Here is a 72,089-nt window from a genome sequence, read left to right as displayed (position 1 = left end):
CGTGCGTGCGCGCGCGCGCGCGTGTGTGTGTGTGTGTGTCTGTGTGTGTGTGTGTGTGTGTGTGTGTGTGTGTGTGTGTGCGCGCGTGCGCGCGCGCGCGCGTGTGTGTGTGTGTGTGTGTGTGTGTGTGTGTGTGTGTGTGTGTGTGTGTGTGTGTGTGTGTGTGTGTGTGTGTGTGTGTGTGCGTGTGTGTGCGTGTGTGTGTGTGTGTGTGTGTGTGTGTGCGCGTGTGTGTGCGTGTGTGTGTGTGTGTGATGGCGGGAAGCTGCACGTTAGTTCTTTGCTTGTGTGAGCACAGAATGCGAAACAAAAATGACGCGGTATATCACCCTCACTTTGCCTCACATATTTTATTACAAAGGACATCACATATTAAGTTTCTTTATTTTATGTCAGCTAGAAAAATTACCACCGCCGGAAAAAATGAATCATAGTGAAAAAAATATTCTGCGTTAGGGCAGGTAATTAGCATGACATGTCCCTTTGCGCCGGTGTTACGAATTCCTCCTTCGGGTGACAAACACTCATGTTCACAAAGAGAAATTTCACTAACTGCGAACACTGTACCTGAATTAATTAGATACATCTCGGTACTCTAGCTGGTAGCTATTTGGGAATCTGAACATGTTTTCTTTTACTAAATTACTGCGTATTAGGATTTCGGTGTACTGTCGATCGTACGCCCATACAGTTCGGTACATTATATTATATTGCTTTTTACATGCTCCTACATCTTAAAAAAATAATTGCTTATGTAAAACAGATTTTGTACGCATCCTTGCCATTAGTCGTAATGAGGTGGTAGTATCCCCAGAAGAAATGCTGTACATCTCTTAATACGATTACTGCATAACGTTATCAAACGCATCATTTTACACTGAATCTATTGTTATGAAAAATGATATCGCCTGACACCTTCAATAAATTGCGTGCGTATCAACGGCGCAGCCCGCCCAATGACTTGAGCGAGTTTCTGAAGTCATAGCGACGAAGCGAAAACCTTAAGGAAGTGTATCTTTCGATTCCGAATTGAATATTTTTGATCACATGAATAAGCGAATATGAAATTAAGTTATGGGGTTTTACGTGCCAAAACCACTTTGTGATTATGAGGCACGCCGTTGTGGGGACCTCCGGAAATTTGGACCACCAGGAGTTTTTTAACGTGCACCTAAAGGTAAGTAGACGGGTGTGTTCGCATTTCACCCCCATTGAAATGCGGCCGCCGTGGCCGGAGTCGATCCCGCGACCTCGTGCTTAGCAGCCCAACACCACAGCTACTAAGCAACCGCGGCGGGTGGACATGAGAATATGGGACACGAGCACTATAGAATAAAAAATAGAGTAATGCATACTTCTAACAATTAGTACTTATAATTCCGTCTATAGCGTGCACAAAATCAAAGCGTTGTTCTGACGGGACGAACTTAGTTGGAAAAAGTTGGCGACAATCGTACTGGCCGCTCTTTATATACCATGATTCGTAATAACAGTTTTAACGAAAGTAATCCAGGGCCAACATTTATTAATTGCGGAATCGCAAACTATTCCTAGATATCGCAGGCAGCTTTATTTCTTTTTGTTTTTTTCTTTGTGTACTTTCGCGTGTCCCACATTGCTATGATGCCTAATTAGCCATATATATATATATATATATGTAAATTATTATTAATGAAGCTAACTCCTATGACGACTTATGCTTAGGCTACCCAATTGAAAGTATATCAAAGCACGCTCACTGCAAAAAAAATGGTATCTTTCCTGTATTAATACGCCTTATAAGTCAGAACCGGCCGCTGTCTTACTGCACAGGTAAATCCCTTGACGCGCACTAATGACGCCCTTGAACAGTGAAAGACTAATGCAAGTGCATACTTGTCGGAATTTTAATGTTCATCGAGATCCATCCGTGTTGCTGTACAGTGCGCTATTCCGCAATTGCGTCTTCTGGAATGGCGCCCACACCGGCAGCCTTGGAGACGGGTAATTATAGTGTGCGTCGTGTTCCCCAGAAAGACAACTAAATTGTGGCAACAGCTCCGAGTGCATTGTCCTTGTTGGGCTCTACACGCTTCTTCTGTTTTGGTGCTTTAGAAGAATGTCCAATTACAAAAAAGAATGAAAGGTCTTTTTTTATACTATGGTTTGTTTGTTGCTTCGGCACGTGTGCATAGAATGAGGTGGCTGAAAGCCCGTGTTCCCTCCGAAATAGTGGGTTGGACACTGGGGCCTTATCAAGGCGTATATAAAGCAGCGCAATGGCAGAAACTGGTATTCGCAGCGAGCCAGCTGGTTTAAGAAAGGGCGCGGCTCTTAAGAACGCGCCGGGCGCAAATAACGCAGGAGTCGCAGCCAGGTGAGTTGCATACTTCACGAGACGTGGCCTTCTGCCTATCAAGTCTAAGTGTATGCAGCGCGGAGGCTGTGCCTTCGAATGATATATGTCATTACGTTACTCTCTTTAAAGGGTCGAAGACAGGAGGAGGTTCTCACTTGTGTGCGCCTGCGTACTGCGCGATATTTAAGATATGTTTGTTCCGTAACGCCTAGATTGAGCATGAGGAACGACTGTGCGTGGTGTTATGGCGGCGTTTTGTCTGAACGGTCTCTCGCGGAAAATGGAGAGAAAATTACATTGCCCGATTGCTCACTTTTAATCACAATCTTCTTTCTAAATCATTCACTGTTCTCTTGTAAGAATTGATAGATGTTGTCAGTTGAGACCGCTGCAACCGCAGCTCCAAATTGTTTTTAGTGTACTTCCGAGTGCATTCATTTTATTTCGGTAGAGGCCGGAATAGCCGAGACAGCACCATTCAATGCCAATGGTTCTATCTTCAACATTTCATGCTACCAACGTCAACAAGCTTGATTAGTGCTCATCTCACCCGTTTTGCATGCAATAAAAAGCTCTCGTGAGCCAAACTGATGCCGGACGAAGCGTGCCCAAAATGACACTGAACCTTCCAATAATTTTTTTTTCGCGTTCACTTAGCTTACCCGCAAGAATGACTATATTCCCTGAATTTTTTCGATGGGTTCTATCTACTTATAATCACCGACCGTTCACAGTGACGTGGTGCGCCGCTTGGTCACTGATCACGCTCTCGAAACAGGAGCGTTCGATTAGAAAAATTTCCGAACGGAAAATGAAATGAACATTTTGGAAAAATTACTACCCAATATTGAATAGAATGTGGGATATGTTATCATTTCTTCGCAAAGTAAAGTAAAAATTTGGTGACGAAGCCTATTTATTAAAATTAACTTTTTACGCTGCTTTAGTCTGTCACGTAATGCCACTCGCAAATGCATGCCGGTTCAACTAAGAACGTTGTGCGTGAGAAGCGACTGCTTTGTCATCTGGCCTGCCATCTTATTTACAGTAATCAAAGAAGGCACGCGATCATGTGCACGAGAAGTGCTGTGTTTGTTAACTGAGAGAATTGTATCGCTAAAGCAACGCACACTTTGTTAAACAGATGGAAATATCTTGATACTAGCACAATAATCAACCGTATTGCCTAATTCGATACAACAAATCGGTACATGTAGGCTAGCTTCAAGTGGGCATTTTTTGAAAAATATTGAGCACAAGTTATGTGCCCCATGCGCTTGGCCAAAAATTCGGGTGTCTGTTGCAGCAGAATAGTTCCGAACACTTGCATTCATTGCTCATCCTTGGGGCTCCCATATGTCTTATCATACATTGTGTTTGAACGCAAACAAGTATTCGCTAATTTAAATTGGCGGATTCTACAATCAAGTACAAATAGAACTGAGAGTTCCATAAAATTAGTATTCAATATTTCAGATATGCGAATGCCTCTCTGTAAAATTGGAGTAGAATTGTTACAGTAGAAGTAGTACTAGAATTGGAGTAGAATTGTTACAGTAAACCTGCCCAGTAGACGCCACAAAACGCTAGCTTTCACTTACATTCGCCGTCACATACTGCGTATTTTGTGCTGTGCCTAAATATTCTGCGCGAAACTCTCACAAATGCAACACATTGCCGCTTTCTAAAGCTTGGCCACGCCAATATGCAGGGGTCTCTTTCTGTCAACCGTATCTAGTTGACGCCAACCGCCTCGACGACGTTTAAGTTTTTTGCGTACTCACAAAGGCATTTCCTACTGAAAAGGGTCACTTTAAACGCGGAAACGTGCTCGCAGAACGGTGCAGCATCCATGGCAGCTCCACGTTATACAGCGGTGCTTGCAGCCCTGACAGTCCTGTATCTTGGAAAGTCAACAGGTGAGTTTAAACCATTGATGTTGCGCGAACGACAGTAAACTTCGTTACGTGCTTTACCTCGTGTGCATTACAAGAATTTTTTGGTTGGTTGGCTTCTCTCATTTGCCCTTTCTGCCCTTATTCTTCTGCCACGGTAGAAAGAATAGCTAACCAAGCGCGGTATAACGTAAAGCTATTCCAAAACGTTTCTATTCCCACTCTGCAATCAGCCCTGCACGATTGCTTAAAAAATTCTGGGGCCACCCCTCCCCCTCCCTCCTCGCCCGTCTGTCAGGCAACGTCACGAAAACCGCGTCGCCATGTGATATTACGTGTACACACTGGTTATGCACGAATAGACGGAACAAGAGAAACAATTATTTCAGATTTGACGCCTTTTGCCATTATACCTCCGCTATTTGGCTCAAGTCGTCGCAAGAGCGCGAAAACACGCCGCATCAAAGTGACGTGTGCGCTTTAAAAATATGCCCAACAAAACTGCTATTTTTTTTCGAAATTGCCGTAGACTGTCCTGTCCTGAAAGGAGTAGAAGGTGGGTGCCATCCGATCGCTTCAGCACTGGCTACTAGAACCTGCCGGGGAGCATGGATTTATTTCAGTAAAATTAAATATTTTGTAAGGCAGTATAACGTTATCGAACTCTTTCGGTACGCATACATCATCACTCCGCCCACTCTTCGTTGCTGAGGGCCAATTTTAGCGGCATTATTAGCCTTGCGTTGCACGCAACCCCGATTTTCGACCATCCACAGTAAGCTAAGTAAGGGGAACCGGTCCAATCGCAGACGCCGGCACCATCTCCCTCATCCGGTTATCGATTTTCGCCGCGTTGACTCGGCCCATCGAAGCCATCTCCACTTGAGATGGCTTCTCCTTGCCTCTCGTCAGCCTCTCGTCGCCTCTCATCAGATAATAAAAACCGCTCCACGTCGGCAATGCTGTCACAACGCTGCCAATCATCATCCGATGCTTGCATCGGTGGTTACGTAAATTTGACGTCAGGAGATTGGAATAAAAACAGGTTGGAATAGTTTTGCGTTATAGGACCCCAAAAATGTTTCTATAAACGGCCCCTTTATTTCTTTACCACCTTTGGCCTGATATTGAGAGTAAAGATACATGGAAACTAAACCTCATGTTTCAACTAGGAGTATTTGTGAGAGGTACAAGGCTCGTATGTTGTTCAATGAAGTTATTAATCGACGTTCATTTATTTCGATCTGACTGTCAACAGAATTTACTCACTGGAACAAACTCTTTCAATCGCATCAAGATCAAAATGGCCCTTTTTTTTCAGAAGCTGCGTGTGAAAGAGGTGCCAACGTCTTCGAGGCAGTTAACGAGTTAGTCAAGAAGCTACCTGCCGAACATTCTGAAACCCTGAATCGCGAGTCAGACTGGGTTCCCGGAGTAACGCTGACAACCATGACACTCACGGGCCTTGAGCAATGCGAAATTTTGGGACCCGTTCAGTCGTACTGCAAAGGAAATGACGACATGACACTGGTATTTATGTTTTCTTACCTGTTGTCACGGCTGTGAGCTGTACTCTATATGTCATCGTTCCAGAGGTTAATACTCTTGCCGAGAAGCCCAATATGTGCACTTCCGTTTGTTTATGCTCATATATTCTTCTTTCAATGGACTGAGCCATTCAAGTGTCCAGCTATGTTGAAGCGAAGGCCGTAATAGAACTTCTGATGTTTCTCGTGCGAAATCTACGAGTGAATAGAAGGCGCGTCGTAGTGTTGAACTTCAGAATAATTTTCACCTTCATAGAGTTCATAAATGAGTCCTAAAATCTACGTACACGAGCGTTCCTTCATTTCACCCCACTCGAAATGCTGCCGCTGCGGCCGGCAATGGAACCAACCATCTCGTGCTTAACAGCGCAACATGATAGCCCTTAAGTCGCTATGGTGGGTAGGAGGCCATATTTCATGAAACTTCCTTCATGTGCTACCTGACTTGAGCGCAACGCGCAAAATACTCTGAACACGGCCATATTTCCACAAATCAGCACAAATTCCCCATTTTTCTTTTAGTTTTGTTGCGTTTTTTTTTTTCAGATGTATTTTAAGGCATAACTTGGAATCGGATAGCGCAAGACAGGGGTAATGTGAGATAGATGGTATAGGCCTTCTTGGTACAGTGAATTCAAACATAGGCGGATTACGAAGGTTATGTTTTGTTATAGCAAGGTATGAATCACAGTATACTTAAGTCTGAAACGTTCTGCCGGATATTTTGCGAGAGTGGTCTTTAGAACCTGACCATACATTGCTTAGTAGAACATCCATACGGGTGGCTTGATGTTTACCAATTCGTCTGACATCATGCACACCATAAGAAAAATACAGACCCAGTTCCTTAGTCGAGTGCATATAGAGTTCTGGTACTCGAAATGCCTAACCCGCACAATGAATTCTTGCAGTTTGAGCTACATTGCACGCCACTCACAAACACCATCAACTGGAGTATGTGCAACGGCCGCAATGGGACTCTGGTGTCAACCATTGGCTACGCCAGGATGAGCTTGGAGTTTTTTACTGAACACGTGGAGAACAGCACAGACGTCAAGCTTGTGTCAGCCGGAACAGTGGCGCCCTCTGAGCTGACCGGCGTTTCGCTGACCTTGACGGGCAGCAGCAATTTTCTTAACGGCGCCGCTTCCATATTGGTTGCGTCTTTCTCGGAGACAGTTCGAGAAATATGGCTAAAAACCCTTCCCGGAATGGTTCTGGACGTACTTCACGACATCAAGCGCAAACGTCAGAGCTCGTGAATTCATATATGGTGAATAAATGAATGCTCAAACAGCTATTATGCCGTGTCATTCACATTTCCGCAATTCGCTAGAGAGCACTTGTGGAGTACCAATTACGCCTAAGGAAGGAGTGTATGGCCAAGAAAAAACGGAAATGCCTCAATATATATAGAGCGCTAAGCTAAGTATGAATAGGAAAAAAGGCGCATAGCGCTAACGCCACACTGCCCTCACCGATAACGAACTAGATTACTTCAACATCAGACATGCCTTTGATTACAAAGTAGAAGAAAGACTGCTCTCACGTGATATAGTTTGGTGGCAATATCACCTCCATAGGTTTCATTTCTGTAATTCCTTCTCCCTTAATGCGTCATCTCTGTGATTACAACCGGTTCGAACTGAGCGCTGTCCGTGTGGTTCCTTTTTTCTTGTCTCGTAAATTCATAACTATGCGTTTTAAGCATATGCAGAATCACCACTAATAAACCCAAACAATTATCTTAAGTACTGAAAATGTTTTACATTTACGCACAAAACACGTGATTACGTGTTTTTTTCTTATTTTGCAAGCAAATACCACAATGAAACAAATAAATTTGCCGTGAGCTTTTAGCCATAATATCCTTTTCACACATTAACCTCCAAAAACCCTATTATTTTCATAAACGGCACCATCCGACTAGAATATAATTCGGCAGAATCTCACAATAACTGTCGCAGGTAATGCGTTCGGTTTAGCATTCAATCAAAATAGTGACGCAGCACATTGCCACCGTCCAGACGAGCTAGATATATATATATATATATATATATATATATATATATATATATATATATATATATATATATATCTGTGTGTATATATATATGCGGTGCGTATACTGAAGCGTCATTCCTCTTTTGCGTTTCCCTAGGAACACCCAGAGGCATCTACCACCCTCACCCCGAAGCCTTTGCGTGGATTGTGAAATTCATGGCGCGCCGGTCTGTGCGAACGCTGACAAACGTTTCATGCGGCAACCGGGCTTCTACATCGCACTCCTTTGTACACACGCCGCGCCATCTAGTGACGCTGCCCAGAAGTGCCCGCGTGGCCACCGAGAGGAGAAGCGTGGACCGCCATAGCATGCGAACGCCGAGAATTGTTGCCTCTCTTGTCCCAAGCCGACTGGCACATGCTCAGTGACACAAGTGGGCGAGAGGTTCATCGAAGAGCGGCACGTACCCAGTGCATATGTGGAACACCCTCCTGATGTGTCAGGTTGCTGTCCGAATCTTTGTTACATGACTGCGATTCCACTAAGCATTAGGGACATTTAAGCGATCTTTTTCGCTATTGTAGGGTGGCACATTCCCTGTGGCTCATACTTACAGCGAATTGGTCGAATCGCCCCGGCGCGATGATTGAATGAAAGGGCACGCATATATATATATATATATATATATATATATATATATATATATATATATATATATATATACTAACATAGCTATAAGGCTGGCTCCCGGTAAGTGCGTAAGGTACCCTAAGTATGCGAACGCCTTAAAATAAACAATGGCGCAACTATTCCGGGTCTCGAGCGAATCGATTATGTTCATTTATGAATGCGATTTACGTTGCTAAATTAGTGCAATGTTATGAATCCATTAACTGTATTTGTTTATTTCGCAACAAGAGATCATATTGCAGTTATGTATGTGCAACGTACTAATATAGGCAGTTATTTATATGGGAATAAAAGTTTTGCTTTACAGTAAGTTTCACTTGTTCAGCACCTGGATGGCTTAAGTTACTGGTGCCTCTGATCTGTGCTCATGTTCGTTTGAAATAGTCCACGTGATCGTGTCAAGGCATTTCGGCTTAAGAATGTTACACCCACGCTTTAAAATTGGTCGATAGTTCTTTTGTTTTCTTTAAATGCGAGGGTAAATGCTTAAGGGCATACAGGGGTATGATACGCGGACGAATAAGGATGATGAAATAAACGAGAAAGGTTTTTCGGATCTAATGAAGTGCAAAAGGGATCGATAATGTGGTCGTTGCGTCCACACAGTGTAATCGCTAGGAGTATGCGGTGAAAGACGGGCTGCTGCGAGGTGCCGCAGCTTCATGGCTTTCAATGCCAGGCAAACCCACAGCAGGTGGTGAGCGTCCGCTTCAGCATTGCGTCACTTGCACACTGGACACCCAGGGCGAGGATAAAACTGGTGAAAATGCGGCCACTTCTCTGCGCGCCGCGAGCTGAACGCGATATCCGCACGATTGTTTTCGGTAAGAATATAACCGCTGTTGTTCGAGTTAGGAGCCATTTGACTTGGCAGAAACAGTCCACTGCCTTCATATGGTTCAGCACAAAATTATACTACAGTTTGCGCTGTCGTCATTACTGCAGCACCAGCTCTTCTCATTTCCAAATAAAAGAGAAGTAGCACAGAAACCAAAATTATCACAATAGGGGGCGCTTATCATCGCCCAGCGCGATTAAACCGGAAGTGCGGGTATGTCAATGGGAATGACTGGACGGCGCGCACTATGCATTCAGTTATTCTTTGGCCACGCACTCTGCTGTTAGCGTTTCTTTTCATCGCGATGTTGGATGTATATGGCGTAGTGTGCAAGTAAAATGAGGTTTACAAGCCAAGAAGATGTAGGAAATGGCTGACAAAGCTTCAGAAGGGTTTTTGATGGAATGAAGTTTGAAAGTCTTAGAAAGTCTTAGAAAGCAAAGTAAGATCACCATTGCTCAAAATAAAGAAACACTTGAATGGCAAACCAATTCTGTAGATTATTGTTGCCGCGCACAACTGGGCAGACTACGAGCTCACGCGCAGGCTTTAGAAGTGAGGTGGCCGTCAGGATTTTTTTTTTATTTGCCATGTGAATATTTTTTTTTTCTATAAGCCTCGTGCGAAACATGAACGCTTATCCTTGCCACTATAGATAAACAAATTACAAAGGCTTTAGGCTGTTGTAGGCTGTAGGATGTTGGCATGTCTGTTACTGACGGGTATTTGTGCAACATCGTCTGCGACATCTCCAGCAGTGTTTTGTGGTCTGTGGGCCTTAGTTCTAAATGTGATGTGTTAATTCCGCTGCTGAAATTATTTGTGTTATTTGAAATATGACCCCGTCAGGTGTTTCAACAGGTATCATATAATCAATATAACCAGTTACCTCGATGTTGAAGAATTTGGCAAAGTTTAGCTGGCGAACAGTCACTACGACTAGGGGTGTGTGAATAGTGATTTTTTGAGACCTAATGGACTACGACTGTAATAGTGTCGGAAGCTAATCGAATTGTATTGCATATCGAGTACTTTTCGAATAATGAATAGCCGTTCCAATATTTAATATAAAAATATATTCACATCTCCGTATGGTTAAATTTATTGAGGTTATTTTGTTACATAGTAAACTATGAAGCGTTTTTTTAGTTATAGCAGCAATAGCACATTGGAATAAAACATGCAGTTTCTTCGCGCACACATGGCTCTTAAGAGAGTGGAAATGATCGCTTTACTGCGGTTAAAGTGTTTCGCTAGAATAGCAGCTTGGGCTTGTTGGTTTTCCATCCTGGTGTTAAGAGCGCGAAACGTAGACAGGACAAGAGATGAAAAGACGAAACCACAGGCGCTGAGCAGCGCCTGTGGTGTCGTCTTTTCGTCTCGTGTCCCGTCTAGGTTTGGCGCTGTTAACACCAGGCGCTAAAGTATGGCTACCTAAGCCACGTAGCCTGCACTAATACGCAACATCTAATGTTTTATATCTATACTATGGCCTGGGGGTGAAATGTTACCGTACTATGTCTACAATTTTATGTTTCTTTCGGTGTACGTAGCATTCTAACCATTCTAAAAGCTTTCAAAAAATATTCACATTCACGAGTACTGAATATTTGATTCGAAAACGGAATCGTGTAGGACACTATTGCATTTGATATTCAGATGCTTCGAATATTCGAACACTCTTAATCAAGACACGGACAACTTCAAGGCTTTAACTTAGAAGCTACCAGCTTTTACTAACACCTTTTCATTTGCACATTGGACACGTGGCAATGTTGGATATGTAATTTTGCTCAAAAATTCAACAGAATCTTGCCTTTCACAGATTCGTAATGTCACTGCGTATAGGAGACAGATATGAGCTACGATGTGTTAGCCAAGCCAAAAAGCATCTGCAGCTTTTTTTTGGTTCTGGTGTGAATATGACGCTCACAATATGACACAATAGACGGCTTCTTTCGAGGAGTCTTTCCGCTTTCAATAGTGACTGCATCAAATGTGCAATTCCGCACTTGTATAAGATTCTGCAATGCACCAGCACTCCTCTACTTATTGCTGCCCACCCATCATCTCGGTGGACGGTTCAGTGGTCGCGACGGCAACCAACAAACGCTTTCTGATGCGACTATAGAAGTGATACGAAGGGGGATAAGTCATGAGTATGCACGGCGAGTCCACGGCAAGTGTTAAATTGCTTGGTGGGAGTGCTGTTGCGTCCATCCAGGTGCTGACGTTTGGCTGGTGTTGCGTTTTCGTTCGTTTAGAAAGCGCCACGCAATAAGAACACAGGTTCACCCCCTGCAGACTCACCGCCACGTGTGACACACATATGAGACCTAGTAGCCTCTTGAGCGCTCTTTAAGCGGGCAGCAGGAATAGCCTCGAGTACTTTTTATTGCTGACATTGCTTCTCCCTTAATTTCATCATAATTGAAAGGCTTTGCCAAATATTTCACTTGCTTTTGTGAATGTGCAACGAAGCTGTCATTGCTTCTAATAATACATATTTCACATAGATTGAGCTTTCTTGTTTTTTATTTCGTCTGCTGTTTGTTACGTTTTACTTCTACTGTGACTGTATATCTGCAGGTTACGCTTCTACTTGGCACTATTTCTGTTTTGTTTTGAGATCGTTCTTGCATGTGTGTGCCATCCTGCTGTATCCTAGAGAACCTTTTTTTTTCTTCTGTCCTCCTCTACGGATGACAGGAAAAAAAATTTTCTCCATCTGCGACAGCGGCCACAAGGGATGCTTCTGCCATCCTACTTTGCCGCAACCGTTACAGCGGCAGAGGGTGGTGGGTGAAGAAGAGGGCTGTCGTTCCCGAGCAGTCCACCACACCATCCAAACGATGCCGGTCTGTCTCATTTCTTTTGTATGTTAAACATCGCAACTGCGTGTGTTCACACCCTCCAGCCTGTCATTAGGACGTCCTCAAGCTCTCGGGAGGCGGCACACGCGCCACAAACAGATAGTTGGCATTCGGCGGCGAACGCGTCCCGTAACCGCTTGCGCAAGACCAAATGCGCTTTGGATCAGGGTTTTTGTAACAGTGGTGGAAGCCTAACCACCACCGACCACCAATCACAAAAACGGGTGTAAGTGCCAAAGAAATCTATCCATTATAAAATGTAGGTATACATTAACAAGTGACGCAGCTGTAGAGCGTCTACGAATATTTTCCAGGCGGGCGGCGTACGTGACTACCCCTCATCAGGCTGTGTTGCATCGGCATGTAATACTTCAACTTGACGAGTCTTTACTGCGCTGGCGCTAGCTATGCAAGCGCTATTCTAAATCTTGCAAAATGGGAGACGGTACTCTGTAAAAGTCCTTTTCATGATATGAATCAACTCCGACTAACAGGCATAGTTGGCATGGTAAACGAACCTGCGCACTAATTCTAGCGGCTGCTTGCCAATCACGAGTCATTCTTCTTTTGCCTGGCTACTGAACATTATCTCTGTCCTCTGATTATTGGTCTTCGCCTGTATTTGTTAGCTAAGATGCTCAACCTTTTGCTGCAAGACATGTACATTACTGCTCAGCAGGATTGTGTGATCTCCTAACTGTAGATTGCCGGTATGCTCGCCGTTTACTCGCTTACCGTTTACTCGCTTACCGGTCATGACAAGGTAATCTACAAAGAATAAATATGGTTTGGAGTACATACGTTTGTAAAACCAAGTAACGACGGCTGAGTTACCCCGTTTTCATAGAAAGAAATGTGTACAGTAATTGAATTCTTCCGGTATTAATAAATGGGGCAGAAAGTGCAAGCTCCCCAGAGAAGCTTGAAAAGTTAAGAAGCGCACAACGAGCGATAGAACGAGATAAAAAGGTGGAACATAAAGATACAGGAATACAGTAGTGTGGATTACAGATTAAACTGGACTAGTCAATATTCTACTTGACATTAGGAGAAAAGTTCACCGAAACCGCCGTACTTGCTTAGTGGCTGTGGTGTTGGGCTGTTAAGCACGATCGAGGTCACTGGATCAAATCCTGGCCACGGCGGCCGCATTCCGGTGCGGGCGAAATGCGAAAACACCCGTGTACTTCTATTAAAGAGCTCGAAGTGGTCAAAATTTCCGTAGTTCTTCACTACGGCGTGCCTCATAATCAGAAAGTGGTTCTGGCACGTAAAACGTTACGATCTTTTTTTTAATGCACGACGATTATGATACTCAGTAATGCAAAACTTGAACGAAGCTCTATACGTGTTTTCATTTCGCGATATATTGAGGCATCGTGCCGATCACCGAAACCGATGGCAGAGCCACCACACGTGACGCTAAATACAGAACGGCCGCCCACTTGTCGTTTCCCTGCAATTGCAGTTCATACAACCGTAGTCTTTACCGTGAAATGCTTGCGGCGAATGCTATGCGCGAAGGCGAGCTTTCTGGTTCTTTCTTTTTCTTTCCCCTGCATTACCGGTGCCGCCGCAGCCGCGAATGCGCGGACTTGAGCGCCATCTGGACGTGCTTCAATGTGGCTTCCTCCGTTTTCCTCACCATACTTCCGCTGCACCATCCGCCCCCGCTTTGCTCCTGGCGCTGTCTTTACTTACACCGTCTTTGCTCCACCACTGCGCTCCGCGTTCGCTATTTCATCGTTCGTTGTACTCGTCCGCTCGATAAAGACGAGGGAGGACATCGCAGCGGACGCTCAACACAGGAACGGTGGTGACGCTCTAAAGAAGATGCTCGGCAGGCTGATAACAAGTACGACGTGTATTCGGTGGCACATTGTATTTACAGAGTCGCTCCCAAGAGAAGCAAAGAGTAGTAGGAGACAGCAGAGAACTAGGTGCTGTGATGAAATCAGGAAATTCGTAGGGGTTTCGCAGCGTCCGCTGGCACTAGGCAAAGTAGAGGGCATTGGACGAGACCTTCGGTCCTGCGGTGAAACATGCTATCGAGCGCGATGAACAAAATGACTCCAGTACTTTAATCTCACTTTCCGATTCAGGGCTTTTTCTTTGCGTATAAATGCAGCTGATGTTTCTAGTATTTGTCCTCAACCACTATACCAAGCGAGATATAAGTAAAAGTGAGGGGACGCGCCTTATTTACTCGCCGAAAGAAGATGTCGCTATGTTTGAAGCCGAGTTAGGGAAAGACGATGGTTGTGGCACCTTCCAAGGCAGCTATAGAAACCTTCAGTTATCCATTAAAGTTGACACTACCGACAAGAGCTTCTCGGAAGCATTAAACTTCCCACTAAAAATAACCGAATTTTATCCACTGCAGTGTACAGTACATACAAAAAAGAGCTACACCTTTCTACGTCCGCTGATGAACTCTGGGACTTTCTTCGTTTTCTTCTTGTTTCTTGATTACGAGTACTCTCGTTTTTTTTGTTTTTTTGCTTTTGTGCTTGCTCGCAGCATCGCGACGATGCTTGTTAAGAGGGGGCATTGACACGTCAACTTATTTATTTTTCACCGGTGTGTGTGTTGTTTACGTGTGTGTGTTTACACTGACACCACGGATTTGGGTGTGACGCCTTGCCGAATGTCGCAGCTAAATTAATATTCTTTGCCATAATAGCCAAATAAGAACGCGATAAGGTGACATTCTTTACTGATTCCAGGTGTCTAGCTTAGCAATACCTGCCTATCAATACGTTAAGCACTGTCGCACGTTCTTGACACAGCAGTTAGGGTGATTTCTTTCTCGTTGCGCGTGCACTTCGTGTTGCATAAAATGATCGGACAAACGTTAGAACAATGATTGCATAGATCAGCGCTTCCTTGTGTCTGCTGCGTTGTACCTGTGCGTTGTGACGCGGATAATAGGACGCAGAGACTGAGGCCTCTACGTCCTATTACCAGCGCTTTCTTTGGTAGGACTTACCGCAAGATAGAAAATTTGATGAATTCTCTCTTACAATTCAACTATTGTGCTGTAGCAGCTGACGCAATATTGAAAGGATAATAAGAACTGTTACGTTGTTGCAAGCCTCGAGACAGGTCGAGACACTCTGCCACTGTTCCTTATCAGTTATATTTCTTATCGCTATGCGACGCAGTAATAGCTTCGTGGAAAGTGTGAACCTCTCGCCTCTGTCGCAGACGGCTCGACGTTAGTGACAGTCACTTACCAAGTTGTGTCTTGGTCCCCAAGGTATGTGTTTTCAGCTCATTGACAATATATGGCGCGTACTGCAGTATCTAAGGAGTAATTTAGTATCACCGAGTAGTACTGTGGTCTTTAGGTGACAAAATTAGTGCGAAAATATTATTCGGCACCTTCAAAGCTGACAGGTTCTAATAAAGGTATATATTGAGGCTGAGATAAAGATATTTATTCTAAGTCTCTTGAGCACTTGAAGTCTTCTACGTAGTAGCGGCTGCACTATTCTCTGCGACCTATTCATTCACGATGATAATGACGTGATTTTAATAACCTATTCACGCGACCCAGTCATCTGTATTCATTGACTACACTTGCGTTCTCTCCGAAAATACTTTTTTTTTAAATATTTGCATATGGCCGTTCGTCCGCTCATCCGTCACGTAAACTGCACAACTTCACTTTGATTTCTTAAAACAATGCAAATAACTACATACGCACATTGATTGTTTCATAGTGCTCCCTTGCGGCCATTGTATTTCAAGCACATGTAAGAATATGTATAGAATACATATTCTATTTCGATAGAATGACCGTTACAGTTTTTTCAGCTTGTGAAACTTTTTTCGTATTCTTCATGCTTTACCCTCGTATGTTGGCACTTGTAGCACGCACGAACTTTATACGTTTACTTTTCAATGATATCGATAACTTGCGGTGTGTGACATGACAGTGCCTGTCATAGGCGCCCCAACTGCACTTTATAATATTTTACTTAGAAACGTGTTGGTCACGATCAAGGTTGCTTACGACTCCTTTGCCAAGATTCAAAGCATTAGTACTCTAACTCCTAATCCCAAATACTTACTCCCTTGCCAGCCTACCGAAGGCTACTTTAGTTTATTGTGCTTTAAAATTCATGGCCTAACTTTCGTGGCTAAGAAAACAATCATCTGTATTAAGTCGTCTACACCGGTCCTCTGCAAGGGACAATCGTCTGCTATTTATACGTTCTTGAGCTGCTTCCTGCTGGTCTCTTTTGTATTTTATTCGAAATCCCGCATCTCTAGTACCTCTCGTAAGAATGACTTCAATAGCGTTGTAGTGACTTCGGCTGCTTTGCTCTCATTTTTAATATGCACGTTACCGCATTTCTTGCGAAGAATTGCGGTAACTGTGCGCTTTCTGTGGATACTTGCCAAAATATTCATGCGTAATTTCTTTACAATATCTATGACAGCTGCTACTGAAACCAAATTTGTTTCGTGGTTATGAAGCAAATATCTACAGCTTATCACATTCGGCCGACTGCCGAAATGTTATTCAATTTCTTTTTATTCATTTTGTAATGAATCCCTACAACCCTAAAGCTCTCTTGGCACGTGTAGTCATGTACATGAATAAATAAATAAATAAACATATAAATAATTATACAAACAAACAAATTTAAATGGACCACCTAAGCTTCCTTAAATATAACCTAAAATTTCACAGTACCAAAATGTGATATTATGTACGTTTTTAAATGACTACACGCACCCATTTTCTGCCATCGCATGACTGCATGCCTATTATTTGGGCTTTGAATTTGCCCGTGACCACAGTATAGTGTTTTATGACACCTCACGATCCCACTTCAACGTTATAATTCTACCCGCCGTGGTTGCTCAGTGGCTATGGTGTTGGGCTGCTGAGCACGAGGTCGCGGGATAGAATCCCGGCTACGGCGGCGGCATTTCGATGGGGGCGAAATGCGAAAACACCCGTATGTTTAGATTTAGGTGCACGTTAAAGAGCCCCAGGTGGTCGAAATTTCCGGAGTCTCCACTACTGCGTGTCTCATAATCAGAAAGTGGTTTTGGCACGTAAAACCCCATAATTTTTTAAAATGTTGTCATTCTGAAACAGCATGAACTTTCACACGGCAGGGATGTGGGCGATGTGTCTTGTTGGCATTAAACCATCCAGTGCACAGAATGCGCGTGCTTCTGTGGTAGCCATTAGTGAAACACTTGTTTTACTATTCTGCGTACATTGGCTACTCAAATTGTACCATATTGGAGCATCTCCATCAACCGTTACTTCATCACCTGCTTTTCCGTTTCTGGCATTGAGGCGTGTGGTATAGGAGAGAAAAGAGAGATAGAAAAAATAAATGAGATGTGAAAGGCAGGGAAGTTAACCAGAAGATGGGCATCGAATTTGCTACCCTGTACTGAGGAAAAAGTAAGAGGAGACAGAAAGTTAAAAAAAAACACACGCAGCTTTCTGGCTTAGGCATTGCTAGAGGCTGTGAATTCGATCCCCACCGCGGCAGCCGTATTTCGACGAGGGCGAAATAAAAGAGTGATCTTGTACTTAGATTTAGGTGCAGGTTATTGAACTCCAAGGGTGTAAAAATAAATATGGAGTCTGCCGCTACGTCGTGCCTCATGATCCGAGTGTAGTTTGGACACATATCGCCCCATAATCAATTAACGTTTAACACCACTGTCAGGATGAAAGGTGGCGTGCGAGACAGTGATAATGCAAGCCTTCTCGGAGGTTTTCAACAATGGCACGCAAGAACGCAGCAAGCAAACGCGTCCTTCTCTGGGTGGCGCAAACAGCAATCTTGCACGCAGCGTAAGGTTTAACATCAACTCGCCACTCTCGTATTCTACTAAACGCTTAAGACATTAAACATTCGCCGTCAACACTCCCGCTAATTACTGTTGCTCAAAGCAAACAGCACAGAAAGCTTCGCTTACATAGATTGCCACCGCGCTTGTGATCGGCATCTTTCTTTATTAACATTACACAGAATGGGACTAAAGACAACTTAGACTAGCAGAACACACAGTGTTCATGAACGTTTGGTGAAATGCAAAGCGAAATTATATATGACAACCGATCCAGAGCATCACTAGGACTCTGGTATATCTCCTGCATGTAAATAATCAGCTTCTAAGAAAGGCGCTTCGTTGTCACCAGAATTCTGGAGTTACTATCGAACATTATTCGCTGCACGGACTATGCAGGCCAAGAATTAGAAAGAGTTCATCTGAGCAATCTTTTCTCCTTTTAAATCAAGCTGCCTCAAACTAACCCAGTTAAATTTCGCAATCTCTAATGAAATTTTTGTAAACAATAATAAGAAGACAGAATACTTCCATAACCTTGAAGAACCCCAGACCGATTTACACCGATGCTGTTTCGCGCAATTCCGATGGAAATTTTATTTCCCTGAATTTAAGCCACGCACTTTAATAATGGCTGCATTTGGCTCTCCTCTTTAAAGCGTCGCCCACACATTAGTGCTTTCTAACACTTCTTTAAAAGAATATTTAGCAAATACAATTCCTTCACCACGGTCATTTACCTTCTCATGCGGAGAGGCCATGTTTTTTGCCATATATCTGCAATATTTGATACCCAGAGCTCTTATTGTTCCTCGAGTACAGCTATCGACCTCGTTCACCGCTCTTACGACACGCTTTTAGCTTTCTTGAACCATTGTATAAACTCTGAACTGCGAAACCCGTAGTTGATTACTAGTCTTTGGCATTGGACTACTGATCCCTTAGGACACGACCTCGATTTTAACGAGATATAACAACAACAACAACAATGTCTTTATTCTTAAAAACAAGTGGTACAAAGTGCCAGGACATTAGGAAAAAAGTTGCTACAAAAGCAACTTCACTGGTCCTAATAACCAGAAATGACTTGTTGCACCTCGTGAAAATAGGACGATACCAATAATTCAGGAATTCCTTTCAACAACAACAACAACAATAATAATAATAGCGTTCTGTAAGGACGCATGCTTGCTTTGTTCGTTCCCTTTTTTATTGCAAAACTTCACTTCTGTCGCTGTGAAACGTGTAAGAACGTGTCTTCATAATCATCATCTCATCATCAGCCTATTCATGTCCACTGCAGGACGAAGGCTTCTCCCTGCAATCTACAATTACCTCTGTCCTGCACCAACCGATTCCAACCAGCGCCCGCGAATTTCTTAATTTCATCACCCCACCTAGTCTTCTGCCGTCCTCGAATGCGTTTCATTCTGTTTGCACTCGTTCAGTAACTGTTCTCGTCCACCGGTTATCTAACCTGCGCATTACCTGACCTGCCCAGCTGCATTATTTTCTCTTAATGTTAATTAGACTATCGTCTATACCCGTTTGCTGTCTGATCCAAACCGTTCTCTTTCTGTCTCTTAACGGTATGCCCCCCATTCTTCGCTCGATCGCTCGTTGAGCGGTGATTTATTTTCAAACTTCCTTGTCAGTCTCCACGTTTCTGCCCGATATGTCAGCACCGGTAAAATGCACTTAGTATTATACAACTTCCTTTTCAATTATAATGGTAAGCTTCCAGTCAGGAGCTGACAATGTCTTCCGTTCGGCGCTCCAATGCTTTTTACTCTTCTGCGAATTTTCTACTGATGGTCAAGGTTCCCTGTGATTAATTGACCTAAGTAAACGTACTCCTGCACAGACTCTACAGGCTGACTGGCGGTCTTGAACGCCTGTGCCCTTACCTGGCTCTTCTTGATTATCTGTGTCTTCTGCATATTAATATTCAACCTCACTCTTAGAGTCTGACTGTTAAGGCCCTCAATCATTTGTTGTATATCGTCTCCAGTGTTGATAAACCGAACAATGTCATCTGCAACGCGAACGTTGCTGAGATATTCGCCGTCGATCCTTACTCTTAAGCCTCCCAATTTATTAACTTGAATACTTCATCCAAGCACGCAGTTGCAGAGATTGTCTCCTTTTTTGACCCCTTTCTTTATAGGTACCTTCCTATTTTTCTTGTGTAGAATTAAGGCAGCTGTGGAATCTACAGCTGCCTTAATTGCTAAGCTGCCTACAGCTAATACAGGCCACTTACATTGACGTAAGTGGCCTGTACTCCTTCATTACGTAATGCCTTTATGACTGCTGGTATCTCTAGTCAATTAAATGCATTTTCATAATCTATGAAAGCCATATAGAGAGGCTGATTGTACTCTGCAGATTTCTCGATTGCCTGATTGATGACATGGATGTAGTAAATTGCAGAGTGCCCCTTCCTGAAACTTGCCTGTTCCCTCGTTTGACTAAAGTGCATTGTTGCCTTATGCTATTGGAGACTATCTTGGTGAATATTTTATATAATACTGGGGCTGAGTTAATGGGCCTATAACTTCTCAATTATTTAACGTCTCCCTTTTTGGATTAGTATAATGTTTGCGTTTTTCCAGTTTTTTGGGCTCTTGCAGTCGATAGACACTTCGTATAAAGAGCCGCCAGTTTTTCAAGCAGTATGTCTCCTTGCTTTTATTAAATCGACTGTTATCACATCATCCCCTGCAGCTCTTCCTCGTTTCATGTCCGGCAAGGCCTTTCTGACCTCATCGCTAGTTATAAGAGAAGTTTTCGCATCCTGTTCATTGCTGCTTCTAATGGAGGTATCCCGACCCCTCTTGGTATTGTACAAGTCAGTATAGAATTATTGCGCTGCCTTTAAAATATCTTCAAGATTGCTGGTGATATTACCATGCTTATCTTTCAATGCATACATCTTAGATTGTGCGATGCCAAGTTTCATTCTCACTGATTTCAGGCTGCGTCCATTTTTTACTGCTTCTTCAGTGTTTGTCACATAATAATTTCGTATATCCCTTATTTTCGCCTTGCTGACCAGTTTTGACAGTTAGGCGAATTCTATCTTATCTCTTAAGTTGACCATTTCCATCGTTCGTCGCTTCTTTATTGGGTCCTTTGTTACTTGGGAAAGCCTGCCTACTGGTTGCCTTGGTGCCTTGCATCCCACTTCAACTGCTGTCTCTGCATCTAGCCTAGTAACGGTTTTATTCATTACCTATATGTAACTTCATCCCTCTGTTCTAAGCCTTCATATTTGTTTGTAAGTGGCAAGAAGAATTGGCCTAGTGTTTTCTTTTTTGCGTCTGATCTGCTGTTTGTTGTTGACAAATTTCACTCTTTCTCTCCTTAAATTGAGGTGAATCTCTGCCCTCACCAACCTGTGGTCAGTGCCCTTTACCCTATGTTACACTTCAACATCCTGCACTATACTGGGTTCGGCATAAAGCATGAAACCAATTTCATTTCTTGTTTTACCATTAGAGCTTCTCCAGCTCGACTTTTTGTTACAAAACTTATTAAATAAGCAGTTCATTATTCGCAGCTTATTTCTTTCCTCAAATTCTACCAACATCTATACTAGAGTGTTCCTAACCTGCCGGCTTTTCCTTCACTTTTGTATTGAAGTCGCTCATGACTGCAGTATACTGAGTTCGCACTTTCGCATCGCTAATTCAACATCTTTATAGAACTGTTCTATTTCTTTGTCTTCATGACTGGATGTTGGAGCGTAGGTTTGTATTCCCTTTATTCTATACCTCTTATTCAGCCTTATTATGACTACTGCTGCCCTTTCATTATTGCTGTGTAATTCGTAAGTGTTGCCCGCTAAGTCCTTATGGATTAGGAATCCTAATTTAAACTGCTCCTTATCTGGTAGTCCTCTATAGCAGGGGACGTGGCCCTTTGTCAGCACTGTATACGCCTCACCAGTCCTTCTAATTTCATTAAGCCGAATGATATCCCAAACAATACCTGATAGTTTCTCAAAGAGCCCTGCTAGGCTAGCTTCATTCGAGAGTGTTCGAGTGTTAAACGTTGCAAGGGTCAGTTTCCATTGGCGGCCTGTCCAGGTGCAGAGATTCTTAGCACCCTCTGCTGCATTAAAGGTCTGACTGCCGCCTAGAGCAGGTGCTCCGCCAGTGCTGAGGACTGAGGGTCATTGGTTAATCGAATGAGTCATCTGGGAGGGAGTGACCGAATAATGCACAAGGGAGGCCAATTCATGTTCTGGTGAGGGCGTGTCTTGTTGAAACTAAGGGGGGTCTTCCGAATTTCGTTGTACCTGTATTAGTATAGCCGCACTTGCTCTCGGCGTTTTGGCCGGAGTCAGGCGACACTCCAAGCGTGGAGATTTAGTGTACTGGGGGAGATGAATAAACTAATAGGTACTCTAAATTAAATGTAATAAAGAATCATAATAAAGCTCATATCAAGGCTCAAATGGTACAGTGTCAACAAGAATACACCTAATACATCACCCTTGTGATCTGGCGCTATCGTAAGACACTGGAATATTCAGCAACTTATAATCCTTGCCATTTCTAGTTGCATAAGTTGAATTTTTTCACTCTTTGAGTCTATTGTGGGCTTGCTTCGATGTGGCTTAGAGTCGCTTCACCGCAAGTTCGAGGCGACTATCTGACAGAGCTGCCCGTACAAGAGAAATTCAGCGTGACCTCGCCGCTGGGATACCTCAACGACCACCACTCAGACTTTTATATCACTGGAAGATCGGAAAGAGCTAATAAGGATGCGGGCGCGAGCTTTCCGGGCGCGAAAATGAGTTGTCCAAAACTATCGGCAATTTGGTGATGCTATAAACTGTTAGCGCATGAGGCAAATTGGCGCACCTTCTAGACAATGGGGAGGCATAGCCTGCTCTGGGAAAAGAAGGAACAGTTTTTAGATTCCGAGTGCACCGCGTATAAATTGAAGAAAATGGTTTCAGACTCCTTTAAGGGTTGTGTTGCAACTAAAATGCGACCTTTCTACGGATTGCTGCCACAATGCAGCTTCGTAATTTTGTCATTACGGAGAGTCAAAAATTTCAAGATGACCAGGACAAAGAGACAGTTTCATAGCGTCCTATGCATTACTACGCAACAAAAAGGCGTCCTTCCCGATTTCATCCTCGAAATGAAAGCGCTTGCGTTCTGCCACAAACTATAAACAGGAATATACACGGTGAGGCAGCGTGCTTTAGCTGGTTTCATTCAATTATATGTGTGCAATAAACAGGATAACGCAAACAAAAAAGCAAGTTTATTCTAAGGTGATAACACTCTGCAGCACGTGTATCAAGTTTCTTTTCTTTCTTTCCGTCTAATCTTATGTTTCTCCTCTGTCGACGCCACGGCTAATGGCCTTTTTTTATCTAGCTGGTTCTGACGTCGCTACTTCGCGAGTCCTGCAAAGATACCCGCCTAGCCGATTAGCTCTCCGTCAGAGAACTGTCGCAACGTCAAAATATCTCGAATGCCAAGTCTGAGCGTAGAAAGTCGTACGGAGTAAGCCCATGTAGTTCTGTATCTACACAAGTTTCATCACCGGAAAAGGTAAGTAACAACGCTATGTTTTTACCCTCGTCACTGCGAAAAATGTTTTGAAGGATACGTGCCGCAACAGGAATCCGAGTGTTCACACGAGAGATGACGTTCTATGTGTGTGACAAGCTTCGTTTTGAAAATCACCGTCGGCACCAGCGCAACCCTTCTCTCCGCCTGCGCACCGCATCTACACTCCACCGATGCAATGCTGCACTGCTTTGTCGGCTAAGGCTCGAAGCGGCCTTCAGCAAGTATATTCGCTCTTTTCGCATTGCAGTGACCGTCAGTGCTTCGCCTGATGACTAGCGTCGCGAGGAAATTATTGAATATCTTGCGTCCGACTTTCATCATCACAGCATGCCAAAAAAGAACGACAGCTCGCGAGTGCACTCACACTTATGCATTGGTGACATAACACCATTGCCAAGACTGTAGCGCCGACTAAACCGAAGCGCATATATGAGCATGTCACACTTTGCACATAAACACATAAAAGTGGGTATTATGTTACACGCAAGTGTGTGCATCTCATAAATCAAGAGGAAATACAAAAACCTAAAGAATGCTCCTTGCATGATGCGCATTATTCAAAATGACGCGACGCTATTTCAGACGATGATATAAAATGAAGAGGCGATAAAGAGTTCGCTTGTCGTCGCTCTTCGGTCTAAGTCCTAGCCGATATCCGCGCTGTTACGTTTTCGAAGCACGGAAAACACGAGCGCTTCAGGATTCAATTGAGGAACTAGTACGACTGAGCAACCGTCCCCATCTATATTAACGTGCCTGGACTCAATTCCATATTCGGAAGCCATGATCGTTGGACCATAGCAATACCAATTGATGGCGCAGAAGGCAACTAAGTCATTACTGCATTACCTGCTGTCAGTAGCTCACTTCCACCGTTGATAGACTTGGATTGCATTTTCCCGTGTGCGTGCGCGCGTGCAACCACTTCTATTCATTTCGCGCACTTTTTTCAATGCGTTCCCCTCTGCCAGCGCCGAGTAGCAATCCGGACATGGTTCGGTTCATCGAATCATAAACGAATACGAATATTTACCATCGAATATTGAATCGAAAATCAAATAGTCAAAGAGAGAAGCGTATATTTTCCACAGGCATCTACGACTAGGGCGAAAAATGCAAACTATGTACCTGGAACAAAGCATGTATTTGCAAGGTAGGATCAAGAATACTTTTTCACAAGGACGGCAGGCGAAGCCCAAGGACTGGCTGATGGCTCGATGACCCCTTTGCGGAGCATCTTGTACTCTTCTAATTGGATGACTCGACGTTCAGCATGGGATACACGATAGGGACGCCAACGAATAGGATTCGTACCTCCAGTGTTTATACAGTAATGAACAACAGACGTTTGGCCTAATAGCCTGTCGCCCAAATCAAAGATGTCACTGTACGATACAAGCAGCAGTCGTATGTCCGTGGCCTGTGGAGCAGTGAGGTCAAATGCAATCATTTTCGCGAAGTCATCCGTTAAGGAACCAGAGCTGTCAGCTGCAATTGGCGCTAATGAGCCACTCTCGGCATTCAGACTCTCAATGTCAAATTCGCAACCACTAGAAAAGCTGGCCAAGAACATAGCGACCGGAAGCACTTGAGGGCACAGGCTGAAGTTAAGAAGCGGTAGAACGACGTCGTTATTAGTAACCGTGACCGACGTATCAGGAACAACAACGTTCCGGTTCAAAAGCACGTTGATGATGGGGTGAAGCACATATTCACCGTCAGGAGCCTGTGGCTTGGCAGTCAAAGTGACGTAACTGCATCGAGTGAGAGATGCATATCTTGAAGCGAGCACAAGCGCGGTGAGGCGGTACTCGGAGCATCGGCGAGTAGAGGTAGTTCTAACTGAAGAACGCCGGTGGTCGCGCAGTCGATGAGAGCAGAATGAGTAGATAAAAAGTCCAATCCAAGGATAACGTGGTGAGGGCAGTTGTCGATCACAGCAAAGAGAACAGAAGTTGTGCGGCCGGCTTTAACTAAACGCGCAGTGCAGATTCCAAGAACAACCAGCACGCCGCCGTCGGCCACACGAAGCACTCGGGCAACTGCTGGGGTGAGGACCTTCTTTAAACGTCTATGTAGGCTAACGCTCATCACAGATACGTGGGCTCCAGTTTCGACGAGTGTTTGGACAGGTACGCCGTCTATATTGATGTCAGTTACACTTCTCCTTGTGGCCACAGACAGAGTATTTGCTGCAGCAGTCGGCAATGCAGCACCAGCTCCGAGGGCTGCATTTCCTATTTTTCTGAAAGGGTGCGGCCTAAAGGCCCAGGGGACCAAAGGCGACGTGGCTGCGGCGAACGGGAATATGGGCGACGCTTCTTCGGTGAACAAGACTGGTGTCCGCGCGGTGATGGTGAGCGGCTGTACCACGTGTTCCGAGCAGAGTTGGCGGCGCTGTTAGACTCGGCGGTGGGCGAAACATTGCGGGTATTTCCATCAAAATGCCAGGTTGGTCGGCGTGCGAGGTGTTGAGGCCCACGTGTTGCAACAGCATCGGGCGACATGACCAATGCGGCGATAGGTGATACATATCGGTTGGTTGTCCGCAGTTCTCCACTAAGTCGGGTTGCGATAACGTGGAGAGAAGCGTCGGAGTGGAGCAAAAATAGTACAAGGGCGTTCGTTAGCTCTGGGATTGGCGACAGCACACACAGACTGTAAATCAATGTTTTCAACTTCCTGGCGAACTATGGCCTGTACGAGGGGAACTGAATATGTTGTAGCATCAGGGCCATGCGAACATAAATCTTCTGGCGCCATCACATCCAGTTCACGTCTAACGATTTGCACCACGTCCTTTGATGGCGACGCAAGCTGCTGTGCTGGTTTATCTTCACACGTCGACGTTGCGGCAGTATGGGCAAGTCTGGCGAATGGTTGCAAGACGCGTCGGCTTTGGCCGGCTGAAATTGTCGGCACTCTTTAATGATTGCGTCCACTGTAGAGCAGCACTCGCACATGAGTAGAATAAATACGTCGTCAGCAATGCCCTCAAGCACGTGCCCGACCTTCTAAGCTTCCGTCATGTCGTGATCGGCTTTACGACAAAGTGCCAGCACGTCTTGGATGTACGAGACATAGGCCTCCGTGGGGGATGGGGTACGGGAGGCCAGTTCCTGCTTTGCAGCAATCTTATGGCCGGCTAATTTGCCAAACAACTCTGTCAATTTCTCCTTGGATTGACCACAGCTGGTTACCTCCTCTTCATCGTTTTCTTACCACAACTTTGATGTGCCTCTTAGGCAGAAGAACAGGTTAGTTAGCATAAGCGTAGGGTCCCATCTGTTGGTTTCGTTCCCGCGTTCGTATATGGCCACCCACTCTTCAGCGTCGGCGCCATCGGTTCCACAGAAAGTTCCAGGGTCCTTGGATTGCACAACGACAACTTAAGGTTACAGCGACGTAGTTGGCGACGGTGACGTTGGAGGCGACAACGACGTTGATCCCGCGTGATCACCGTCATTCGTGTTGCGGACGGTGTGGCGACGTCCACTGCGGAGCTCCGTTTTCAGCCGTCGTACCCAACACGTACATCCACCAATATGCTGCGGGGATGTTGCGAGTAGATAAAAATTATATCTACAATATATATATACCGGACGAGTCAGAACAGCTAAGATGGCTGACCACCAACAAGACGCAGCAGCCAGCGTCTCCGCGATCTTGTTCTTCCTTTCTCTTCTCTCATCATTCCGTAACAAAATGAAAAAAAACTGTGCGGATAGTCTTTCAATACCTTTACAGCCTGCTTCTACACAAGCTTTCGGAGAAAGTAAAATGGCTGCTCCAGGCATATTAGAAAGAAATGACTACAAAAAAAACGTCAGCAGTTTTTCAGGAAAAAAAAGCTGTTGAAGGAATTGTGCCCTGCAGAAGCATCAGAAAAGCAAGCATCACATGTTCTTGCGCAAAAAAATAAACCTGCTAGATCGCTACACTACCAAAGCGACTAAATTACAGACCACAACTAATAATCACAGCTGGTCATGTAGGCTTCCTGAAAGAAACCCAAAACAAAGGCTGCACATCCTTCTATTGTGTGCATGGTCCCGATAACATCTATCGATGACTCACTACTGATAGCTTGGGATTCTTGTTTACCATATGAGTAACAGTAAGCAGACTTTATTCTTCTGCTTTATCAAAATAGTTTGTTAGTTCTTAAAATTCTAAAATACCAATCTTTCCGTTCCAAATGCAAACATGAATAATTACTGCAGAGCATTCGATTCATATTGAAAACCTAGGATATTAGGCAAGCGCTGCGTTCCCCCTCTTTTTAGTCTCTTTTTTTTCTGTCCAACAGAAGAACCAAAAACTACAAACTAGAACTGACCCATGAAATATCCTGCTGCTGTAAAAAGAAAGAAGGAAAATGCTTAAGCGTATTCACCTGCATCCACATACGTAACGAGCGTAGGTGGAACTTGACGCGTTTTTACGCAGACACAAAAAAAAAACACCAAGCCGACAGGCAAAATTCTGCCGCTTAATCTTTTTATCAGTCACGTGCTTCCAACAGGTCTGCTTTGTAAACGAGTTGTTTTATTTCTAAGGCTTGCACAGCCGCATGAAACATGTATCTCTCTTAGCGTCCGATAAGGACCCACTTCAATGTGCCGATATCTGTGAGAGCAGATGGGACAGGAATGTCTCTCGAGATGGTTTGCTCCGCTCTATGAAAGACAACGACCTGGTTTTGCGCGTTCTTCACCCATATTTGTGTCTCCCGTGTACTCGAACCGAAAATCCTTTCTGGTTCACGCTCCTTCCCGTGCCTCCGCTGTACGTCTTCTTCAATGCATTGAGAGTATCGGGGTAAACACATAGAGGTAGTTAATGCGGGCATACGAGTGCACAATGTGACAACTTGGGCGCAAAGGGTAATGAAAACTTCCATGGAATAGTCTTCTTAAAAACAGGTTTTTTTTTTGTCTCAATGTGGCGTCAGCTGTGCGGTGAACGCGTCAAAATGTATACATCAGTGTGGCCTTTATGTGTTCATTTTAACTCGCCACGTTTAATGTTTTGGGCCCGTTATACCGTGTGGGTGTGTTTTTAGATCGTATAGATTTCTTTTTTATCGCACGGAGTGTATTCCCCACCAGACTTAGCTACAGTTGGCAGCCCGGTCGGAGCGTTAACATGGATAGGCGATCGGGGGCATGGCTATATACTGAAATGTGTAAAGCGGCGCTACGCTATAAACGATTACTCATGATTATCTTGAAATGAAATACGCTGACAGCAGTGTATTCATCATATATTGCCCTTCATCGCCACATTTTTTGCATAAAAACCGCTGAACGTTTATATTTACTGGAAAGAATGTCAAACTCTCTTTCACCGGGAGACTCGCATCCAGCCGCACATACAGTCTCTGTTTTGGCTCTTTGATGGTTGTTATTCTTTGTGTGTCGTTTGCGTTCCGCCTACTCTACCATTGTTGTTGCACAGCTCAACACATATTTGCGTATCTCTCACGGGCTATAAAAAGGTATGCATCACCGTACAGCGAAAGTCAAGCAGCAAGATAATGCGAACTCAACATCACCGATTTCCTCATGCTTCTCCGTTTCTTTTGTTGCTGTTGTTTAGTTTGCTCTGAAATGCAAACAGGCAATCAGTTCAATTAAACAAGCTAGGCTACTCTGAGTTGAAGTACATCAGTAGGATCACCAAGTTGCTCTAAAGATTTTTTATCGCAGTTGCACTAACATGTTTCCCTTAAGCACAAAGCTGCCCTCACATAGTTCCAGATGCGACAGCGATGCGACAAAGCTGCAACGCTTTGAGCAGCTAAAATTATTAGGTAACTTTATCTCAGCTAATAATAGTTGCTGTCTTCCGTAACTCTAACCCCTCCACGCTACACAGCGAAAGAAATGATAAACTCTGCCTTTCAACTCATTGTGATGAAATCCTCCATCTAGACGCAGTCGTGTCACACACTATCCTCAAGTACCACTTATCTTAGATGAGTAGTACTCTTTCTTGCAGGGAAAGAGTATCAAAAAGTCCCCCGATTTACTTGCGGGGTAAGCCTAATATAGCGTAGTGGCATCACAAGCACACATAAAAAACTAGGCATAGCTAATTAAGGCTGGCCGCGTAACTGCTCAATCAGAATAATGTAAACATCGTTATATATCTAATCCAGTCATTGTGGCACAAATTCTATGACGCGATATAATATGACTGCAGGTATAGGTTTCTTTCTGCTGCTGCTCAGTGATCTTCCCACCAGTTCTAGTTCCGGTTAGTTCTTTAGTCCACTATGTTGCTGCATCGACCGTCCCATGGAGTAGCAGAATACGAGGCGATCAAGCGAGCCGGATGGTGAAAACGTCGCAGTCTTCTGCTCCCACGTGATCACATATTTTGTTATGACGTCACTACATCATGTACTGCGTAATGGAGCAGAAACTGGCTGCACAAAAGCTATTGCAATAAAACATTTAGGCTGCTGAGAGGCTCGTCAATACATTTTGCTAGACTTTAAAAATCTAGGATATTTATTGCACGCAAAAGAAAAAGGAATAATCGAAACTATCATGCCAGTAGCCTTAAGCCAGGGTATCTCAGAAGTGTCTTACAACTTCTTTTGAGTAAATTATGACTTCATTACTGCCTGACTTCCACATCACAATTGCAAATTGGACCCAAATGTGAATAGCGAAAAAAAAATGGAAGTATTTCATCTATTACTTATTTCTCTGGGCACCAGAATTTACAATGCACTTACTTACCGCCTCTGCCATAAGGGCACTTACCGCATGTTCGACTCAACGTGGAACAAGCTGCCTTACAAAGAAAAAAGAAAGAGACTTACGGTGATAAGACCAATGGTCTCTGGTTTGACGGCACTTTACGCGCGCTGGTGAATTTTTCTGTGATGAATAATTAACTGATTAGTCATAACTAATTTTACAACGAAAATCGAAGCCTCAGTTGCCCTTGTCTTTATTAATTCATACAGGCGTCTCGAGCGTGGCAGCCTTGATGACATTAGGTAGCATGTGGAGCTTCATTAACCGCCTGCCTGCCCTTTTAAGTTCGCTTGTTACCTGGCGCTATCGGGCAAAGAAAAGGGTCCTCGCCATCCACCCGCCACGGCTCTGAGTGGCGCTAGCTAACACCCCTAGGGCAAGATCTAGTGCGCATAAACAGCCAAGCAAGTGGATGGACTGATGACCTTCGGTGTGATGTATCGCCCGTGTAACGCGAAGGTTGTGGCTCGGTCCCCACTGGCGACCAATTATCTTTCGTCCATTTTCATTTCCCATTTCCTTCAGTGTGTTGCACATTTCAGTTTCAACGACACCTGATTACCTCTATGCTGGCTTTGGCTTCATTGCACGCTAGATTTTAATGGTCAGGATATTAAAAAAACGAACTCCTCTGTTTTCCTTCTCCTCGCTCTAGCGCTCTCTGCATTATCTTGAGTGGTAGCTTGCTTTTGCGAGGTGATAAGCCAATTGTTCTATATTTTTAACACTATCTTGCTTGTCCTTTGATATGCATCGGACTAAACATGCACTTGTTCCACACTGATCCCAGATGTTGGAGCATAAAAACGCAGGCATGTACTCAAGGTTGAGTAGACTAAACTTATAGGTCGTTTTTGTAGGTGCGTGCAACTGGCTATGAGCCGCTTTTTAACGAACGTCTTTTAGCTCAACTTTGGCACCTTCCACTGCGTATGTGAACCAGGGGCCACTAAGCGTGTACCGCTGGGTATCGGAGAGCTTTTCGACCTCTTAATTGACTACTAGCATTTCTGCAAAAGCGGGCTGGACCGGCGTACACGTGTCTCAAGATATTTGCCCAAAGAGCTGTGCCACTGGCTGAGTGCCGCTATCAGCGATCGCCTCTGACACCAACTTGGGGCGCGGGGTAATGAGCTGTTCCTGTGGGTATACGTGACACTGGGTATGTACTATAGGGCAAAAAAACCCTTCTCTTCAAAAAAAACATTTCAAGCGAACTCGGGTCAACAGTTAATACAAAAATAAATCCACCGTGCGCTGCACTACGCATCAGGTCCAAACACATCGCAAAAGAAAAAAACACACACACAATCCATTCGCTTAGGGAAAGTTATTGCTTGTAAGTACCGTTATGTACCAAAACCAACCACGGTTCGCATTTAGGAGTTGGCACTGGCGTTTGGCCTTCTGGAATATTTGCCGAAGATCTGACATGAACACAACACTTGTGTGCGCGGTGTGCATTTGCATTGAGCAGGTTTCGCAAATGAAACGTGTGCCGTAAAACGATAAGATAAAAGCGAAGACGCGGCAACCATCTCTGTAGTTGACAACGCGAGGCAGCATTCTCTTATCAAGTTCTTATCTTAGCCATCTCTGAGCAAGCATTTTCTTTCCGCCGGAAACGTGCGTGCCCTTTCTGTTTCGTCCATTTCTCCACACCTTGCCCTGCTGGGCTATGGTTGATGGTCTTTGTCTACTAAACGGCACTGTAATGCATTTTAAAAACGGTAAGAAAAGTTTACACATTTGTAGACAACGCTGCAGTGAACGCCAGGGCGACGTATTTTTGCGAAGCATGTAGCATGGCCCTCACAATATCGCTTAGTAGATCATAAGCTCTCCCTTGCAGCTTCCAAGGGTGCGATCTTGTACGCGTTCCAAAATAGAACGGAGGCAGTTGGTTCCACCGAGCCGCAAACGATTCGTCAATTTGAACCGTTACGAACGCCATGACGTCAATCGTGATGTGATAGCTGCTGTCAATCAGTACGAAAAGCTCGCCCTTCCTCTCACCTTTTTTGTTTGTTTTTTTGCAGCCGTCAATGAAGCCATATCCAGCACGAGAACACAAGGACATCACATATTAGCCACTTCTTCCTTGCAGCGAATTACTACCTAGTTGTGAGTTCCTTTGTATTTCTGCTGCCATTCTTTCACTATGTTTGTTAGGTTGTTCTTTTTTTTTACTTTCGTCACTGTGATCGGTCATGTTGGTGCAAAACATTATTGTCGAGTCCAACCAAGTTTCTTTTGCGATTACTTTCTGGTGGCTATCTGGGCGTTCTCTTACTCAATGCTGAAAGTAGAACAGCATATTATCACGTGGAGTGACGTATGAAGAACACAGTAGGAATACCGTGAAAGACGAAACTATCGTTTATTGGGCGAAGCTGTGCCCACAAAAACAGGCTACACTTATAGCACAACGATAGTGGCGAACACGGTCGGGGATCGTCGAAAATCTGATCAGCGGGTCAAGCGCGTCGGCTTTTATGCATTAGGGGTCGAATGTACCAGAGTAATCGCTGGGACCCGCGTGCCTTCTACAAAGTTCTACATTATTCGCGTCAGATAGTTGTCGCAGATAGCTCAATTCTAAATTATGAGCCAGTCTACTCGAAGCCGCGCACAGTACTTGCACAAAAAATTGAAATGCAAAATCGACTGATTCACGAGACTTCACTAATTAAATTTTAGATAGTTAGCTTGTCACTTATATTCCAATTTACAAATTCTAGCAGTGGACTTCGCAAGGCGGATCCACTTGGAAGAAATTCTCAGGAGGACACCAGTTTTGAGATATAAATTCCCGGACTTTGAGGAGGAAGGCTTTGGCGTTCCAGTTACTTGCGTGCTTCAGTGCATAAAACGATGTTTTGAAGATACGTTAACTGGAACGCCAATGCCTTTTTCATCTTTTTCAATTATGCATTGATTATGCATAATTTCACCGAACAAAACAAAAAGTACTTACTTCTGATTCGACGTCTTTATGCCATTATCTCTCGGCTATTGGTCAAACGTTTTTGGGCTGCACCCGCTTCACCTGCCTCGCACGCAACGTCACAAAACCGCAAAAACTTACCGCGTCAAAGTGACGCGTACGCGTTAGAATGCATTAATATGCCGAACGAAACTAAATTTTCTTCTGAATAGCCGCAGGCTGCCCCGTTCCGGAAGGAATAAAACATGGCTGCCGCCGATCGCTGCGGCACTGGCTACTCGCCCGTGCAGGAGAGCATGGGAATATTAGCGTGTAATAAAACTGTTTGGGTGGTCATGTAACGTTTTCAAGAACTTTCGGCATGTTTACGACCTCGTTCTGCCAACTCTTCTTTGCTGAGGATCCGTCTTAACGTCATTCTTAAGCTTCCGTTGCATGACGGCGCGATTGTCGACGAGCCACCGCAAGCTAAGTAACAGAAAGCGGACAAATCGCAGACGCCAGCACCGCCCTCTTCATCCGGTAATCGATATTCAGTGCAGTGGCTCCGCCCCATCGAATTCCTGTCCACTTGAGAATGCTCCTCGCCTCTTGTGCGCCTATTAGATAACACAAGCCGCTAAGTGCAGGCAATGTTGTTCGTTTTTCAAGCAAATAAAAGGGACCTCCTGTGAACGCGGGGAGCATTTGATTGGTTGGTTCAGACAACCCTACGGGTGACCACCCGATGCTTGCGTCGGTGGTTACGCAAATTTGACGTCAGGAAATTGGAATAACAACATATTGGAATAGTTTTACATTATACGGCCCCTGGTGAGGTTCGGAAAGCTTCGTTTTTAACAAACTACTAAAGAACGAGCTGTTATTAACATTTGCGTATTTTCGTTCAAGATCATAGGTACCCGCACAGTTAAAAGGAAAATGCGAGATACAACAGTGATCTTCAATGTCACTTAGGCATGCAAAAACTGAGCAACTCACGCACCTTTATTTCAAGCTGCGAAACCCACAAGAGATTTCGGGCCTCAGATTATAGTGTTACTCAGCACAGCAGACTACTTTCTCCCGGTATAACTGTAATTAACATTTATTATTCAACAACGCCTGCTTCTTCCGCACTGGAACCAGTGTGAAAAACAGTAAACCAGTGCAGTTTTCAGTACGCACCAGGGAACTCCAGCGATAACCAACGCGTTTATGCACGTTCCCGTGCGACCCAGCTCTTTTCTACTGTTTTTTGTGCCAAGCCCCTACTACCATCGTATTCAGATCAAGAAATGTAAGCAAAGGACCAGTGGCACGGACGTGATAGAGATATGTCTATTTATGTCTACAGAGGGGCGAATTAGAAAACTATACGACGGGCGATACGATGGATGGATGGAAGGTGGGAGCGTTCCCTTTGAAACGGGGTGATGGCAGTTGCCACCATGTTCAGCTTCTTATTTTTCTTTAACTTTTCTGTAAGTTATTAAAATTCGCCATTTTCTTTAAATACTTCTTCCTAAAATTTTAACCTTATGTCGCCTCTCTTCTTTTGAGCCACCAATCTTCCCATCGCTTTTTCGCTAATTTCACCCGAATATTTATTTACATGACTATTGTTATCTCTGAACCCTAGTGCCTCAAGAAGCGTGGCTGTGCCCGCATCGACATCGAGACGGATACCATCAAATTGTAGTATGATGTGTTCTATTGTTTCTACAGATTTACAACACAGAGTACATGTGTCTTCTCCGTTAAATTTCCTGTTATACCTGCGCGTTCTAAGACATCCTGACCTAGTCAGGATGTAGAGTAGGGCACTGCCTCTTGAGTCATTATAAAACGTTTCCTTCCTGATCTGCTGTTTCCAGTATCGATATTGTTCAACACTATGCTTGTTTTCCAATGAATTTATACAGTTTTTACCTTCCGGGTGTTTAACCTGTCGTTTAATGCTCTGTTATTCTCCGTCCTCGTGTCTGGCATACTTACTGATTAGCTTCCTAGTTCTTTTCCGCCATTGTGAGTCAATGCTCTTTCTGTATAGATACTTAAATATCTTAGCTGTTCACCTGTTACCGTCCAATTGCCTCAGGCGTTTTTCGTATATTGTTTTACTCTGATGTTCCCGTGCTGAGAATGATGCCCAGCCCACATCCCCCTGCACTGCGTCGTTTTTGGTTTTCCCGTGGGCACCTAGTGCCAATCTTCCAAAAGCTCTCTGATTTACTTCAAGTCTCGACTGAACTTCTGCCCTTAAGCAGAAGACCGAATTCCTGAAAGTAAGCCCCGGCACTATTATTCCTTTCCAAGTACCTCTCAGTACTTCATACCTGTTGTACTCCCACAATGCCCTATGTTTCATTATCCCGGCATCTCTTCGCCCTTTTGCTATGAGAGGCTGTTCTTACTTTTCCGTGTACATCTGCCCTTTGTTTATCCATACCCCGAGATATTTGTATTCGGCCACTTGGGGTATTTCATGGCTTTCTATTGTAAGCTCCTGATCAGTTGTATCCCTGAACAACATCCACACCGGACTTAGCTGCGCTAAAACTGAAGGCAACGCTTTCTCCTTCGTCTCCACAATAAGTAACCAGAGTTTGCAAATCTTCCTGCCTATCTGCTAACAGTACAGTAACGTTCGCACACATTAAACCCGGTAGTCGTTGCTCAACATACCTTTCCGCCAAATCTATACAATATATTATACCCTAGATTGCTTCCTCGTAGCCTTCTTTCCGTACTTATCATATAAAGCATGAACAGCAGTGGTGACAAAGGACAATCTTGCCTTAATCCTTTGTGTACCTCGACACTTGTCGTACTCCTAATTCCATCCCATGTTATTTCAACATTATTTTCTCAATATATTTCCCGTAGGAAATCAATTACCTCATGACCGATAGCTTCATCTTTTAAGATGTTCCACAGCAGTTCAGAGTTCACGTGCTCGTATGCACGGCTTATGACCAGGAAGGCTGAAAACAGGTTTATTTTCCGCCTTAGCTATTTCTATGCTCTGGGTAAGCACGAACACGCTATCATCTAAGCGTCTACCACTTCTAAGCCAGTTCTGAAGTTCTCCCAGGATTGTATTACTTTCTATCCATGGCTGCATTTTTAATTTCACCGCCTGCATCTCAAGCCTATATATAACTGATGTTATCGTAATTGGTCGGAAGGATTTTATGTTTGTCTTATCGCCTTTACCCCTGTAAATCAATTTTCCTGTGTTTCCAGCTGTGCGGAATTTGCTTATTTGTTATGACTGCCTCCAATGCATTTATCAGCGTTTCCTTGCTTCTTGAGCCAAGTTGATTAATCAACTTGATTGGAATTTCGTCTATACCTGCGGACGTGCATTTTGGAACACTTGCTTCCACCTTTTTCCAGTTAAAATTGGTCAGTTTTAAGCTGTTTTCTACTGTGCTATACTGTGTTGCTCCCTAATTTGGCACGATTAACCTGTCGTCTTTCCTAAATGATTCAGCTATAACTGAACCAATAAAGTTCACAGCGTCATCGCCCTATAAACATTTTCCCTCGGCATTGTGAATCTGACGCTGCTTTCTGGGATTCGCTTTACCCAGCCAGCTTACATGGTTCCAGAATTTTCTTGACCCCCCTTTAGTTGCATCGCGAACTTCAGCCAGCCAGCGATCAGAGGACTGCTTTATTTTAGCCTGGACGAGGACCTGCACTTGTTTCTTTTTTCAATAAGGTTCGCATTTTTGGCCTATTGCCTCTTCAGATAACTGCGCCCTCTTGGCTTCTCTGTGCTCCCGTGATGCCAAGCGTCGTTGCTCGATGACCTCCCTAATTGCCTTAGTCCACCAACTTCGTAGCTTCCGCTTTCCTCTCCAGCAATTTACTCATTTTACTTCCTTTATTTTTATAGTAATGAGTAGTTCTAACTTACTATAATCCCACTTTTCCATGAGATGTTTCTCTATTGCTTCCTATATACTGGCCGCTATTCGCGCTATTTGTTCGCCATTTAATTTTGCGTACTCTTTTTGACTTCCATTCGCTCTCCTAGCCTCTTTTTAGCAGGGCTCCCAGCGGTAGACTAATACGCTTATGATCACTTCCGAGGCTGTACTTCCCCTATCCGTCTATTTCCATTATTTCGAGCTAGCTATATCCCCTGCGATATTAAGCCGTAGTCAATGGTTGTTAGCCCGTTACGGGATTCCCACGTGATTTGTCCCTCACACTTAGTTTCTCTATTTACTATAACTAGGTTGTGTCGCTCACAGAAGTCTAGCATCAACTTCCCGTTACAATCTGCGTATCCATCCAGATCCTCCTTGTGACCATTCATGTCACCCAGCAGAATAATATCAGTAGCTTCTCCAAACTGCTTCATATCGTCATTGAGACACTTCACTAGATCCTCCGTCTCTTGCCTGCCTTTGTCCCGTCCCTAAATAAACCACTCCTAGCTATGCATTTTACCGGCAGTTGTACCTGATACTCAGACATGTTCTTTGCAAGTTGACTTTATTCTTTGCCAATTTGTTCCTTGATGTATTAGCATACCTACTCCTCCTCCCTTCATCTCCGTTGTTGTTCTGTTGCTCCCTTCCCAGACGTAGCCCTCAATAAACAGTTGGTCTTCTAGATCGCTGAGATGTGTTTCGCATAGCGCGTATACAACTACTTCTACGCCCTTTAACTGATGTTCTATTTCAAGCCACTTCGCTTTCTTTCTACCGCCTTGCATGTTTATGCACCTAATCCTGGTGTTAAATTTCTTTTTTATAGTTTTCTTCCTGGACCTCCCAGTGGCCACATTATTGACGTCAATCTCTATTATTGCACTTTCTACATTGTTTGTACCTACCCCTACGCCCTGAGCTGTAGTGGACCCGCTAAAAAAGCTACTTCCCGGCCTGCCAGGCGTCAGCCGATCTCGGCTCCTAGCCTTCCATTAAAGTGGATGCCGTCCCATGTAAAGCCACCGGCAAAGACTGCTCTATGCACTTCTCTGTTTATGTCTGTCACTTCAAAGCCTTTCGCCTGACTTAGCTTCGTTATCTCCCGATTAACAGCCACAACGTCCTTGGTAATTTCTACGTTCCGTCCTTGCACCTCCGGCACTGTGCACACCACCATATGGACTTGCTGTGCTGTCGCCCTTAAATCATCAATTTCCTCCGCTAATTTTTCCACTACTTTTGCGGCTTCACCATTCAGGACATCATTTAGCACCACCGCTACCACTACCAAAGTGCGCTCTGCAACATTCTTAGAAAGTTCGCTTTTTGTCTCTCTCAGTACTGAATCCATTGTCCTGTCTGAGAACAGGCCGACTAATACCCGCTTATCACCCTTTACACGCTCCCTTATAGTTCTTTTGCACCTACCCATGTTTTTCTCACCAGCGACAAGCACTATGGTATTCCCTTCCTCCCTCCTAACTTCCAGATTACGCTGCCTCTTATCATTGACTGTGACCTCATTCTCTGGGGTTAGCTTGTTCCCCTCCTCTCCATCGCCTCTTGACTTCCTAGCTGCCATGTGTGCGTTGTTATTCCTGTCTGAACCTACCTGACCTTCTTTCCTATCGCTATCTATGCCAGGGCAGGCCCCACCCACGCAGCTGGTGCTGGAAAGTCCGCCAATGTGACTTCGCATGGCGGTCTCAGCCATTTTTTGTCTAACGATTCACGAGGCTGCTCTTGGAGTTCGCGCTTCTCTGCCCTCTCTACCTATAGTTACTTTTCTATAGCCTCCATACGTAACGCTAGGATGATGTTCGCTTCGTCAGCCCTGTCCAGGCGTGCACTTAATACACAGCATTTGCACATAAAATCCGCGATTTCGGCCTCCTCTACAGATTCGAACTGTGTTTCCTTCCACTTCACCAGCGCCTCACACTCGTTGCATTTAACGTTGAGTTGCTTGACCATCTTAGCAGCCCACTATAATCGCTACCACAAACGCTAGAAAAAGAACCACTTGCAACCACGTGCTCAAATGAAATTCTGCCTACCACAAAAAGCTCATCCCCTAGAAAAGAAATACTAACTACCTGTCTAAACTAGTTAACTTACAAATCAGCCCTGCAACTATATAGCTGCCGGCCGGAAAAGTCCCGGCCGTTAGGTCACTGACCTGCTCTTTCGCGAGCACTTCACCTGACTAGCCTAGATCAAAAAGCTAGTCAAAATGTAAATTCTCAAAATATTAAACGAAAGAACTCATCTGTTTGTCGTAGTCACGGCGCTCTCGCAGTCGTCCGTCCGTCCGGTTCCGGTAGCTACGCCCCTTTCTACCCTCGCCACGCCCTCCGGCGATGACATGCGGAACCTGCCCCCTGCGCGACACTGGGCCTCGGACGGCAAAGGCTCCACTTAGAATAGCTCCGCTGTTAAAATGCAAGGTCATGTATTCCTTACCTTCTCAGTTAAAGGGTAGATACTTAAATGCTGATCGCTCAAAGAGAAATGCGCGCAAAAAATCGCTGCCTTTCCAATCTGTGAAGAAAGATGACCTGCTAAGCTGTGTATGTGGGACCCTTAATGGAGAACTGTACTTCTGCCGTGGGTGGGCCCGTATTGCGCTATCTTCGAAGTCGGCCAAGGTGTACGGGGATTGCTTAACGCCTGCTTTACACCCGCCTCGGAACGGCCCGTCATTGCACTACCTTCGGGAACGGGCCACGAATGGCGAATTCTTAACGCCTGCTTCACCTCCGCGGCGGGCCGGCCCGGTATGCTACTATCTTCACGATTGGCCAACGTATGAAAAATTGTTAGTCTACCGGCGGACGGTATCCGCCAGAGATCCTAGTCATAGAGAGGGAATGAACATTTTCATTAGGTAAATGCAGCTTTGGAGAGACGTCCTCATTCCAGAATGCCTCGAGCTCGGGCCGCGTCCTGGGCCCTCGCAATCAGCCGTTGCTGATCTTCGAGGTCGGAGCTGGCCAAGACTTTCTCCCAAAGCTCGTTGGTGTGCTAAGGGTTTGGAGGACTTAATGGTGCCGCTCTGGAACCCGCTACAACGTGTCTCAGGGACCTGCACTCTGCGCAGAAGCGGCATTGCGGAGAGAATTGTGTAGGGGCTATGAGGTGATTTCTGGTTGGGTGAGGGAATCTATTATACAGTAGAGCTCGGAGGAATTGCTGCTGCTCTCTATGTAGTGATTTGTGTGGGTTGCATATGTTCTGCTGGTTAGCTTGTAGTATTGTGTGATGTCTTGGTACGAGACTAGAGGGTGCATGTCCTCGGGTATAGATTCCTCGGCGTCGGATCGCTGGGCTCGAGTATCGTGGTTGGCGACCTCGTTGCCAGCAATGCCGCGATGCGCTGGTGCCCGAATGATCATGACTGATCTCGTTAGCGGCTTTTGATTGATGATCTGGAGCGCAGTGGTATGAATTCTTCCGCCAGCAAAGTTACGGCACGCCTGTTGTGACTCTGTCACTATGACTTCATACTCTGTTTTGGAGAGCGCGAGGGCTATGGCCTGTTCCTCGGCTCGGAGGTTATTGTTTCGGGGGAGCGAAATGCTGCTTCAATGTTATTTGTTGACGACTACGGTGGCTATTGTGGCTGCTCGTCTGTGTAGGCTGTAGAGGCAAAAGTTTCGTATTGTTTTTGTACGGCCAGGGCCCGGGCCGCCCTACGCTGTGCGTGGTGCACTGGGTGCATGTTGCGAGGTAAAGGATGTACGGTGATGTTGCTCCGGATGGCATGGGGTAAGCTCACAGTCTGAGGCTACGTATGGCTGAGAGGGGCTGAGAGCCCTAGGCGTGAGAGGATGAACCTCCCCGCTTCGGTAACCACAAGCCTTGTTGGCTGACTGGATAAATGTGCCTCGATCAGCTCCTCGGCCGTGTTGTGCGCTCCTAGTCGTAAAAGGCGGTCTGTGGACGTACTGATCGGCAGGCTCATCGCCTGCTTATATGCCTTTCTGATCACTGTGTTGATTTTCTTGAATTCCGTCACGTTGAGTAGTGCGTGTGGAATAGCGTAAGTTATTCGAGACACGACAAGCCGGTTGAGAACGATGTGCTCTGGGAGCTTTCCTACACACGAAGTGAGGGAGATCGGTTGTAGGTTCTCAATGGCTGGTGGCTTGCCTGGCTTCGGTATCAGACGAAGCATGGCCATTTTCCAGTCCTCGGGAAGGTTTCCTTCCCTCCATACTTCGTTAAGATGAGCGGTAAGCTCTAGTAGCGTGGGGTTGTCAAGATTGACAATTGCCTTATTGGTGATTTGGTCTATTCCCGGGGCTGTGTGGCGTCTGAAGCCCCTTATCGCAGCTGTTCCTTCATGTAGATGAATGTCCTCATCTAGGAGACCGGTTGGGTTACCGGTGTAATGTGGCAGAGGCTGCGATTGCTGTCTGGACAAGTACTGGGCTTTGAGAGTCAAAAGGACGTCCGCCTCGTTCCCTGGAAATTGGTGGATTACTCTGGCCATATTGAGCGGGATCCCGTTTTGTTGCTGGCCGGGTTCAATAATTACCTCAATAACTTCCACGCCTTGAAGTACTCTGTCTGCGACAGCCGATTTTCTCTGCATAGCCTCGTAGCGTATTCCCCAGCTTCTTATGTGAGTAGTGCGCTTCGCCTCTTGAGCTTGCGATTATTTCTTTGCCTTTTTCAACGCTTCAGTAGGCTACCTACATACCCACCTACCCGGGCGTCCCACATGCGGAGCAAGTGAGCGTCAATGCTCGGAGTGGTGGTGGATGTTTCAAGCATGTTGGTGTAGGCCGTCACATCCTGGTGAAACTCAGTGATCCAATCCTTAATTGACTGAAACTGCTGGCTCGGTTCCTTTGTAGCTCTATGTTCTCTTATCTCCCGCAGCTTGGTCCAATCCGTGAGGCGAGAAGTGCCTATTCGGGCTTTGCATTCAAGCCCACGGAGAGTGGTGGCTAGCAGCGCGTAGTCGCTGCCTAGGTACTACTTCAGATTGGTCCAGCAAACATGGGGGATACTTTTGGTGAGGGTTAAGTCGGGCTTCGTGCCTCTTGAACACTTGTGCCGAGCCTCGTGCTACTTATTGCTTGGGTCGTTGACGAGTGTTAGATCCATGTCATAAATAACTTTCTGAAGCAGCTTTCCCCTGGGGCTGGTGTACGTATAAGCCCTGAGGGGGGTGGGCTGCATTGAAGCAGCCCACTATTAGAAGCCGATGGTTGCCTGTTGCGTGCGTGGCTTGCTCTAAAAGCTGTTTGAGGATCGATGGCTCGCTTTTCGGCCGACTGTACACGTTTAGAAGAACATGGGACCTTTCTTTGTTGGCTGCGGGATAATTTCGAGCAGAATGGCAAGTGGTTCGTAAAGTTGGAGATGGTGTTGAAAGGCCACTAGCTTCTTACTGACCAGGGTGTGAAGGCTGTCAGCTGTATCGGTGCCGTACGTGACGTATCCGGGTAGGCGGAGGTGTGTGTTCGTTTCTGGCAATGCGGTGATTTCACGTTGCCTTGTTGATGTAGCGATGTATTGTATAGGTGATCCGTACTTGTTCTTGTAGCCCTGGCAATTCCACTGCCCCACCATGGTTTCGCCTGGGGAGCCATCGCGCTTACAGCATATATGTTGAGGAGGAACCATGTTGGTTATTAAGGGGGGTGACGCGGCACAAGATGGGGTTCTGTGAAGCCTAGAGAATCTGGCAAATCTAGTAGGGTCTGATGAGCTGTGTTCTTGGGTCGCCGGCTTTGACTAGCTTCCAGTGCTAGTATGCGTTCTTCTAGTCTCGTGATGCCTTCCGCCATCTAAGTGTTAGAGTGTTGTTGTTCAATTGCGAATTCTTGTTGTGCCGCTGACTGTTCTATAGCTGTGAGTTGTTGTTGCGTAGTAGCTTGTAGGGATGTCAGAAGGCTCTGAATTGCATTTGCTACTATCTCCTCTACCTTCTGGAGAGTGTCATATTCGACGGGTATGACTCCCTGTGCTGCAGTGGGCTGCGCAGTTTCTCGTTGCGGTGTCGGATTTCAAGTGACTGTGTGCGCTGGCTGCTCTTCCCGTTTCCGCTTCTCAGGGGGTGGGGTTGAAGTGTTTTGTGTAGCGGTAGTGCTATTTCTTCCAAGGAATTCATCTTTAAGTGCTACAAACTCTGCGTGTACGTTAGTAATTTCTGCTTAGAGTGGTGTGTTCTCTTCAGTGAGACGCCTAATCTGGGCGTGTGCCTCTGCCAGCTCTGTGTCAACAGGCGGGGGTGGGGGACGCGCCTTGGGAGAAAGAACCTATGACCAGCTCAACTGCTGCGTGACCTGCGCTGCTCTCTCGCTTCCTCTCCTGCCACTTGCGGAACGACCACGGCTCGAGGTCCTGCCATGGGATGGCATCCGTCGTCGCGATGAGGTCCTGCGCCTGGAACCGGAACCAGAACGTGGCCTGGAACTGCTTCTCTCCAGGACTGCTCCGCGTCATTTCGGGAACCGTGACTTATGGAATGCTGAGCGCGCACCACGTGGTCTCCGAGACGAGGAGCTTGCTCTCAGGGCCTCCTGCGGTTTGCGGCAGTTGACGGGCGGCCAGAATCTGTTGGGGCAGGTTTTGGCTGCAGTTGGGAAATTCCCGCCTCACAGAGAGCACCGAGGGTGGCACTCGTGCTGCTCCATTGATGGCGAAGTGCCACACTCCCTGCACTTGGATGTGGCGGGGGGCCTCGGGCAGACGCCCTCTCTGTGGCCTGTCTCGTTGCAGGTTCGGCAATGTGGTACGGTCCTCTTTTTAAGGTAGCACCGCATAAGAAGGGCGGAAAATTTGATGTAATATGGAATGTGATCACCATTTGTGTTTTCCAGTCTTCTAAATTTTAGCGCATCGTATCCGGGAAATTCAAAGCGTTTAAGTAACATTTCGGGGCGTGGTGACATGATTGATGTTGTATATCACCCCTTTGTACGAGTTATCGGTGGATATTTCGTATGATACAATATCCTATATTGTTGCACCAATTGTAATTTTCTGCACATTGCTTAGTGCTGAGTCCGTAGATTCTGAGGCAGTGCTCAGAACAAGGATGTTTTGGTCTTCGTCCATGCGTATTTTGAATCCGGTGAGCCGATTTGTAGTTTGCCTCATTTGGGATGGCGTCTGTTGACTTCCCTGGGCTCACCTTGTTGACCTTCAGGTCGGAACCGCCAACTTGTAATCATGCGCAGGCAGGGGGTGTTGTCGGGGCTTGCGCATTGCCGGTGTGCTTTGGCGGAGAACGGGCTTCGGCGGCGTACGGAATTGATGGTGCGTGGTCGATCGCGTCTGCAGCCGACGACAATGGGCACAACTTGTAACGTTGATCCAAGGCTCACTGCCTTGTTCGTTTTCCTCAGCGGCAGGACGAAGTCCTTCCGATTCGTGGGTTTCCATGTCCTCGTCCTCCGAGCCCCGGTGGATGATTGGTGGGGTTTGTCGGCGTCGGCAATGAGCTGCGCCTTCACCATCTGCAGCGGTACGGCAGCCGCAGCCTCTGCTAGGCCTTGCCATTAGTGCAGTCGGTTTAGCGGGGCGGCCCCGGTTGGAAATTTGATGTGACCGTAAAATGCAAAATATAGCGCTTCATCCTCAAGTTCGGTGCAGACGTGATCTGGCTGACTTCAGACACATGATGATTTGTAGAATCTGGATGCCAAAATCATTTAGCCGAATAGCTTCAGTGCGGAGCAGATGTGGAGCCCGTCGCCGCACTCCATCATAGACAGCGTCGCTGTAATATAGTGCCATAATATAAAAGTATTTCAACAGGTTTTCGAAATAAAATTGTAAGTATGCTATGAGACAAAGTTTTAAATGATGCAGTATGCTAAGAACTGTGCGCCCTAAAGAAAAATATCGTATAGCGCGGATGTATTAGTATGTGTGATGCAAACTGGCAGCCTATTGCTACCCTGTCTTCTGAATTTATTCCCAAAAAATTAGGCACTCTCCTCCAGTGAGTTCATCAGTGCATGTGAACCTCTAACATGAGACGCTTCCTTACATGTCGGTCATCGTCTAGCCTCCTGCTTGATTCATGGATGCTGCAAGTACATCCCCTATCCTCACAAACGTTCAGGAAAAATTCCATTTGCGTTAAGCACTGCCTGCCTCGACTGCATAGTTTCAGTGGTTACGAATACATCAGTCATAGTTATAACATTGAAGGACCGACTAGAGCAGCAAGTTGACTACACCCGTTCTTGAAGCCTAATTTCTTCTGCTTGAACTCTTGAACAGAGCGTATGATGCGCACTTTAATGTATACACAGATGGTTCGATATGGAGCACGAAGCAAGTGCAGCAGCATTTGTTATTCCGTCCCTGTGTGTGTCATGGGCTCCTGGGCTTGACAGTATCGTCCCGGTGACACTATGCGAGAACATACCCGTTGAAGCAGCGTTAAAAAGCTACGGTCTTGTCTCGCGCATTCGGTTGCAGTGCAGTCGTTCTGCATCCACACTCTGTAGTTGTCACACCAAATGTTTGCTTTCCAGAAGTCACTCACAGAGTTTGTGAGCCTTGTCGCCGAACTGCAGTGTATCCAATTTATTAGCAAATTTCAATGACGTCGGCCGCACGCAGGTGTAAGGGACAGTGAGGTGAATGGTAGAATTACTCGCGATGCCGTAGAATTCGGGTCAATAAAACACTCTCCTAGAGACCCTCGACTTCGTCTAAAACAAGCTACTTCTAGTTATTTTCATCATTTATTCTCTGCAGCTCACCAGCCTTGTTTCGCAAAGGTAATCAGCACATAGAATTTCTTCGCTGTTGTATCTCTTCCGTACAGGGTCAGCGTTTGCTTCGGCATGGCTATACAATATTGAACTCAACTCGTTGCGGTGCTGTTTGACTTAGAAGAATCATGGTGATGTTGATCACTGTTCATTATGGTGTCTTCGACTCGATTGCGAACTCAAATCTCTCGTTGAAGCGCTCCAGTGAGTAGCCACTCCACACTATAGTGTGAACAAAACTGTGTTTTTTGCATGGGCACTGGACATTCATGAGGGTGGTGTCCGGACTCCTCCACAAGTTTTCAGTGATTTAAGTTACTCTGTGATTGATGGGATTAAGCAGACCCAATTCAGAGTGGAGCATTAGGGAGAAGAGGGGGGCATCGTGCGTGGCATGGCTAAAGTGCTGTGCCCTTGTATAATGTATCACCTCGATGTGCCCTTCGTCTTCTTTCTCAGTCTTTCACTGCATTTCTTAATGGCGATGAACTTTCCTTAGAGAAGCGCTCAGGTGCAACCATTACCTACAGGTCTTGCAAAGCTAAATCCGCCTCCAGTCAACATCCACCTCCCGAACGAATATCGAAAAGTCATAATAAAGCATGGCGCAGGGCTCAGCGCCATGCTCTTTTTGCATGCACACTGGACACTCATGAGGGTGGTGTCCTGACTCCTTCACAAGTTTTTTAGTGATGTGAACTTATTCTCTAATTAATGGCATTTGGCGGACGCAATTCAGAGTGGAGTATTAGGGATATTAGGTATTAGGGATATTAGGATCGTGCGTGGGATGGCTAACGTGCTGCATGCTTGCGTAATGTATCGCCTTGCTGTGACCTTACTCTTCTTTATCCCTCGTGCACTGGATTTCTTAATAGTGACGAAATTTCCTTAAAAGAGGCGCTCAGGTGCAGCTATTACTTACAGGTCTTGCAAAGCTAAATCCGCCTCCAGTCAACATCCTCCTCCTGAACCAACATCGAAAATTCATAATTAGGCACCGCGTAGGGCGCAGCGCCATTCCTTAATATGCTTATAGCATAATTCAACAGATAGAATAAAACTGTGCACGGGGCCTGGTGAGAGCAAACAAAATTATCAGCGCCTTCGTCTCTATTGGACATATATTCAAACTATCTCTGAATAGGAATGATCAACATTTCATGGAAGTGGAAGTTAATAGCCAAGAAAAGGCTGAAAAAGCTAGAGGCCCAAGGAGACGTTAAGGAATATATGCCCTCGGAAGTTGAAAGCCCGAGAACCATCCCTGGAGCGGTGGCTGGTACAGTCAACAGAACAGTCACATGGGGTAGCAAGGGAGGGGATAACGACAATAATATTGGATAGCAGAAAGAGACTTAGTGTGTGGCAGTGTAACAGCAGATGATTTCCGCGAAAAAAGAGCGTTACTAGCACGGATAGTAAGGATCGTTGAAAATAGGCCCAAAATAATAATGCTGCAGGAAGCTCTAGTGGAAGAGATCGGACTGTCCAGCGTTAACTCGATCTGCTAACGGAAGGAAACGGGCAGACGAATTGCCACCCCAACTGTCAAGAAAATTCCCTACATATAGCATGATTTAAAATTATGTGCGCATAAAATTGTATACATATGCATAGAAATGGTCCTAAAAGGCACAGAGGTAAAGCGCAAACTTTGTTCTGCCTCAACTTATTAGCCATCCCAGAAAGATGAAACAGAGCTTCAGATGTATTTTAATAGGGCCTTCGGGGGTAGCCCCAAATTCGCCCCTCATTATAGGAGGGGAATTCAATGCCCCCCACCAATCTCGGGGTTAGCGCTAAAGGAGTAAGAAAGGGCAAGGAATCTGGAATCTCGCCACGGATTTAGGCCTCGCTGTTGTCACGGACCCCGTCTATCCTACTAAGTGTGGCACTTTCACGTGTAGCGATACTACCCCGGACTTATCCTTTATTAATAACTTACCCAGGGAAGACTAGATCAACTCTGGCGCGGATCTAGGGAGCGACTATTAAATACTACACATAATGGTGGAAACGTCACGGGTGGAGCTAAGGCATTTCACTTACATAGACTGGAATTAATTCAGAGAATTAAGGAAAGACAGAACAGAGACAGAAAGGTGCACATCAGACTACTAGAGTGGGTAGCTCACCTTAGGGACGACTTGCATGCAGCAACGAATGCTATAGAGACAGTGGAAGTGGTCGCTCAAATTGACAGCAAATTGGCGCATTTGATCGAAACCAAGCAATCGATTTTACAAAGATGGAAATCAATACGCTTAAACAGAAGACAAAGGAAACAAATTGCTCAGCTCAAGAGAGATATCGAGGAGTAAGCACGATATTTACAGAAAGAAAAACTGAATAAGGCGTGTAAATCTGTAGATGGAAGGACAAAACGTGGAGGCAATAGGAGTTTGCTGAGGCACTTGCTCAACGAAAAAGGCACTAAATCGAATAGACGTACGGCAGTGGCGAAGCCGATACACCAGCAAAGTCAGACTGCAAGAGCAGAACGCATAATTGAGCGATTTGCAGCTAAACACTTCCCTCTCAGGAAAAAGAATCAGGAAGTAAGTAATGGCGATTACTTAGGGGTAGAGTGCAACTAAATGGATCAGGAATTCGCGGAAAATGGAGTACTCAATGAACTGCATGATTTGAATAGTAGGTCAGCAGCGGGCCCGATGGCATCTCTAACAGTTTGCTTAAGAATTTGGAGGAAGAGTCAATATCTGACCACATACATTCAAGAATTATGGAAAGATGGGGTATATCCAGAAGAATGGAGGACTGCCAGTACTATCTTAATGCCAAAGCCGGGAAAACAACACAACTTGGATAACCTCAGGCCAATTTCGTTAACATCAGCTCTAGGGAAGACAATGAAGCATGTCATATTGAGCAGGTTAACGGAATATGTCGAGGGCAGACATCCTACCGTATTGTCTGATTAGTTTCAGACCAGGCATGTCCACAGAAGATGCCATGTTGTTAATCAAACATCAACTGATCTTAGTCAAACCAAAGAACACTCGAGCTATCCTGGGGTTGGATGTCGAAAAACCTTTTGACAGAATTAAGCATTGAACAACACCTGAAGTCATTTCCGAACTGGGATTGGACAGAAAACGCTATGAAGTGGTTAAAACCTTTCTTGGTAATCGCTCGGCTCACCTTAGATACGGGGATGTTAAATCAAAGTAGATGGATTTCGGTGACAGAGGGACGCCACAAGGGTTGGTCTTGTCACCTTGTCACCGAGGGAATATGCTCCCGAGGAAAAACCCAGGTCATTAGTAACCCCGAAAGGAGGGTTGGGGGTAAACTTTTATTATAAAACCAGCACTTTATGAAGGCCGGGCCTACGCCTGCCATAAGGGGACGTCAAGGGCTTGCCTCGCCGCCGCCTCAAGGGCGTGCTGGGTCGCCCAGGTTTCGTCATCGCGGGCGTAGCTGCGCAGAGCCTCATGCCATCTCGACGAGAGGGTCATGGTGTTAATGTACTGGACACTCCCACAGCATATGTGGAAGCGTCCCCGGGTGACCGCCACAGCACGGGCAGTTGGCGGTAGTGCAAACGTCAAGCAATATAAGGTGGAGGCAGGCGGATGAAGGGTACGCGTTTGTTTTTAGCAGACGCAAGGTGCTAGCCTGCGCCTGGCACTACTTGGGGTGAAGTGGGGGGGAAGGTTCGGCGACTGAAGTAACAGGCCTTAGTGATATCATTATAAACGGTCCGATTGACCCTGGTGTCCAACTCGTCTCCATTGACTTTGGCGCAGTTGCCTAGGCCTCGCGCAATGGAGTGGGTGACCTCGTTGAGATTGGGGAGGTGTGGGTGGACAGGGCCCGCATGGGCCGGGAGCTATGTGAGGAAGATCATGCTGTCTTTAGAGCGTGGTGCCTGGCAGAGGATGCGGAGAGCTTGGAGAGAAATACGGCCTTTGCTGAAGTTAGTGACGGCTGAGCAAGAGTCACACATGACGGTGTGACAGGTGCGATCTAGAGTGGCCAGGGCGATGCCCACTTCTTCAGCCGTCTCAGCAGTGGGGGTATTCCCAACCACGAAGGCAGGCAAACCTATTAAGAAAGCAGAATTCATTAGTGTCTTAGGGTTATTCCTGGAGGCAAACGGGGCAAACGGAAGAACAATACAACACATCCCAAGCAAGACTGGATTGGTATAAGATTGCTAAGGAGAATCACTAACAGACACAGAGGGTTGGGAGAGGAGAACGTCATGAGACTCGTCCACGCTTTCGCCTTGTGTCACTTCTCATATGTAACAGGGATGCATAGATGAACACAGGCAGAGCTAAACAAGGTCAACAGATTAAACAAAAGGCTTGTCAAAAGAACAGTGGTATTACCGCTTACCACGCCGGATGATAAATTAATGAAACTGGGGCTCCTAAACAAAACAGCAGAGATAATTGAAGCTCAGCAAATTGCCCACAGAGAGAGACTCTCTGAAACAAGGTCAGGAAGATCAAAACTTGAAGAGGTCAGGTGGTACCCATCCGAATTCAATGTTTCAGGTGAAAACACGGTAGAACTAAAAGATAGCATAAGTGAGGTAATCAAGACGACTCCTTTCCCTAAAAATATGCACTCATTGCACAACCTCGAAAGAATAAAGGCGACGGGCATAGTTCTCTCGCAGGAAATAGAACACGACAGAGAACAAGCTGCTTTTGTAGACGCTGCGTGGGTCAGAGGAAAGAAAGCCCTTACGGCAGTAGCAGTAGATGCAGATGGTCTGATTCGGGATGCTCTTACGATCATGGCACAAGACACGACAGTCGCGGTACAATTAGCTATACCATTGGCTTTAAGGAATAAGTGGACGTGAACTTACAGTGACTCTCAGATGGCGATTGCACAGTTTACCAAAGGCTTTGTCACCAAAAGAGCTGCCCAGCTGATCGGTGAGATGGACAGCCCAGCGATCGAAATTCGCTGGTTTCCTGCTCACATGGGGTGTGTCGATCCATCTCGGAAGAATTTGAACGAGATGGCTAACGCAGCTGCACGAAGACTTACTATCCGTGATGTACGCGACCAGGACCATAAAATATACAGGAGGAGAACAGGGACCAATTACTTACATATAATGAAATAACAAAGCATTACTACCTTAAAGGAAGGGCATTCTGAGTGCCACACGTTAATCTAATAAGGCTCAAGTAGTAACTGAGGTTGCAGACAAGAACTTACCCAAGTCCAAACATTATTAACCAATCAATTGCGACAAGTGTAATGGCATCATTACTCTAGATCATATGCTTTGACAGTGTACTGCGTCTTTCACAGGCTGCGACAAGAGGCCGATGGCGATGAGTCCTTCAGAGTAGAGTTCGTTCAGATCAAGTACAGGCCGTCCTGAAGACTACCAATTCGGCGGTAAGATTAAATATTACTGTCCCGACATGGGAGCGGCCTGTGTCAACCAAAAGGTTGTCCTTCAGTACCTGAACAAAGTTCATACCATACCATACTCTTGCCCTGTACATCATGTGCTCAGCAGCATATATATCAGTCCTCATCTTTTTGCATATTTCTTTACGAACACTGTTCCATTAAGGTGCTTTAGTTTAATGTGCTTCTTAATAGCCTTCATCAGTGTATATCCCATTTAAGGATCATTCCCGATCAGCGCCGAGAGTTCGAAACCTCATAACATGTTTAAAGTGCTTGAAAACATCCGGAAAAAGAAGGAAGCCTCATCAAGAACCCTCGTTCTTCGGGCCATCTTCACAAGCGCTTTACTTGTTACGACGTCATAAGAACAAAACCGAACGTATAGCTTCGCCAAGTGGAACAGACTGCCGATTTTCACGCATATTTAGCTTTGCTATTATGCGAACATAGGTTCGTGTTAATTTTCCCCTCAATTAAGTTTTGGTTTTGCAGCATAGATCATCACATTTACTATGTGGCCGCAGACAATGATAATCCCATTCCCTATTTCTGGATTCCATCTCTTTTTACTTCTATATAATCACTGTAGTGACATTCCTGAAACGTGTAATATATATTCCGCGCCATCCAGTGCAGATACGACGGTCTTTATTGTGACCACTGCTACTGGGGGCTGTTTCGGTATCTTAGTTTCGGCCATTCTGTACACAACAACATATACTGCTAAACCTCTAAAAATATGTGAGTGGATCTCATGATTACTCACTACAGCGCACGGCGTGTCCTCTTTCTTCTTCCGTGTTCCAGGTGGTGTCCCTAAGTTTTTACTAAGTATGCACTAATAAGCCCTGTTAAATATGTTGCTCATTGGAATACTTCTGCCTAAATATATACTATTTATATTTATATATTATATTCGTACTTATATTAAAATTATATTATATTGTATTTATATTTACTATTTTATAGGAAACAACATAGGCGTCGAGAACATAATATATGTAATGTATTTCCTCTACCAAGTTCAATTTTGTTTTATAACAACGTTCCTAACATGGTACGTAGTACAGCAAAGGTGCTGAACAGGTCCCTGCATAATCAGCTAATGAACACTCATCAGTGCACAAGCACGAAAATAAAGGAAAGATAAAGTGTTGATCCACTCCCACCAACAGTTGCAATTATGTGACCTTATCTAAAATTATTGCCTTATTAGTACAAATAAGCAAGCGCTCTGGTTTTCTAAACCGTGCAAACGTTAGGATTTACTCTTTATCTATACTAGCTAAAGTGGAGCCGTTAAAAGGAACAAACATTACAAAATACGCACCGTAGGCAAGCGTAGAGTGAACATTTCATGCTTACTCAAAGAACACCAGCGCTCATTTCTTTCTATCGAGAAGAGTCATGAACGTGCTAATACTGTTCCAGTTAAAAACAGGCTAATATATCTCCGAAAAAAGTTCATTCAGGCATTCACCTCAAACTCTTCTGATTAAAAACCACCTGGCTAATATCGTTCAGAGTCTGCAGTATTACGCGTTAGGAACTGCATGGACGTCTTAAATTTATTGTTAAAATTAAGGTGGCTTTATTAGAAGCAGCTGCTGAAGACAGTAATATCAGATGCCGATGAGTTTCTGCTTGCGCAATTGCTTTTTTTCAGTCCTTGTTCTAGTGCACCGGTTCAGTTTATGAATGAGGATAACTCACTGGCTCTCAGGGTGTGTACTGCTTATAATTACACTCCAGATTAATGAATGATGTTTGTTTGAACCATTGAAATGGAAGATTCACAGGCACCGATGATCGATATACCACAATTATTGGTTACTTGCACCAATCGGTACTCTCTTGGACGTTTAATTTGTTCATTTATTAAGTTAACCTGCTAGAATTTGAAAAAGATGGCAGGACTGCTTACATATGATACAAAGAAGAAAAAAATATCAAACAGGAGATACATCTATGCTGAAAGCACAGAAAAATAACAAATAACAAAGCACATTATCGAGAATATTCAAACTCCTGCATGTTGAAATGCTACCAGCAAGCGTCGTAGATGAACATAGGAACGGGCCTTAACAGACCGATGAGGAATAATTCGGTGAAAACAAACTGCTGAATTCGAATATTAAAAACTAAACGCGTAAAATACTTTTACGGCTAGAACACATGGGGTATCTGTCACCAGAAATGCAATCAAACGCCGTTTGTAAAGCAGCATCAATTTGTAACACTCATTCATCTTACCAATACCTGACATCGCAGCTACGGTGTGCAGCAACTAGTGAACCCATGGCGCTGACTTTGGACTCCTTGAAGAGCGACCCATCGTTCGGGCTGGACTCGAGACGTAGCTGGGTGACGGCGGCATTTCTGAGTATATCCTTGACCATGGTGTTGACTGCGCAGCAATCGGTGGGTGTGCTGTTTTATGGCATCGTTCAGACATACGATGTGAGCAGGCAGGAAGCGTCGTGGCCACTTGTGCTGACCAATAGTCTGGCTTTCTTGGCAGGTACGTGGAAGCCATCTCTCATTCACGCATATCACAAAGTAATAGGTTGTTGGACAAAGTGTTGCGCTTTCGCATTATTTCAGCTCACACAGTACCCCACTCCCGGAATGAAATGCGATTGTCGAACCGCCCGTAGGCACCCGTGGAAGCAAGTTACCACACTGTGGTGTACCACGTGCGTGACAGCGTTTTTAAATCAGGATTTCTGCATCTGGTCGCAGTTGAGCGGATGTTTGGTTAACCGCAGATCTGACTGTTGAGACTGTAGCACGGGTCCCGCTGTCGTGTTTGTTTTCGCGAGTACTGTAAATTGAGAGAAGTTGCGTTCGCCAGCTATGATGAAAACGTAAAAGTTCAGACTTCCTAGAGTCCGTGGCGCCCATTTGCCGGCTACCCTGGCACATTTAGCCATTTCTGAAGAGAGGCAGTCGACAGTACTGTGCCTAATGCAGAGGAAGTGGGGACATTTGCGGGACCATTGGCCGAAATTGATTTGCTGAGCATAGCCATAGCGAAAATTTATTATGCGTGTAACGTCATTGAACGCTATTTCTCGTAGGTCCGGTCATGGGGTATCTCTGCGGCCGATGCTCCTGTCAAGTCGTGTTGCTCGTGTCGAGCCTGGCGGCAGGCGCTTCAGTCTGCGCTTGTTTCTTCGCTGACAGCCTATTTGCTCTAAATATCCTGTTTGGAATTATGCACGGTGAGCAAACCCTTACTTTTCTTGTGATACGTTAAAGACAACTACCCAATTGTCACGCATACCTCAACGCCTGGTACTCTTGCTTCAACAGGCAGAAGGAACACATGAACGCAAGGTACAGCGCACACACAACATTCATTCAATATGGATTTTTAACAAAAGCAACACACGGTCAGGTTCACCACTTATTGCACACAGACTGTGTCCTCCCTTGCTATGCTTTAGGCTCACACAACCGCGTTAACCAACGTCTGTGCGGCGACCGTCTATACGCTATAGTAGGGGCGCTTACACTACCGATTGTGATCGGGGCGGGTTTCGGCGTCCCCCGGTCTGTGGTCCGTCGTTGCAATCCGGTCGTCTTCCGTCGTCGCTGGTGTGCGGCGTCACCGATGCCCCTGCCGACGTGACGAAGGCCCAGTCACTGAGGAGCTGTCGAGCTCCGGCAGAGCGGGGCTCGTGCCGGCTGGTGCTCCTGGGCCCAGCTTAGTTCCCTATACGAGACGGTGACTGGCTGCAGCTAGCCTCCACGCGTCTACGTTCAGCGGCGCAAACGCTGACGTGTCCTAGCAGGTAGGTCCGGGCCAGTGGTATAGTTCCGGGGACGTCGGTCATCTGCTCGTCGAGCCTGGTACTCGGGCGGGACGTCAAAGCGTAGCCTAGGAATTGGGGCAGGACCCAGAGAGGCGATCTGCGGCCGTCTTCTCCTGGAACACTTCGGCGCAGCCACCACGTCCTTCTTTGCGCGCGCCCCTTCTCCAAAATGGCGGCTCCACGCGCTCACTTCACTCTCTCTTCCTCGTCTTCTTTCTTCGTTTACGCTTGTCACTCCTGACAATGCCCCGCCCCCCATTTTCCGAGTTTTCGCTCCACGAAAACTTGTCACTCTTCGTTAGCTTTTGGGTTTACACGGACACTGCATTTCGCTTCCCTACAGCACATATAACTGCACTTCGCCGTTTCTTCGTTCACCCATCGTTGCATTTCGCCGCACTTCACTGCACTACACCACATATAACTTCACCGCTTCTTCATTCACACATCACTCCACCGCACTTCACTGCACTCACGCGCACATCGCGTAAATTTTTGCCAAGTCTTAACACTACGTCAGTGTCAACGACTGCACCATTAACAAGGCATTGTTGTATTCCGCGAGTGCTTGAGGAAGACTCCTCAGAAGCTTTAAACATCATATGCATGCGCAGCAAGCTGTTCCCAAGTATGATTGCATACTTCTTCCGTGGTATTAACTAAAACGGACATATTCAGCAAAGTCAGTGATGTCCTTCGTGGCACGCTCACTCATGTGATCCATGGACTCCTGCCTACCGGTTCTTGTCTGGCATGGATACAGCCAGACAGGAAACTGTGCACTGGTCCTGGCTCTCTACGCCGGCGCCTCATCGAGACATGACCTCGGGCAGAATTATTTGGATGGCACCAAGAGTTGGCGCGGGACCTAGCCCTGCATGCCGAGGGCTTGTCAAAGTTGTCGGACACAGCGATGACACGTCCATTGCTCTTCAATTCTTGAGGCTGTCGTTTCTCACATACGCTCAGTTTAGACATCATGCTTGTCGTCTTCGCATTCTGACGGATAATTTCTGTTGTTGGGATGTCTGCTTGGTATGAACTTTCAGCAACCAACTCGGTGATGACCATTCCGATGCCCTTTTGACACGGTTGCTCAATAATAGGCGTAGTCCCTAGAGGCACCTTTGATATCAACCATTTTGGTGTGGATCTCTGGAATATGTCGCACGTTCGCACAAACCATTTAATGTCATTTTGCATGCACGGCCAAAATAATTCTTCTGATACTCGGCTGGTCGTCTTTCTTACTGCTTGATGGCCAGCCATTATAGTGTCGTGCGCCAGCTCGAGGACTGCTCTTCGTAAAACTCACTGGCACTACTAACTGTCGTGTTTCTCTTTCATCATGGGTTCTGACTACCTGGTACAATAAATCTTCAACCTTCTCAAACTTATGTATGACCCGGCTCTTCCTACTCTGAACCGATTTCCCTAAAATTTCAAAATAACGTCGCAGAGTACTGTCCGCTTCTTGTTTTTCTTTTTCATTTCCGTCGCGGTTATATGCATGGCGGCGCCTGAAGTATTCTTTATATGGACATCTTTCCTATCCTGGTTCCTTGTGCTTTTATCCACTGACAATATGGTAGCTTCTCCTGTATTGGGATCCGAAATTCTTTCGTTGTCTCTGCCACAGGCTTAAGTGGATTTATCCTCCGTCCTACTCGTAGTTTGGATATTGGGAAAACTCCAGAGGGTGTCTGGATCATCCACTCCTCTGAATCCTGGCACATGCCCAAGAATGGCAGGGTAAAGCGGTTATTTGACGCACCGGGCTTCAATGCAGCCGCAGTAATAAGGCGTGAAAACCAATACACGAGCGATAGGCATTTGCCGTACCGTAGCATCCGGCAATCGAACTGGCGTTTCTGTACCGGTGATATCTCTTTCCGGCACTATGAATTGCATTACTACAATAACGTTGGACCCAGTGTCTCTGAGTACAGACACTTTTCATCCCAGCAGCATTGCCACTACAGCTGGCATCCAGGTTTCCGGGTCTTCCGACCTCGGAACCATCGTGTCAGCGCTTGCCTTGTCGCTGGACTCCTTCTGTTACATTTGCGTCCTCTCACCATCAATGTGACTTTTGCTCGCAACAACACAGGCAATCTTATTTTCTAACTTAGCTCGGCAGGTTTGTATTGTATACCTCTGTCGTGCTATGCTTTATGCTCGCACTACCGAATTCACCAACCTCCTTGCGGCGATCGTCTATACGCTATAGTAGGGGCGCTTACAGTACCGGTTCTGATCGGGGCGGGTATCGGCATCCCCCGGTCTGTGGTCCGCCGTTGCAATCCGGTCGTCTTCCGTCATCGCTGGTGCCCGGCGTCACCGATGCCCCGGCCGGCGTGACGAAGTCACAGTCGTTGAGGAGCTGTCGCGCTCCGGCAGAGCGGGGTTCGTGCCGGCTGGCACTCCCGGTGCGCGCCGGCGCAGCTTAGTTCCCTAGGCTCCGCGGTGACTGGCTGCGGCCAGCCTCCGCGCGTCTACATTCAGCGGCGTAAACGATGACGTGTCCTGGCAGGTAGGTCTGGGTCAGCGGTAGTTGCGGGGACGCCGAGCCTGGCGCGCGCCTCTTCTCCAAGATGGCGGCTCCACGCGCTCGCTTCACTCCCTCTTCCTCGTCTTCTTTCTTCGTTTACGCTTGTCACTCCTTACACCAATCAAGGAAAACACGTGAAAATTAGCTCACCACCATCCTGACTCTGTGTTTCGAATGCAGGAGGCACCACTTATGCGTGTTGTATTCTATAGCGCAACGTCACGTCAATGCTCCCTTTTCGCACTTCTAGAGCTCTCTGCGGAATTGAGCTGCCCAGTGCCGGAAGCAGTTTTGTAATGTTTGGTCATTTTAGGCCACATTTCATCTGTGCAGTAATCGCACATGTTCTAAGCAATCCTTTCCACTTGATTCTTCATTGCTTACTCGCCGCTTTCCCATTTTTCTTACCTTAGTTTCTTATACACGCTTCTCCCACTCTCCTTCCCAAAGGGCAGGTTAGCCAACCGAGCAATTGGTTAGTTAAGTTCCCTGCCTTTCGCCTTTCATTTCTTTCTACCTCCCTCAGTCTCTCTCGCCCATTTTCCCTCTTTCGCATCATTCTTTTTCCCCTTTCGAGTTAGTCTTCTCATTTTCCAGTTATGCGGCAGCATCTAATTCCTCTCTTAATATTATCTCACTATTACGAGTGTCTCTACTGCACCATACCAATGTTCCTAATAAATGGATATCAGCGACCTCGAATAAGCATATCACTCAGCTCATTATATTGTTTGCAATTCTGGCTGTGTAATAAAGAGGAAAAATTTGGTAGTACCAGTAAGAGACGTACCAAAACCATGGAAGATGACTGTCAATCTAACCAAACTATCTCCAACAAACGAACGAAAGAAAGAAATCCCACGCGCGACAGTCTCCCTTGCCCTCTTTCCACCGGATTCTGTCCCGGACCTCCCCGTACCACGGTCGCGCGAGAGCACACGCCCATTCCTCGCCTCCTTTCTGTCGCTAGTCCGACCATCGGTCGTCAACCACGGACCACCGACTGCCACCGACCCCTGAAAAGGAGGACGAAAGAGTCAAACATTGCTATTCATGTTAAAAGAAGTGGGGACACAGTCGTCAAATGTTTGGCGCTCCAAAAAACTTTCGTATGCCAGCTTTGGGTAATGTAGATTGAGGGAGTGAATAAACTTTTATTTGCTCCAGCAAAACGCGATAAAACGCGCACCCGGCTAATCCCACGACGGGACTGGCAGATCTAGTCTGCCGGCCCGATCGCGAAGGCGCTGGACGGTCAGGATGTGGTCCTCAAAAACGGGACTTCGCAGGCGTAATGAGTAAGGGTAATGTAGAAGTTGCGGACTTTAGAGCAGAGGTTCGCTCAATCTGCGTCTGATGCTTGTGGCACCGCTGAGGATTAGCGAAAAAGCTGGTACAAAAATAAAATAAACGACAATAAAGAATTGGTTTACGACACGAGTTCTTCCGTTTTATTAAATCTGACAAGTAGACTAACGCCACCAGCAAATTATTATTGCGCTTACTTGTGTCGACTAACTGACTTACCACGGAAACTGACTAACTCATTACCACGGAAATTGAAGTTCGGCCAAAAATTTCCAAGTTTATGGCTAGAGCTCTCGAATCAACAACCGACCTAGGAAATAGCGGCAACTTATCGTTCAATCTTTCTCGTTAACGTGCGATGCACATAAGGGCAAATATTAGCACATGGATATCAATTCAGATTTGGTCCAATGCGGCAGCGGTCACTGCAGGGAGTGGCGCCGTGTTTATTGGCACAAATATGTTGGGGTAAGTTGGAGAAAGCATGCTATTTGAGAAGTAGAGGGCCCATCGCAAGCCTAAAGCCCGTCTGCGTCTTGCACACGCGCGCTGACTATATATGTTTCTGGCTTTTTTTTTTCCGAGGCAATCTCTCACGCGCCAATGCATGGAAAATATGTCAGTATTTTTTATGCAATAACGTTTCGCAGCTGCTTTTAAACGTCATCGTTTCGTTTAGAATGTCCTATTAGATCGTACAACAGTGTCCCTAGATGTTCGTTTTCCTGCGCCTCCTAGGGTGTTTTTTTTTATTTGCTTCACTAACTTTCAAGCAACAGAAAGTCTGAAGCAATCTCAATTTTAATGCTACCTGTTTTACGTAAAAAGATAATAAAAGCATGGGCCAAATTGTTTTGATGTCCATACGAAAATACTGTACAAGTGATTCTGAGATATTTACAAAAAATATGACAATTAGCCAGGGACGGAATTAGTAGCCTACTTAAAGTTTTAGCGCACTGAGTGCACTGAGCAAGTGGTCTAAACAATGTCCAATTTATAAACGCATATATGACTAGATTCTCTGCGTAAATGAAGAGAAAGGAACGAAATACAAGGAGCGGTGACGGCAGTTTTATGAAAAGGCAGATGGCACAGCTCAAATATAGATGTAACTTGAGATGTTATCCACTGAAGGAAGGGTTTAGTTTCAATGTTTCGCTATTTACAAAGTACAATATGTATACTGACTTCTGCACCTTCTCGTTTTCCTCCTACCATCCCTTATTTGGCACCTTGTATTTATATCTTACTTGTCAAGGGTGTTTTTCGTTTATTTACATATATTGTGAGCCATACTTCTGGTTCAAGTAGGTGGGCCTATATGCAACAGAAGAGCAGGTTTTTCTATCAACATGCCAAGAGAACCCGCTCCGAACAATTGCCCACGAACGCATTATTAAAGCATCTTAATCCATACAAATCAAACGTATTAGGTCTGCATCACAAAAATAACGCAGATAAGTAACGTACGATGAAATCAAAGAAATGCATGAACATTGGCAAAGAAGTTGATCATAACAAGCAACCGCACAAAAGCATAAAAGATGACTGAATCTTGTGGAGTGGAACGACATGCAAGAAAAGTGTAGACTACCACACTCTAAGCTCAACTACCTTATACTCCTTTAAGCAGCGCTAAGTTTTGTTCATACTGTTGCTGCCGCTTTTACATTATTATGGTGAACGTCACTTTGTATGATGCGAGACATCTACCTCATGGCGCCATGTACCTATCTACATCTACAGAGGTAAATAATTAACCGTATTGCGTGCAACGCTATAGGAAGAAATAAAAAATTACACTTTTTTACTTGCTTTTATTTCCTTATTTTATTTTATTTTTAAGACGTTATGCTGGAAATGTCATGCTTTTAAGTGTGAACTCATTTCAAGGCGTTACAATAGCTAGGCGAGCCGTAAGTATGTTTAACTTGACAAACTCGTATGTGGGAGGCATGCGTAGCGCGGAGTGACTGAACGGGCTGTGAACGAAATATTACTGCTTCCCTATGGCATCAAGGCATGTAATCTAATCCACCTATCTTGTATGCTTTTTCTTTTCTTTAGGAATGGCGGTGTGTGGCGTTCACGTTGCCGTTACTGTCATCGTGTCCCAGCACTTCGAGAAACGCCGTGCAACAGCGTGCAGCGTAATTTACACGGCCATGTGTGTCAGCAGCGCGTACTTGCCACCCTTGGCTGAGCTACTTCGAGTAACTTACGGCGTTCCCGGCACCTTTCTTTTACTCGGTGGCATGGTTCTCAACTCATTTCCTCCGGTTCTTGCCGTCCAAAGTCCCGAGTGGACAAGACCGAAAAAGCGTTCCCTCAACAAAACGGTGCATAATCTTATCGTGGAGAAGGAGAACATTCCGAACAATAGTCTCCTGCCTGCATGTGACAAGCGGAATGGGTGCTGTCCCGACGACGCCGAAATGCCGAACGGCACGGCGCACGAAACAAAGTTAGCAGAAGTACCACTCCGTCAGAACGACGACTTCGACCTCAAGACCGTCCCATTACTCTCGTCAAGTAAGAAATCAGTGGGCAAGGACCGCACAGCCTACCCAAGTTTCACTCTTATTGTGAGACAGTTCGCCAGCGTGCCGTTCGCCGTCAGTGCGATATCCTTCGCTGTCATCGGTCTAGGAATGTCGACATTTGTTTTGCTTTCTGTGGACATTGCCATGGACCGAGGGATCCCTCCATCCAGCGGCGTCTTTCTCCTGAACGCCTTCGCAGTGACAGACATTGTGGCGAGGCCCTTAAGTGGCCTGATAATCGACTGTGGTTTTTTATCATTAGAGAGTATTATGCTGATCGGATACATTCTCCAATTCTTGGCGCTAGAACTCTTTGTGTGGTTAGAGCATTTCCCGCTAATGCTGGCTTCCTCTGCGCTATTTGGCGTCAGTAATGGATTGAGGATCACTCTGCTCGCACCTCTTCTCGTTAAAGACTTTGGGATGGACCGAATGCCCCTCTTGCTTGGTGGCGTGTCCTTCTGGAGTGGCGTCGTTCTGCTCACAAGACCATTTCTTGTTGGTAAGTGAAGTCTTGCCGAACTCAAATCCTTAATGCCAGTTGCACGAAAGAACCTGTCACATATTTTTTCAGACGTGAAGCAAGATCAAGATAATTTAATGAAAACAAAAGCCTTATTTCGAGTGTTCTTCCCAAACAAAATGGAAGGAGGCGACCCGACAGAGCGCGACAACATACAAGATCACTTCTTCCCCAAGCCACGCTTTGTCTACCGCGAACGTGGCATTAAGATGCCTGCACGGCTTCTGCTTGAATGGCTTCGAATCTCAGACGCCCCTGAAAGAAAGCGTTCTGTAGCCTATTCTCCGTGCATAAAAATGGCGGAAGCTTCTGGTGTAAACACGGTTTCAATGCGCAGGTTGCTTCGTGTACTTCCCATATGTTTGACTAATCAGCGTCCGTCTCGTTAATTCAAAAACCTCAACGAATCACAAGTGCCCGATGGTCGATTTAAAACAAGGATCCCGATAGCAACAAACCGATGCTTTCTTTATTAGCCCGTGGAGGCCCACGTACCAAAAAAGCGAGCGCTTCCACTAGCCCCTGTCGCAAGATAGTACTTCAATATTCTTGAAGCGGAGCTAATATCAGATAGCAACTATTTGCGTCCGAAAGAAAGAGCATACACTGCGACAGCTGACTAGAAATATACGTGGTTTACACCTGAAAAAAGAATGCCACGTATTTCCGTCGTCATTCAGTCAAATCACATATTCTGAAATTCAGTGCTACAGTTTCAGAAAGACAAGAGAGTGACTGTCGTTAGAAGGCGGTGCCCTCGTGAAATTCTCTTTCTAGTCTCCAAAACTATAGCTGTTGTTGTCAGTAACGACATCGTGTCGCATTTTCATTACATGTGCAACACGATGCAGCTATTCTATCCTCCTTCATACATAGCAAATGTATGAGGCACTGGTGTGTGCATGCCCAGAGATGTTATAAATATAAAGAGTCAAGTTTAGGGTTCCTGCACCAGAACTTTTGTCGACTGACCGCAAAGCTCAAACAGCTGTAACTCATACATGTCGCTCGGTACCCCCGAATATGCGTGTGTTTTAGTGAGTTAGCTGAGACGCTTAGCGCGGTCAAGAATATATGTTGGATTTGTAATAGGAAATGTTACTGAAACAATTCACACCACTGCCACCAAGCGTAAAGCATGAATAGAAATGGCAGGACTTCAGATACCGCAGAAAATGGCTGAGCGTCTTTCACAAAATATAAAATTCTCAGACAGGATTCGATAGAAAAGTAGTTGACCGCCACCATACATCCCTAAAAGAAGAGGCCATAGTCTGAATATATATAATTATTAATTTCAAAGTGCCACTTTGCGCGATTCCGCATTTCCTTGGATAGTAAGGGACTGGAATGATCTTTGTCTGACAATATGTACATCATTTCCAATGAAAATTTGCGCAGTGCTCTTGCGTGCTTGAGTTGAGTGTAGTATATATATATATATATATATATATATATATATATATATATATATATATATATATATATATATATATATATATATATATATACCAAGCAGGCGCTGGCTAGCTCTTGTCGACAGTGTTAAATTCTTCAGAAAGTGGATGGTTGTTCCTTCATCAACTTTAATTTCGATTTATTTAGCAGTTGTTTAGTTGAAAAAAGAACTACAAATAATTTCCCCTATGCTCTCCTTGGCGCCGTGGTTTGTTGGATTCATATGGCCACACTCACGTTAATCGGGCCTGTACATGTCCTTTCTTTTCATTCATATATATATATATATATATATATATATACAGTGTTTCAGCGCGCACTTTCAAGAGTATGTAAAAATTGCCTGTGGTACACGCAGTACATACTTGTACCATTCTAGTACATGCACTCGTCTAATCGTGGAGCTGGACACTCACTGCAAAAACAACCGAACTGCATATTCGAATAATGAACAAAAATTCACTAATTAAGTGTTTAACTAATTATCTTATGGCACACCAAGGCTGCCAGAATGGAGACATTTGCGTTGAACGAAAGAGAAGAAGGAAATGCGAGGTAATCGATATTTGGTAATCATGACCACGTAAAGCCAACACACAGTAAAGCCAAGGAAAGCGTTGTGGGAATAACCTATACCTGAAAATGAATTACTTGTGCTTGAACAATAAAAGAAACAAACGATGAATATAATGGAAGTGAAAGTGGATGCGGAAACGACGCTACCGTAGCTCAAATAGTACAGTATGGTACGCGAAATGCGAGTGTTGTGGGATCATTCCCCATCTGCAACAAGTTCTTTTTTCATCCACTTTCATTTGCAATATTTCATCCTTTGTTTAATTCATTTATTAAGCAAAAGTAACTTCCCCTATATTGTCCTTGGTGTCACTGTTTGTTGGCTTCACTCCTGCTTTCAGCCTCTTTCGAATTCACCTGCTGTTCCATTCCTACTGTGTGTGGTATTCCGCGAGCCAGTATTTCGGAAATTTTTGAGAAGGGGTAGCATTCAAAATATTCAAAGCACGTCGTTATAAATCAATACGTGCACACCAGAAACAGATATCGCAGTCCCACAAAATGAGTTTGCTGATCATTTAAGCAGAAGAAATTTGGAATACATACTTTCTGTTGTTGTTAAATTATTAAGTTTACCAAAGCTTTTCGAAAGAGCTACAGACAAATTATCAGTCTATTTCGGAAGGGTGTGTCATGCATTACTTTCTCCGATTAGGATGTATTATTAGGTGGAGTTTCGAGGATTTATATCTGATTGCTTAGTTAGACATGTAAGCTTGATACCATGTAATTTGCATGTTAGTAATTTGCAATGAGCTTTTTTGAACATCTGTGGCTAACCAAACGCACTAATTTCCGGTTTTTAAGAACAAAAAACTTGATGAGGATTCGTGCAGTGGTCGCCGAGAAAAATGATTTCTCCAGCCCGATGTGTTTGGATAGGAGCTCCCAGGCTCAACCTTCCTCGTAAAGATCCGCAGAACGCGTATTACATAAGCACTGAGTGCGGGGGGGGGGGGGAGCAATTTCAATAAGTTTTGCCCTTTGCAGTGACGTCATGGCAGTCAAAGTTCGTAGTAAAATTCCATCGCAAATGATTCACGCGTGCTCAAATTATTCAGGCGTTCTAGAATGTTACATTTGGCCAGCCTCAAGCGTTGCCTCGACCCGCTCCCCCTGTGCTTTTTCTGCGTCATCCCTGGGTCTTTCGAAAATAAAAAAAAAATATACACCATCACCGTGACCGAATACGGTGCTTATGTAGGAAACGATGTGGATTGCTGGCCCATGAACCGACGCACTGCGCGCGTATTTCTCATTATTCGGAGTCGCAATTGACCACTAAACTGCCAGGCAGAGCAGAATAATGTAATCTTGAGCATTGGCCATGAGTGCTTCTACATAAAAGATTGTGTTGCCCCAATGAGATATTGGCTAGGAACCCCCAGAAAAGAAAAGTTTGCAAGCGTAGTGGAGTTACACACAGGGTTAGCGTAGAGGTTGCGTGTTCAGGTAAAGTTAATTCATGACGCTTAAGAGTCCCTAAGAATTATTTATCCGTGCGGTAGGGGTTGTTAGCCTATATTTGACGGGGCGCTGGCGGAGCTAAGGGCGAGGGCCTGCAGTAAATAGGCAGTTTTACTTTAGCGTACGCTATACCATTGCGTACGCTAGAATATAGCTGGTCGTCACTGCGCACGCGCAGAACGCTAAGCGAACCATAGCGTACAGCGAACGCACGCTATTTCTCAGATTTAGCGTTAGCGTCTTTGCGAAGTTTGCGAAGTTTGCGTGAAACATGGCGGCGGTCCCAGCTGCCCGCTTCTTATCGAATTTTGCGTTGCTTTTCTAAAATGCACTTCTTTCGTAGCGAATGGCTGTGTAAACGGCTTTCGCTTAGTTTCAGGCCACTTCGACGACAGAGTATTATGGGTACCGTTGTGGCCTTTTGCGAGATCGCTTTTCGTTTGGACGAGTTGAAGCCTAGCGAAAGAAACTTTCGAGATGTCAGCGTCACCTATCGCTACAGTATGGAGATAGCCCCAACGACAGCCTATGGCCTCTGAGATGCGAAGATCTCGCAGGCCAACTAAAACTGTAAAAAAACGTGCGCTGCTTAGCGTACGCTATAGTGGCGTACGCTAAACAAAAACTGTCTAAAGTGGCCACCGCTTCACTGGCCATTGCCGTAGCCTCTCCGTCACGCGGCATTGCAGATGTGCCGCCAGGGTACAGGTCCACCTGGGAACCCCATCTCACGTCAGAGTTAAAAGACAACTCCACGACATATGTGGCTCAAAGGAGTAATGAAACGCACAAACCTATTTCCAGGAATTGTGCAACGCACAGTAGGAGAAGTCGAGTTCTTAACTGCCATCGCCTTCAGCGCCAAGTTCGTGCTCTCAATCCGTAACGTGGTGCACAGCACTGACACGACATGAATCTGGAGGTTGGCATTATCACTAACAGTTCTGCTGTCCTGTAAGCAATAAACCTAGAATACCTTCGTTTTACTCTGAACGGTTAAGTAGAGTGCAGACGAGAAACTTCTTTATAAATCATTATGGCGTCTTTGATGCGGAAGCCAAAACTACGCATCGCTAATTGTTTTGCGGCAGTCTCCGGTAGTTTTCATTTGCCAGGTGTGCCAGCGACTCTTCTTGAAGCCGTGAGAGGGCATAGCAATCTTGCTTGTGTTGGTAAATTGTGTTCCCTGATAAGTTGTCTATGGAAAGTTCTATAGCCGCTTGTATAAGTGCATGAGTTCTGTAAATAATACTTGCAAAGAACCTTTGCGAGTTAATGTGGAATCTTTCTGTTTGATTTGTGATTGTGTACTTGCTTGCCTTACAATGTTCTAAAACACTAGTACACAAGAAACTAGAATGAAAGGACGCGTAGGAACAAATGCTAGTTATTTGCTTATTCTATTCTTTTCTGCGTTTCCTGGGAATAGTTGTGACAGCTGTAGTAATGTGGACTTTTTCTCAAACATGGCCACATAGACTTAGCGTTCTGCTCGACTACAGAATACTTTCGTTACTGCTACGAGAGAGAGAGAGAGAGAGAGAAAGAAATAGAAGACAGGAAGGGCGGGAAGTTTAACAAGACGCACGTCCGGTTTGCAACCCTGCACTGGTGGAAGGGGGCATATACCTCACATGGAATGTCACATATAAAAATATTAGGTATTTAAACAAACTTCCAATGTGCTTGATTTAGAAAATAAAACTTACCTATTTACGAACGTTGAAACAACCTGTACCGTGATTTTATGGAAGCGATCTGTTTGGATAACTATGCCAAACTGCCATTGTTCATAATTTCTTACATTGCCAAAAGCAAGGTAATCAGTATCTAATGCCTAACTGGTTGATAGGTTCATTTGGATCAATTGCTATTTTGTTAGCGATTTCTGAATTATCTAGTTACTCGAAAGTCATCAGCCATTCCATGTACCATCACAATTTTCCGCATTGCAATATTTCTTGTATCGTTTGTCACGTTGGCTTTTTTCATGCCCTTGTCCCACATTTTTTATACTAGCCTCTTGCTAAGCTCTCCTGGTCTCATTAATAACTGTCCATGCAAGTATAATTTCTTCTTTAAAACTCGTCAAGTGAACTGTATTGCAACAGTCATATTGTAGTTTCATGGTAATAATATTAAAGCAGTATGTCCCAGAGTTTTGAAATAACTCTATCGAATCAGAGAAATGTGACTATCGTAGGTAAATCTCGGCAATAGATTCTTCGACGTTTCCTAAGTATTAAAACTGCTGATAACTCTGTAGTGTTTATTTCTTGTTCAGCAATATTTATTACCTATGACTATCCCTATCCTCCGATTTTACTGCTTAATTCTTGGTCACAAATCTTTCAATTTTTTTCCCTGGTTCTGTAAAACCCACAAGGTCACTATTCTGAAGCCTTATGAAATCGAAGTTTCCCTGCACAACAAAAAGAAAAAGCCCTAACGCGGAGTTTTCTAGTGCAGCGTTATGTTTCAGAGACCACACTGACAGATGCGTCACGTAGCGAGAAAGGCAAACAGCACTCAATTTGGCAGCAGAACGCTGACCGCTCTATCGGAGCGACTTAAGGTCGCGCCACTCTTGCGACACTGCGCGACCATACAGCTCATATTAGCGATATCAGCTTCGACACTATGCCCCACAGTACTTGTGCACTTCATCGAACAAGCCACGTAAGAGGATAGTAAATGTATTTGTTTGTTTTCTTTTGGTTTCGTTTCTTACTTGTATTTATTGATTTATTGATTTACTTATTTTCATTTTTTTGGTATCATGCTTACCGTGCACGCGCCGTTATCTTTCATAGCAACAAAACGCGAACGCATGTCAGGCAGCTAAATTCTCGGGGAAATTTCACCACATTTTCTAATTTGGAAGTATATTTGGGATGAAATGGCTTATACAGACTCTTCATTTCTGCTTATACAACGGTCACATTTGGGTTTCGAACACATTGTTAGTAGCCTCGAATCGAACTCTTTTACACGATTTAAAATTACACGCTAGCAGACACGATACCTTGGCAAAGGCTCTTCATTTTATTTATATCCTAATTTTTCAGGTTACTGGAGGGACCACCTGGGATCCTACGATGGCCTTCTTCATTTCATGGCTATACTAAACGCTGTCGTTGCGCTCATGTGGATGGCGAAGCTTTATGTGCTGAGACGGAGAAAACGGCTTATATAGGAAAATAAAAACTTGTATTTATACGAGAGGACATTGCTTTTTTTTCAGTTTTTATCAGACAACTAAATTCTGCGATGTTTACTCGGAGTTAATAATTTTGGGTTTCCATTGGCATGATATCAAATTTAAAACGTGACTCGGTGCTTTCTCCTTTACAGAATGACACCAATATAACCCACAATCATCGTTGTATCTGACTGACAGGTAAGTCAGAGTCAACTGTAGCAGCCGGCTACAGAAGCGTTGGCATCGCCACTGTAAGCGCAGCACCATTGGCCTACATACGCGCTTCGTCACGTGATCGCCATCCTGTAAGATGTGTTGATCCTGGACATCGGGCACGCGAGAGTAAAGTGGGCGAGTGCCAGAGGTGGCGTGACAAGAAGCTGACATACACTGGAAAAAGTGTGAGACCCGATTCCAACAGTCGTCTCGTCAACCTTCCCGTCCCGTCAAAGTAACGCCAGAAGCATCCGTCAGGCAACAGCATTTCCTAGCTGTTTTCTCCTGGAGAGAAGGATGACCATGACGTTAGAAGTCACAGTTCAAGAGGGACGGAAATCAAAGAAAGTCACTGGAAAAGCGCCACCATTGTTAATTCGCCAAGCCGACCTTCGCCTGTTTTCATTCGCCTAGCCGAGCGAATGCTCGCGATTGTGGTGTTCATTTCTGCATCTTTCGTCTCTCTTGCGCTATATAAAATTATGGAACCAAACCAGCCAGCGCGGTCGTAGTGGGGACAAGTGCATCAGCGTTCCGTTTTTAGAAGAATACGGTCAGTGAACGTTTTATTGCGGGCGTCGCCCACGTGACGATGGCTTGAGGAGTGTGGTAATCAGGCCTTATAGTAAACCGGGCCGAATCCGGAGATAGTGTTGCCCAATTACGGCTTCTGCCGGACACTTAGGAAGAAAAAAAGATCGACTTGGTGACCGATCTAGACCCGATTTCACGGTACGTGTCTTCACAAGGGATTTAATTTTTTTGCAAAGCGAGCGGGTCCTAACGACAGCCTATATATATGGGGGGGGGGGGGCAGTGCTGCTACTAATAATGCTGTTGCATTTCAGTGGCACGGGTGTGTGGCATGCGGACATGGCTGATTTTCCTGTTTCATCGGGTTTAATGTTGGTGTCCTTGGGAGAAGGAGGCGTTCGGGACCATCAACGTAGCAGTAGCTTGGAGCTCTAGCGTACATACATATGCATCCTTCGTCTCAATAGAGTCCATTGTTAGTCAGCGCAATGTGTGCTTGTTGTGGGCCTCTTCTGCGTCCTCATGTTTCGTGCTGTTCCCTATTTCAAATAAAGAGGGAAGACACTGAAGACAGCACTGATATGAGCGTCTAGGAACACGTTTAGAAAGGTCGAACCTATGTAGCGCCGATACAATATACGCCACAAAACATGTTCATATTATTAGATGGGAGCGTAAATGACATTTACAAATCATACATTCTATTCTTTTCTACTGCGTTCCAACTCCGTTTGCAGCTATGCGGCCCCCCCCCTTCTCGAGATGGGATCCAAATAAAGGTTGCCGCAGGTGAACGTGCCAGGCGCCCCCAGTGCAAACGCTGTAGCCACGTGATCATGCGTCTGTCTGATCTCAGGTACGCTCCTAGGTTGGGGTGGGAGTGCTTCTGAGCTTTCTGAGCTGCAGCAAGGTGTTCTGAATGAACCAATCAATTGTGTTCTCAAACGCTCGATTTCAAACTCCGAAATATAAACAGCACCACAAGAGCGCTTCAGATCGCTCGTAATTGACCAGTCGAATGTCCCATAACTTTTGTAATGCAAGGCAGATAAGGTTTTTCAGCTGCCACAAACATAATAAACATCATGATCCAAGTTCGGTATTCATCATTATATACACCCATACTTGCAATTCCAAATAGCCCCACCGTGCAACTGCTTCTTAGTTTTTATTTGCACGAATGCGACGCACTCTAATTCGTTACACTCGTTCAAACAAGGAAGCGAATTGAATTCATGTTCAGGCATTGCTTCTACATGAGCAATGCAATTCCGTGCATGAAACTATCATATCACCTGCATAATTTCATAGAATATATACATTATTGTAACCTTAGATCCAAGAAAGTGAACACGTTTCGGATACATACAGGTACACATCAAAGAAGCTTCGCGTCCAACGATTACCCAATGCCTGGAATCCGCATATTATTTTCCCGCCTTTTTGTCTGTGATAACCTTTGCAAAATGTTGCTGTATTACTGGTAAATAAGCGCATCGCTCATACACAACTTTTCGCCAGCTGTCCTTTTTCCTTTGCTACATACCTCTCAGCCTTGTGGCGTGCACAGTATTGTATTTCCACTTCCCCATACGCGGTCCTTGATCATGACGGATGCTATACCTTTCATGCTGGCTCCTTACCCCTCGATGCATATGTTTCTTTTTTAAATGGGTAAGCATTTCTATGATTACCCAACAAGACAACGGTCCGTCTGTCCCTCCTACGCGTAAGACGATCGCTTTTAAGGTAGGACCAGCCAGCCGTTGAAAAAGACGACGACGAACGCGCGAGCAGTGGCACAAAATTTTGGGGGGTGGGCCAACTTGAAAATTTAGGGTGACCCAATGCCCAATTGAGCGCTGCTCCGCTTTCTTCGAGTTGTGAACACCTCGCGGGCAAACGAGCGCGCTGAGACGCTTGGTGCGTTTTCATTGGGCCCTTTCGGAGGCCGCAGTAATAACGCAGGCGAGAGCTTGTGTGGATAAGGAAAGGGAGCGCGTAACACAGGCTTGCGAGAGCGACAGCGACAGTGACGGGGCCCCGCAGCGATGCGCTATCCCATCTCGCCCCGCCTCAAGCGCTACATGGGCAGCCGGTTTTCCCATTCGTCCACTCTGCCCCGTCGAGACGCGCTCGTGCCGGGCGTCCCGATTCAATTGGTGCAATTGCACTGAATCAGTCGGATGCGGTGAGAAAATCTGGCAATTGTCTACTAAAGCCTAAGCATTCTTTGCCACAGGAAAGGACATTGGCAGATATGCACAAGCTGTGAAAGGCAAGTAAGCAACACTAAGCAAAAACCAAGTTGCAGCCAAGCCAAACAAAATTTTCGCTGTAGTAGGCAATTTTCGAAATTTCTGTAATATTTAAGGCTTCGTGGCGGAAAGTAACCACGCAAGGCCAATGCATTTGTATTTATTATTCATAGACAAGATACATTACAAGGGAATATTATACAGGAGGAGGT

General features: G+C 45.3%; 2 protein-coding genes across 2 annotated transcripts; both read left to right on the top strand.

Annotated features, from left to right (window-relative positions):
- Positions 1-2,278: 2,278 nt before the first annotated feature.
- On the top strand, positions 2,279-7,069 carry LOC142587066 (uncharacterized). The gene is made up of 4 exons (XM_075697954.1): positions 2,279-2,356; positions 4,176-4,257; positions 5,555-5,763; positions 6,692-7,069. The coding sequence occupies exons 2-4, from the start codon at positions 4,191-4,193 to the stop codon at positions 7,040-7,042; spliced, it is 627 nt and encodes a 208-aa protein (XP_075554069.1). The 5' UTR covers positions 2,279-2,356; positions 4,176-4,190; the 3' UTR covers positions 7,043-7,069.
- A 16,419-nt stretch (positions 7,070-23,488) lies between these two features.
- LOC142587834 (monocarboxylate transporter 3-like) lies at positions 23,489-68,891 on the top strand. Its single transcript, XM_075699126.1, has 5 exons — positions 23,489-23,591; positions 53,692-53,941; positions 54,501-54,644; positions 61,168-62,145; positions 68,736-68,891. The coding sequence occupies exons 2-5, from the start codon at positions 53,719-53,721 to the stop codon at positions 68,861-68,863; spliced, it is 1,473 nt and encodes a 490-aa protein (XP_075555241.1). The 5' UTR covers positions 23,489-23,591; positions 53,692-53,718; the 3' UTR covers positions 68,864-68,891.
- Positions 68,892-72,089: the final 3,198 nt, after the last annotated feature.

This window comes from Dermacentor variabilis, chromosome 7 (assembly GCF_050947875.1).
Source record: "Dermacentor variabilis isolate Ectoservices chromosome 7, ASM5094787v1, whole genome shotgun sequence".
NCBI lineage: Eukaryota > Metazoa > Arthropoda > Arachnida > Ixodida > Ixodidae > Dermacentor > Dermacentor variabilis.
The sequence above is the reverse complement of the archived record's forward strand: the minus strand, read 5'-3'. Positions and strand labels throughout refer to the sequence as shown.

Coding starts and splice junctions, on each gene's coding strand:
- LOC142587066 (XM_075697954.1), top strand. CDS start 4,191: ATGGCAGCTCCACGTTATACAGCGGTGCTTGCAGCCCTGACAGTCCTG. Junction 4,258..5,554: donor GTATCTTGGAAAGTCAACAG/GTGAGTTTAAAC, acceptor CTTTTTTTTCAG/AAGCTGCGTGTGAAAGAGGT. Junction 5,764..6,691: donor GAAATGACGACATGACACTG/GTATTTATGTTT, acceptor GAATTCTTGCAG/TTTGAGCTACATTGCACGCC.
- LOC142587834 (XM_075699126.1), top strand. CDS start 53,719: ATGGCGCTGACTTTGGACTCCTTGAAGAGCGACCCATCGTTCGGGCTG. Junction 53,942..54,500: donor TAGTCTGGCTTTCTTGGCAG/GTACGTGGAAGC, acceptor TATTTCTCGTAG/GTCCGGTCATGGGGTATCTC. Junction 62,146..68,735: donor CACAAGACCATTTCTTGTTG/GTAAGTGAAGTC, acceptor CTAATTTTTCAG/GTTACTGGAGGGACCACCTG.